Source organism: Apodemus sylvaticus, chromosome 4 (assembly GCF_947179515.1).
Source record: "Apodemus sylvaticus chromosome 4, mApoSyl1.1, whole genome shotgun sequence".
Lineage (NCBI taxonomy): Eukaryota > Metazoa > Chordata > Mammalia > Rodentia > Muridae > Apodemus > Apodemus sylvaticus.
This window is the reverse complement of record NC_067475.1, coordinates 155716953-155789041: the sequence shown is the minus strand read 5'-3', so window position 1 is coordinate 155789041 and position 72089 is coordinate 155716953. Positions and strand designations below refer to the sequence as shown.

Here is a 72089-nt window from a genome sequence, read left to right as displayed (position 1 = left end):
CAAAATAAAAGGGCACCTACATTCATAAAAGAAACTTTACGAAAGCTCAAAGCACATATTGCACCTCAGAAAATAATTGTGGGAAACTTCAATATAGATTAATACTGTGCCAAATTATACAGAGGGTACAGAGACAGTATCCAAATCAGCAAAATCAGAAATAAAAAGGGAGGCATAACAACAGATATTGAGGAAATCTAAAATAAATAAATAAATAAATAAATAAATAAATAAATAAATAAATAAAAATAAAAATAAAAATAAATAAAATAAAATAAAATAAAATAAAATCCTACTATAAAAGGCTATACTCAACAAAAGTGGAAAATCTAAATGAAATGGACAATTTTCTAGACAGATACCAGATACAAAAGTTAAATCAGGAGCAAATAAATGATCTAAACAATCCCATAACCCCTAAAGAAATGGAACCAGTCATTAATAGTCTCCCAACCAAAAAAAGACCAGGACCAGATGGGTTCAATGCAGAGTTCTATCAGACCTTCAAAGACCTAATACCAATACTTTTCAAATTATTCCACAAAATAGAAACAGATGAAACACTACCCAATTCATTTATGAATTCACAATTACTCTGATAACTAAACCACACAAAGACCCAACAAACAAACAAAACATTAGACCATTTTTTCCATATGAATATCAATGCAAAAATATTCAATAAAATTCTGGCCAACCAAATCCAAGAACACATCAAAATGATTCTCTACCATGATCAAATAGGTTTCATTCCAGGGATGCAGAGGTCGTTCAATATATGGAAATCCATAACTGTAATCCACAATATAAACAAACTCAAAGAAAGATCACATGATCATTTCATTAGATGCTGAGAATTCATTTGACAAAATCCAACACCTCTTTATGACAAAAGTTTTGGAAAGATCAGTAATTCACAGCACATACCTAAACATAGTAAAAGCAATGAATAGCAAACCAGTACCTAATGTCAAACTAAATGGAGAGAAACTTGAAGCAATCCCACTGAAATCAGGGACAAGACAAGACTGTCCACTCTCTCCCTCTCTGTTCACTATTGAACTTGAAATCCTAGCTATTGCAATTAGACAATAAAAGGAGATCAAAAGGATTCAAATTGGAAAGGAATATGTCAAAGTATCACTATTTTCAGATGATATGATAGTATACTTAAGTCATCCCAAAAATTTCACCAGAGAATTCTTAAACTTGATAAACAACTTAAGCAAAGTGGCTGGATATAAAATTAACTCAAACAAATCAGTAGCCTTCCTATACTCAAAGGATAAAAAATCTAATTACTGAGAAAGTAATTAGGGAAATGGCACCCTTTACCATAGTCAAAAATAATATAAAATACCTTGGTGTGGCTCTAACCAAGCAAGTGAATGATCTGTATGACATCAACTTCAAGTCTCTGAAGAAAGAAATTGAAGAAGATCTCAGAAGATGGAAAGATTTCCCATGCTCATAGATTGGCAGGGCTAATATAGTAAAAATGTCCATCTTGCCCAAAGAAATCTACAGATTGAATGCAATCCCCATCAAAAATCCAACTCAGTTCCTTATAGAGTTAGAAGGAACAGATTCCAAATTTACCCGGAATAACAAAAAACTCAAGATATTGAAATCTCTGGATAGGTGGTTGGTTCATCTGCCAGACCTCCAGGCGTTGTGTCTGTATCCTACCTGGAGACCAGCACAGGGAGAGAATCCCTGAGGCCATATTCGCTGCCGGCCAGGGCAGAAGAGCTTTACTAGGTACTGTATCACCCCGAACTTTAGATCTCTGGGGGTGCAAACTGCTAGGGGTCTGCCTGCACCCAGGACCTGAGCACACAGGTGGTTCATCTCCCAGTTGGTAGGTAGTAGGACCTGTATCCTTCGCAGAGAACAGCAGAGGGAGTCACTCCCGTGGCCGTGTCTGTGGCCTGCCAGGGCAGAAAAACATCACAAGGTACTGTATTATCCTGAGCTTAAGATCTCTGGGGGTGCAAATCTCCAGGGGTCTGCCTGCGCTCAGGACCAGAGAAGATAGGCAGTTTACCTGCAAGTCTGTTGGTCGTGGGGCCTGTATCCTACCTGAGAATCAACAGAGGGAGTGACCCCCTCCCACTCACCATCTTTGCTCTATAACAGAGCAGTCTGAGAACACCTGGTTCACCTTGACAACCCAAGTAAAACATTTCTTGAGGCAAGACTGAGCAGGGCTCCAAAGGCACAAAAGAAGAAGGCAGCATAGCAGTAATCTGTGCCAGAGGAAACCCAGTTATCCAGTGTCACGGAAATAGCCCTAAAGGTCCACAATAGGTTGTGTCACCAGCTAGTGACAATAAGACCATCTAACACCAGTGAGAACTAGATGGCTAAAGGCAAGCGTGGGAATGTTACTAACAGAAACCAAGGCATTATGGCAGCATCTGGACCCAATTCTCCAACAATAGCAAGTCCTGGATACCCCAACACACCAGAAGAGCAAGAGTTGGATTTAAAAGCACTGGTAAGGATGCTGTTAGAGGAAAACATGAAGGACATAAATAAATCTCTTAAAGAAATTCAGGAGAAAAATGATCAAAAGCTAGAAGCCCTTACAATGGAAACACAAAAATCACTTAAAGAAATTCAGGACAACATGGATCAGAAATTTGTAGCCAATAAGGAGGAAATGCAAAAATCACTTAAAAAAATACAGGAGAAATTTGATCAACAGGCAAGTCATGAAAGAGGAAACACAAAAATCTCTCAAAGAATTAGAGGAAAACACAAATAAGCAAATGACAGAACTGAGCAAAAACTTCCAGGATCTAAAAACAGAAGTAGAAACAACTAAGAAAGCACAAAGGTAGACAACTTTGGAGATAGAAAATCTTGGGAAGAAATCAGGGATCATAGACACAAATATCAACAACAGAATACAAGAGATAGAAGAATCTCAGATGCTGAAGATACCATAGAAACCATGGATTCAACAGTCAAACAAAATGCAAAAAGCAAAAAGCTTGTAACCCAAAATATTGATTAGAGTGAAGATTTAAAATTTAAAGGGCCAGCAAATATCTTCAACAAAATTATGGAAGAAAACGTCCCTAACCTAAAGAGAGAGATGCCCATGAATATACAAGAAGCCTACAGAACTCCAAACAGACTGGACCAGAACAGAACTACCTCCCGTCACATAATAATCAAAACCCCAAATATACTAAACAAAGCGAGAATACTTAGGGCAGTAAGAGAAAAAGGCCAAGTAACATATAAAGGAAGACCTATCAGAATCATACCAGCCAGACTTCTTACCAGAGATCATGAAAGCTAGAAGATCCTGGGCGGAGCTTATGCAGACTCTAATAGAACACAAATGCCAGCCAAGACTACTATATCCATTGAAACTCTCAATCACTATAGATGGAGAAACCAAGATATTCCATGACAAAACCAAATTTACACAATATCTTTCCACAAACCCAGCCCTACAAAGGATAATAGGGGGAAAACACCATTACAATGAGGGAAACTATACCCTGGAAAAAGCAGGATATTAAGCTTCTTTCATCAAACACAAAAGAAGATAACCACACAAGTATAAAATTAACATCAAAAATTATGTGACGCAATAACCACGACTCCTTAATATCTCTTAACATCAATGGACTCAATTCCCCAATAAAAAGACATAGACTAACAGACTGATTACGTAAACAGGACCCAACATTTTGCTGCATACAGAAAACACACTTCCGTGTCAAAGACAAAAACTACCTTAGAGTAAAAGGCTGGAAAACAATTTTACAAGCAAATCGTCCCAGGAAACAAGCCGGAGTTGCCATTCTAATATCAGATAAAATTGACTTTCAACCTAATATCATCAAAAGAGACATGGAAGGTCACTTCTTGCTGGTCAAAGGAAAAATCCAACAAGAAGAACTCTCAATCCTGAACATCTATGCTCCAAATACAAGGGCACCCTCATTCATAAAAGAAGCTTTACTAAAGCTCAAAGCACACATTGCACCTAACACAATAATTGTGGGTGACTTCAACACTCCACTCTTATCAATGGACTGATCAGGAAAACAGAAACTAAACAGGAAGACAGTGAAACTAATTGAAACTTTGGACCAATTGGATTTAACAGATATATATAGAACTTTTCATCCCAAAGCAAAAGAATATACCTTTTTCTCAGCACCTCACCGTACCTTCTCCAAAATTGATCATATAGTTGGTCACAAGACAGACCTCAACAAATATAAGAAGATTGAAACAATCCCATGCCGCCTATCAGATCACTATGGAGTAAATTGGTATTTAATAACAATAAATACAACAGAAAGCCCACATACACATGGAAACTGAACAATACTCTCTACTCAATGATACCTTGGTAAAGGAAGAAATAAAGAAAGAAATCAAATATTTTTTAGAATTTAATGAAATTGAAGGCACAACATACACAAATCTATGGGACACAATGATAGCAGTGCTAAGAGGAAAATTCATAGCTTTGAGTGTCTGCAAAAAGAAATTTGGGAGAGCATACACTAGAAGATTAACGAAACAACTGAAAGCCCTGGAACAAAAAGAAGCTAATTCACCAAGGAGGAGAAGACAGGAAATCATCAAACTCAGAGCTGAAATCAATCAAGTGGAAACCAAGAGAACCATACGAAGAAACAACAAAACCAAAAGCTGGTTCTTTGAAAAAATCAACAAGATAGATAAACCCTTAGCCAGACTAACCAAAGGGCACAGAGAAAGTATCCAAATTAACAAAATTAGAAATGAAGTTTAGTACATGGAGATAAGAATGGATCAATTCGCATTCTTCTGCATGCTGACTTCCAATTGATCCACCACCACTTGTTGAAAAGGCTATCTTTTTTCCGCTAGATGTTTTTGGCTCCTTTGTCAAAGATCAAGTGACCATAGGTGTGTGGATTCATTTCTGGATCTTCAATTCTATTCCATTGGTCCACTTGTCTGTCACTGTGCCAATACCATGCAGTTTTTAACACTATTGCTCTGTAGTATTGCTTGAAGTCAGGGATACTGATTCCCCCAGAATTTCTTTTGTTGTTGAGAATAGTTTTAGCTATCCTGGGTTTTTTGTTATTCCAGATGAATTTGAGAATTGCTTTTTCTAACTCTGTGAAGAACTGAGTTGGGATTTTGATGGGGATTGCATTGAATCTGTAGATCGCTTTTGGCAAGATGGCCATTTTAACTCTATTAATCCTGCCGATCTATGAGCATGGCAGATTTTTCCATTTTCTGAGGTCTTCCTCGATTTCCTTCTTCAGAGACCTGAAGTTCTTATCATATAGATCTTCCACTTGTTTGGTTAGAGTCACACCAAGATACTTCATATTGTTTGTGGCTATTTTGAAGGGTGTCATTTCCCTAACTTCTTTCTCAGCCTGCTTATCCTTTGAGTATAGGAATGCAACTGATTTGCTTGAGTTGATTTTATAACCAGCCACTTTGCTGAAGTTGTTTATCAGCTGTAGGAGTTCTCTGGCGGAGGTTTACGAGTCACTTAAGTAGACTATCATGTCATCTGCAAATAGTGATAATTTGACTTCTTCCTTTCCAATTTGTATCCCCTTGACCTCCTTACATTGTCTTATTGCTCTAGCTAGAACTTCAAGTACTATATTGAAAAGATATGGAGAGAGAGGACAGCCTCGTCTAGTCCATGATTTTAGTGGGATTGCTTCAAGTTTCTCTCCATTTAGTTTGATGTTGGCTACCTGTTTGCTGCATATTGCTTTAACGATGTTTATGTATGGGCCTTTAATTCCTGTTCTTTCCAAGACTTTTAGCATGAAAGGATGCTGGATTTTGTCAAATGCTTTTTCTGCATCTAATGAGATGATCATATGGTTTTTTTCTTTGAGTTTGTTTATGTAGTGGATAGCATTGATGGATTTCCTTATGTAAAGCCAGACACACTGAAACTAATAGAAAAGAAACTGGGGAAGACCCTTGAGGACTTGGGCACAGGGGAAAAGTTCCTGAACAGATCACCAATAGCTTATACTCTAAGATCAAGAATTGACAAATGGGACCTCATAAAATTACAAAGTTTCTGTAAGGCAAAGGACACTGTTAAAAGGACAAAACGGCAACTATCAAATTGGGAAAGGATATTCACCGACCCCACATCTGATAGAGGGCTAATATCCAATATATACAAAGAACTCAAGAAGTTAGACCCCAGGGAACCAAATAACCCTATTTAAAAATGGGGGTACAGATCTAAACAAAGAATTTTCACCTGACGAAATTCGGATGACCTTAAGAAGTGCTCAACATCATTAGTCATTAGGGAAATGCAGATCTAAACAACCCTGAGATTTCACCTTACACCAGTCAGAATGGCTAAGGTCAAAAACTCAGGAGACAGCAGGTGTTGGCGAGGATGTGGAGAAAGAGGAACACTCCTCCACTGCTGATGGGGCTGTAAGATGGTACAACCACTTTGGAAATCAGTCTGGAAGTTCCTTAGAAAACTGGACATGAGACTTCCAGAGGACCCTGCTATACCTCTCCTGGGCATATACCCAAAGGATTCCCCAGCATGCAATAAAGACACATGCTCCATTATGTTCATAGCAGCCTTATTTATAATAGCCAGAAGCTGGAAAGAACCCAGATGCCCCTCAAAGGAGGAATGGATACAGAAAATGTGGTATATTTACACAATGGAATACTACTCAGCAACTAGAAACAATGAAATCACAAAATTTTTAGGCAAATGGTTTGATCTGGAAAATATCATCCTAAGTGAGGTATCCCAATCACAAAAGAATACACATGGAATGCAATCTCTGATAAGTGGATATTAATTAGCCCAGAAGCCCTGAATACCCAAGGCACAAATTGCATAACAAATGACACCCATGAAGAAGTATGGAGAGGGTCCTGATCCTGGAAAGGTTTGATCTAGCATTGGAAGGGAATATAAGGACAGAGAAAAAGGAGGGAGGTGATTGGAGAAGGGATGGAGAAAAGAAGGTTTATGGGACATATGGGGAGGGGAATCCGGGAAAGGGGAAATCATTTGGAATGTAAACAAAGAATATAGAAAATAAAAATATTAAAAAAAAACAAAATTAGAAATGAAAAGGGAGATATTACAACAGAAACTGAGGAAATTAAAAAAATCATCAGATCCTACTACAAAAGCCTGTACTCAACACAACTGGAGAATCTGGAGGAAATGGACAATTTCTTAGACAGATACCAAATGCCAAAATTAAACCAGGATCAAATAGATCATCTAAACAGACCCATAACACCTAAAGAAATAGAAGGGGTCATAGATAGTCTCTGACCAAAAAAAGCACAGGACCAGATGGTTTCAGTGCAGAATTATATCAGACCTTCAAAGAAGACTTAACACCAATACTCTTCAAACTATTCCACAAAATAGAAACAGAAGGAACACTACCCAACTCCTTCTATGAAGCCACAATTATGCTGATACCAAAACCACACAAAGATACAACTAAGAAAGAGAATTTCAGGCCAATTTCCCTTATGTATATCAATGCAAAAATACTCAGTAAAATTCTTGCCCACCGAATCCAAGAACACATCAAAACAATCATCCACCATGATCAAGTAGGCTTCATCCCAGGGATGCAGGGATGGTTCAATATAAGGAAATCCAACAATGCAATCCACTACATAAACAAACTCAAAGAAAAAAAATGATCATTTCATTAGATGCTGAAAAGGCATTTGACAAAATTTAGCATCCTTTCATGCTAAAAGTCTTGGAAAGGATAGGAATCCAAGGCCCTTATCTAAACCTAGTAAAAGCAATATACAGCAAACTGGTAGCCAACATCAAACTAAATGGAGAGAAACTTGAAGCAATCCCACTAAAATCAGAGACTAGACATGGTTGCCCCCTCTCACCATATCTTTTCAATATAGTTCTTGAAGTCCTAGATAGAGCAATTAGACAACATAAGGAGGTCAAAGGGATACAAATTGGAAAGGAAGAAGTCAAACTATCACTATTTGCAGATGATATGATAGTATACTTAAGTGACCCAAAAAACTTTACTAGAGAACTCCTACAGCTGATAAACAACTTCAGCAAAGTGGCTGGCTACAAAATCAACTCAAGCAAATCAGTAGCCTTTATATACTCAAAGGATAAGCAGACTGAGAAAGAAATTAGGGAAATGACACCCTTCACAATAGCCACAAACAGCATAAAGTATCTTGGGGTGACTCTAACCAAACAAGTGAAAGACCTATATGACAAGAACTTCAGATCTCTGAAGAAGGGAATCAAAGATCTCAGAAAATAGAAAAAATCTGCCATGCTCATGGATTGGCAGGATTAATATAGTTAAAATGGCCATCTTGCCAAAGGCAATCTACAGATTCAATGAAATCCCTGTCAAAATCTCAACCCAGTTCTACATAGAGCTAGAAAGAGCAATTCTCAAATTCATCTGGAATAACAAAAAACCCAGGATAGCTAAAACTATTCTCAACAGTAAAAGAACTTCAGGGGGATTCAGTATCCCAGACCTCAAACTTTACTACAGAGCAATAGTGATAAAAACTGCATGGTATTGATACAATGTCAGGCAAGAGGATCAATGGAATAGGATTGAAGACCCAGAAATGTACCCATACACCTATGGTCACTTGATCTTCGACAAAGGAACTGAAAGCATCCAGTGGGAAAAAGATAGTCTTTTCAACAAATGGTGCTGGTTCAACTGGAGGTCAGCATGCAGAAGAATGCGAATTGATCCATTCTAATCTCCTTGTACTAAGCTCAACTCCAAAAGGATCAAGGACCTCCACATAAAACCTGCACACTGAAACCAATAGAAAAGAAACTGGGGAAGACCCTTGAGGACACGGGCACAGGGGAAAAGTTCCTGAATAGAACACCAATAGCTTACGCTCTAAGATCAAGAATTGACAAATGGGACCTCATAAAACTACAAAGTTTCTGTAAGGCAAAGGACACTGTCAAAAGGACAAAATGTCAACCAACAGATTGGGAAAGGATCTTCACCAACCCTAAATCTGACAGAGGGCTAATATCTAATATATACAAAGAACTCAAAAAGGTAGAACCTAGAGAACCAAATAACCCCATTAAAAAGTGGGGTACCGAGCTAAACAAAGATTTTTCACATGAAGAACTTCGGAGGGCTGAGAAACACCTTAATTCAACATCATTAATCTTTAGGGAAATGCAAATCAAAACAACCCTGAGATTTCACCTCACACCAGTCAGAATGGCTAAGGTCAAAAACTCAGGAGACAGCAGGTGCTGGCGAGGATGTGGAGAAAGAGGAACACTCCTCCACTCCTGGTGGGATTGTAAGATGGTGCAACCACTTTGGAAATCAGTCTGGCGGTTCCTCAGAAAACTGGGCATGGCACTTCCGGAGGACCCTGCTCTACCACTCCTGGGCATATACCCTGAGGATTCCCTAGCATGGAATATGGACACATGCTACACTATGTTCATAGCAGCCCTATTTGTAGTAGCCAGAAGCTGGAAACAACCCATGTGTCCCTCAACTGAGGAATGGATACAAAAAATGTGGTATATTTACACAATGGAGTACTATTCAGCCATTAGAAACAATGAATTCATGAAATTTGTAGACAAATGGATGGAGCTGGAGAACATCATACTAAGTGAGGTAACCCAGTCTCAAAAGATCATTCAGAGTCAAATTTTGTATATTTATCATCTCTAGAGTACTGATTCCCATTTTGAAGTCATCATTATGTGTATGAGAGAGGAGAAAGAAATCTAAATAATTCATAAGCTCTCAACTTTCATCACATTTTACCATGACAATAGGAATGAGAAGAATAAAGGTGATAAGTTCTCATCTCATAGTGAAGAATATTTAATTATTTTTGTGGTTTTTGTTGAGCATCTTTGAACATATGAATCAGAAAAATTATACTTAAAATTATGATATAGCTAAATAGAAGCATCAATACTGTTGGGAATTGTGGAGACTATAATCCAGAGACAGAGTAGCATTAGAGAAAATGGATTATAGTGTACAGTGATGGTCATCCCCATTGTAATATATGACAGACACCTACATGCATTCAGAAAACAACTCTTTATGCTGTGAGGTGGAGCTCATAACTTTTTTTTTGATCCAACTGATGCTGAGGACCTTGTGATAAGAATAAGAGATAGAAGTTGAACAGGATATTTAGTGCAAAAAAGCCCTCAAAGAAACATTTTCTTCTTTGACTAGACCTAAAATTGCCCCCCAGGTTCTTTGCAGCTTTTCCCTTCTAAAAGACTAGTGATAACAACAGATTTTGGAGGCTGTAAAGCTTGATGTAGTTCCAAAATGATGTGCAGAGGTGCTTTAGAGTAGCTAAAAAAAAAAATCACATTAAAGAAAGTTGATGTTTGGAGATCTGAATTTTGACCTTTGTGGAAACCTAATATTCCAGGTGGGCATGGAACCCTTTTTATACCGCACTAAAGAAATAGGTACAATATTTCTCATAGATGAGTGTAATGGTTCAGCGCATAATCAATTCCAGTACTTATGAGGAAGAGCCATATTGATCTTATACGTTCAAGGCCATCTGGGCTTACATAGTGTTTTCCAGAGCATTCAAGGCCATAAAAAGAGTCAGTCTCAAAACACAAAAATAATTATTTTTCACATCAGGTGATATACTACTTCTTACTTTCTGAGAACTTTTCCTACCAGCACATTCCTAAATTATATGTTGTGATTTAGTTGGGTCTGCATACTTTGGTTAGGCTGATCAGGAACAAATTTCCATTTTCTTAATTTTATTTGTTGTTTTTGTTGCTGTTTATTTGTTTCTTTGATTGTTTATTGTCTCCCCATCCTCCAGCAAAAACCCAAGCATACCATTACTGATACTTTTAGTTTCTTCAATAATTTTCTAATGTTTTCCACTTTGTACCAAGTGGATGTTCACCTACCATGTGTGGGACATCCATGCTTTTTGAAACAGCAAGGTTTTTCCCTTTGCAATTCCATTCTTTTCCATGAGGTTCTTGATGTTTATACTTTGCCCTCCCATGGAATTTTTCTTATGTTTGAATATATTAATTTTTAACTTTATGCATGTATTAGTCATGGTTCTCTAGAGTCACAGAACTTATGTAATATCTATATACTAAGGGAATTTATTGTCATGCCTTATAATCTGTAGTCCAACTAACCCAACAATGACCATCTATAAATGAGAAGTCCAAGAATCTAGTAATTGCTCAGTCCCAAGAGGCTATTTGTTTAAGCTGGTATTCTGTAGAAGTAGGTTCCAATAGATGTGCTGGCAAGCAAGTGCAAGCAGTTAAAGAGTGAGTCTTCCTTCTTCTAATGCCCTTATGTAGGTCTCCAGAAGAAGATTTGGCCCAGATTAAAGATGTGTACCACCATTACTGTATCTGAGACTTTGTCTCAGACTGGCGTTGAATTCAGAGATCTGCTTGCCTCAATTTCCTGGGATTAAAGGTATTCCTGGGCATAAATTTTTCATGGCTCATATTCCTCAAAATATTCACGACAAGATCCAGATAAGAAACTTGTGTCTTCTAGCCTAAAGATCTGGATCACAGATGTTGTGTCCAATTCTAGATTGTAGTTCATTCCAGATATAGGAAAGTTGACAACCAGGAATAACTATTACAATCCACCCCTTGTAAACTTGACACAAATCATATCTCATGTCCAAAGAAAACAATAACTAAGTCATAAATACACTAACATGATATAACTATTCCTCCTACAATCACAAATATATATGCTAATTTAGAATAATTTAGTGTCCCTTTGGAACAATCTTTTAGTATGTCAAATTAAAAACCAATTGATGTGAAGGAATTGGAAGAAAGCACAAATAACTATACAAATGTATTCTTAACAAAATAAAACATAAGCATTCATATTATTTTATAATCTGTTTTTCTGCAACTAGTCATGTGGCCTTAGATGATATTTCTATCTACCTTCCTGTACTACCTATTCTGTATTTCTCAAACCCTATGCAAGTACCTCAGCTGATCTTGGCTCTTTTCCTGGAAGGGTGGTCTATAATTTTTTTTTCTGATGAATCTGAGCCTTTTCTCATCCTGTTTGAATTAGGCTGTTGTAATTTTCCATGGACTTTAATCACAAAACATGGTAGTATTAAGAGACATCCTACAGAATCTCCTGAACTCCAGACATAATACTTCTGACCTCCATTGTAGAGAGTCAATACATTTCCCTCGTGGTAATCTGGATCTATCATCCTTCCTAGCACTGTTATCCCTTTGTTACCTGTTGGTTTAAGGGCATTAGAAGCTCAAAATGACCAAGGGGAAATCTTAGAATCCAGGTCAGTGGAATGTTTGGTGTGGATCCTGGCAGGAGCACTACCCCTTCTGGAACCAAAATTTCTAGGCCAGCAGAACATAGGATTGCAATGACAGGAAGCCACAACTTTCCTGTAGGGTCACTAGGATGATAGTGAGTGGAACTATTCCATTTTCCAACCTTTGATTCCTAGACCTGTGAATCCTGGGTATGGGAAAAGCTGTACCATATACTGGAAGTTGGTTCAAAGCATATACTTTCTTCTGAAGAACTCTACCTTACCCCTGCATGCTGTTGCTACCTTATTGGCACTGCAGCTCTGTCTATAAGAGACCATTCCATCTTTATATCAGACAAGTTGCTTCAGGATGGTGGGAAACCTGGCAGGTAAGACCAGTGGATTCCATGATTGTTGGCATACTGTCACACTTCTCTGTCTGTGAAATGACTATGCTGGTCATCAGAAATACTGTGTAGAATAACGTAGAATAACATGATGGTGGATAAGACATTATGTAAGTCCATGGGTGGTGGTTTGGGCAGAAGCATTCCATGCAGGAGAGGCAAATCTATGACCAAAATAAATATCAGCATCAGTAAGAACAAAACATTGCATTTTTCAGGGAGGATGTGGTTAAATGTAATCAATCTGCCACCGGGTTGTTGGGTGGTCACCTCAAGGAATGGTGTCATATCTGGGATACAGTGTTGGTCTCAACTGTTAGAAGGTCTGGCATTCAGCAGCAGCTGTAGGCAGTTCAGCCTTGGTGAGTCAAAGTCCATCTTGCTGACCCCAATCATAACCCCCATCTCAGCCACCATAGTCATTTTGTGCATGTGTCCATTGAGCAATAACAGGGGTGGCTGGGGAAAGATGCTGAGTATCCACAGACTAGGTCAACTTATTCACTTGGCTATTGACCACCTCCTCAGCTGAAGTTATCTTTGGTGAGCATTTATATGGAATACAAATATCTTCACATCTTTTGCCCATTTGGAGAGATCTATTCATGTACTTCTTCTCCAGATGTCTTTCTCAGCAATTTTCCCATCATGATCTTTCTATGTTCCTGATCATCCATTGGCTACAACCCATGAGTCATTGAACAATTACATATCTGAACACTTCTTCCAAAGAAAATGTAAATTCATTGTACTGCCTGGAGTTCTGGCCACTGTGAAGAATTTTCTTCACCTATATTTTTCAGAGTTGTTCAAGATAAAGGTTGTAATGCTAAAGCTATCCACTTCTAGGTGGTGCCTACATAACATGCAGAACAGTCAAAAAACCAGGTTCTAGGATTCTCCTCTTTAGTCAGCCAATCATAGAGAAGACCTCATGAGACTACAGATACATGCATGACTGCAGATGGCATTATAACAGGGGTAGAAACCATGGACATTAGAAGAACATCTTGATGAAACTTGCTTGTACCATCAAGCCCTGCTTGGCCTGATCACATATATACCAATTCCATAAGATAATAGACGACAAGTGTGCACGCCCTACTTTACCACTTAAAAGGCCTGAAAATACCCAGTTAATGAAAGGCAGTTCAGGTTGCATGGTAACTTGACATCCTATTGTCAAATGTTCAGTTTTCACTAAGGCCCAATAGCAGTCTAAGAGCTGTTTTTCAAAGTGAGAATAGTTGGCTGCAGATGATGGTAGAGCTTTGTTCCAAAATCCCAAAGGTAGATTTGGTGATTCACCCACAGGCTACAGATCTCTCTGCCACTGACACCTGAAGTACACCTTGGTTCTGCTGGATTGTGTGGTACAGTGCAATATTTTACATGCCCAACATCATTGGACTCCTAAAAATTTCACTGAGGTAAACAGTCCTTGAAATTTGGTTGAATTTATTTCTCATCCTCTGATATGCATATGTGTTACCAATGAGTCCAAAGTGGTTGGTACCTCTTGCTCACTTGGTCAAATCAGCATAATCTCATCAATTTAGTGCACCCATTTGAGATTTAATGGAAGAGACAAAAAATCAAGATCCCTTCTAACTCAGTTATGACACAGTGCAAAAGAGTAAATATATCCTTGAGGCAATACTATAAAGGTATACTGCTGGCCTCACCAATTCAAAGCAAATTGCTTCTGGGAGACCTTATGGGCAGGCACTAAGAAGAAACCATTTAGTAGATCAATAACTCCATGCCAGGTACCAGGAGATATGTTAATTTGCCCAAGTATCAAAACTGCATCTAGTATAGCAGCTGCAATTGGTGTTACTACCTGATTTAGTTTTTCAAGACTCAACTATCATTCTCCATGATCCATCTGTCTTCTGCACTGGCCAAAGAGTGGTAGGGAGATGTGGGAAACACCACCTCTGCTTCTTTCAAGTCCTTGATGGCTCTTGTTACCTCAGGGCCCAATTAAATTTATGGTATTTAATTCATTCAATTGAGCATCAGTTTCTTCAACACTAAAGTCTGTCACTTTATTGTGTCAGACCTCTCACCAATTTGTGTCTTAAAAGATTCATGAAGGGCATATCTTCTGGGCCTTCCTATTGTGGAGGAATAGGTTTTACATAACATATCCACTCTAGAATTGCAATTTCTCTGAGCCTTAAAATCCCCTCATCAACATTAAGCAAAAGATACCAGCTATCCCAAACTCTTTTTTATTAGGTGTGCTCTCGAATTTTGTTTTGTAGTTCATTCCATGCATAGTCAAGTTGATATCCAAGAATAGCCATTACAATATACATCCTTAAATTCTTTTAATAATTAAAATAAAGACACAAAGAATACAACTCAATATGCACAGTTTTGATGTTCTGGAATAACAATACATATGCAGAGGAACAACAAGAAATTCTGATTTGAAGTTGTCCTTAGGAATGGAGTCCTTAGGAACAGTGAGGAGAGTCCTTCAACAGTGGCTCATCAGCATCTATTTCCATGCTGAACCTCTACAAGAAATGTGATAGAATATATTTAGGTTCCAATGTGGTGGACGATGAAAGGCAAAACTATGTAGAATCAATTCTGATTGGATGCTTCTTTTACCATGGATAAATTATCTTAGTGCTATAATTGTCCCTGAAACAGCTCTTCTCCTAGCATTCCTGTCCTGTGTGAATAAGATGCCCATGTCAACAAAGTAACATGTATCATTTCAGCCTAGCTTATGAATCATACATTCTTCTGAGTCCATTCTTCATGATCACAGAAGGTAAAAGCAGAATGAGTCATTTTTATAGGTCATATGAAATGTCTAAATTTTTGGCATATTAGCTAGATTGATCTTTCCCTTGTATCTCTTGTGTTTCTTTTACTTTAATTACCACAAATAAGAGCTTTGAGCCAATACAACATATCTCACCCCTGGGCCTATAGCTACAACATCTTCTGGGACACAGTGGGCACCTGCATTTATTATATACTGACCAATTGTATAATATGAACAGATTTTCTGGGAGGTTAGGAGCTTTCAAAGAGTATCATGAGTTTCATGAGGAGGTTTTATATGTTAATATTGTTCAGTGAACAGCATGGTCCTCTTACTGATCCTGCCCCGTGTATGGTACTCCATTGACTAATATCCATCTGGTGTTTCAAATATGAATTGTTCTGTAAATACTAGCTAGAATATTTTAATCTTGGTTCCCAGTTGGTGGGACTCTTTGGAAGATTGGTACATAGTTGCTAGAAGATGCACATCACAGGTAGTAAACTTTGAAATTAAGTGGTTTTTGCACTTCCAGTTTGTTCAGTCTGGTCATGCTTTCTGCTTAAGAATGTTAGCACTCAGTTGTCTGCATTGGCTGCCACTATTCCCCGGCATGATGGACTCATGAGATACTGAAATAATAAGGGGCTAAATAAAACCTTTCATCTATAAATTATTTTAGTCCAGGAGTTTTGTCATAGTAACAGAAATTTAACTGATATATCTCAGTCCCTCCAAACTTACATTCAGGTATTTTGCTTCTTGTGCATGTAAATGACAGTAGCACCAATTAATAGGAGTAGTTTGGATCCAAGGAGAACAGGTACAAGGATTTTATTAATACCTGATATCTTCAGTTCTGAAAATCAAGGAGTAGGAAAAACCATTAGAAAAATCACATCAATGATCTATTCTTGGCCCATTGGTTGACTCCTAATCTCAACAAACCTCTGCAGAGTTTGAATGTGTTCTTTTTTCCCATTAAATTCAGTTGGGTGTCTACATGCAGTAGAATGAAATTACATGCATATTTATCTTCCTGCACAAAACTTAAGTCCAAGTAAATCAAAGATATCAACATAAAACTGGATACAGTAAATCACATAGAAAAGAAACTGGGAAATACTGTCTAATGTGTAGGTACTTGAGGCAGTTTCCTGAACAGAACACCAATGGTTCAGGCTCTAAGACCAATGATTGATAAATGGGATATCATGAAACTGCAAATCTTCTGTAAAGAAAAGGACACTGTAAAACAGTAGTCTAAATATCAGGAAGGATTTTCAACAACCCTACATCTGACAGAGGGGTGACATTCACAATTTATAAAGAACTCAAGGAGGTAGTCACTAACAAACCAAATAACACAATTAAAAAAATTATAGAGCTAAAGAGAGAATTCTCAACAGAGGACTCTGGAATGGTTGAGAAACATTTAAAATAATGTTGAAAATCCTTAGTAATAAAGGAAGTGCAAATCAAAACACTTAAGTCTGAGGCTCCATCTTATACCCACCAGAATAGCTTAGAAAAAAACTCTAGAAATAGCACATGGTGGCAAGGATGGGGACCAAGGGATGCACTTTTTTTTATTGAAAAGGGAAGTAAAACATTAAGATAAAAAAGAAGAGATACATAGAAAAACATGTTAAAATTGACAATTTTCATGGAAAATTTAAGAGTAAAGTGGTAGACATGTAAAACATTGCTAAATTAATTGAAATATAAAATAGAAACATTTTATGATAGAATTTAAGATTTACATGTGAAATATTTCTGAAAAAAATTCAGGAAATATATAGACAAACATATTGAAATTGTCTATTTCATGGAAAATTTTACATATAAAATGGCATATATAAAAACTCTTTCTAAATTAATTCAAGGTGGAATTAGAAACTTTTGTGATAAAATCAAAGGTTTACATTGATTTACACTGAAAACATTTCTGGTAAAATAGAAGTATTTTTCTAGGGTATAGTTTCCCTCCTGTATTGGCATTTTCTATCTATTATCCTTTCTAGGACTGGATTTGTAGAGAGATATTGTGTAAATTTGGTTTTTTTCATCTTAGTTTCTCCACCTATGATGATTGAGAGTTTTGCTGGGTATACTAGCACGGGCTGGTATATGTGTTCTCTTAGGGTCTGTATGAGGTCTGCCCAGGATCTTCTAGCTTTCCTGATTCTGGTGAGAAGTCTGGTGCAATTCTGATAGGTCTGCTTTTATAAGTTACTTGCCCTTTTCCCCTTACTGCTTTTAATGTTCTTTCTTTGTTTAGTGCATTTTGTGTTTTGCTTAATATGTGCAGGGAGGAGTTTCTGTTCTAATCCAGTCTGTTTGGAGTTCTGAAGGTTTCTTTTTTTTTATTTGATATATTTTTATTTACATTTCAAACGATTTCCCCTTTTCTGGCTCCCCACTCCCTGAAAGTCCCATAAGCCCTCTTCCCTCCCCCTGTTCCCCCATCCACCCCTTCCCGCTTCCCTGTTCTGGTATTGCCCTATACTGCTGCACTGAGCCTTTCCAGAACCAGGGGCTACTCCTCTTTTCTTCTTGGACATCATTTGATATGTGGATTATGTCTTGGGTATTCCAAGTTTCTAGGCTAATATCCATTTATCAGTGAGTGCATACCATGATTGATCTTTTGAGACTGGGTTACCTCACTTAGTATGATGTTCTCTAGCTCCATCTATTTGTCTAATAATTTCATGAGGGTGTCCGCCAACATCTTGGCTACCTGACAGAACCTGTTAGCAGACATGGCCTGAGGCAAACGTTTCTAGGGCCTAAGCCTATCAGGCTTTCACCTGGACTCAGGGCCTAGGCAGCTAGGCCAGGTTGGGGGATCTGTTGCCCTGCAGAGGGATCAGCACTCAGAAAAGGTCCCTGCAGCATCCACCATCATCATTCCCTGAAGGAGCAAACAGGCAACAGCAGGTTCACAGAGACAACTTGGAGCAGGACACACTAGGGTTCCAAGGGTACCCAAGAGGTGGGCAGCACATCAGCATTCTGTGTCAGGGGAAATCCAGTCATCCAGTGTTCTGAAGGTTTCTTGTATGTTCATGGGTGTCTCTTTCTCTAGGTCAGGGAACTTTTCTTCTATAATTTTGTTGAAGATATTTACTGGCCCGTTAAGTTGTAAATCTTCACTCTTATCTATACCTATAATCCTTAGGTTTGGTCTTCTCATTGTGTCCTAGGGTTCCTGGATGTTTTGGGTTACCAGCTTTATGCATTTTTGTATTTTCTTTGACGGTTGAGGCAATGTTTTCTATAATATTTTCAGCACCTGAGGTTCTTTCTTTTATCTCTTGTATTCTGTTGTTAATGCAAGAATCTATGACTCCCGAATTCTTTCCAAGATTTTCTATCTCTAGAGATGTCTCACTTTGTGATTTCTTTACTGTTTCTACTTCCATTTTTAGACCCTGGATAGATTTGTTCAGTTCCTTCACTTAATTGATTGTGTTTTCCTGTAATTCTTTAAGGGATTTGTGTGTTTCCTCTTTAAGGGCTTTTACCTGTTGACCCATGTTCTCCTGTATTTATTTAAGGGAATTATTTAAGTACTTCTTGAAGCCCTCTATCAACATCATGAGATGTGATTTTAAATCCAACTCTTGCTTTTCTGGTGTGTTGGGGGTATCTGGGGCTTGCTGTGGTGGGCAAACTGGGTTTGGTTGTTGCCATGTGGACTTGGTTTTGTTGGTAGGGTTCTTGTACTTGCCTTTTGCCATCTGGTTATCTCTGGTGCTAGTTGGTATTGTTGTCTCTGGCTGAAATTTGTTACTCCTATTGGCCTGTAAGCCTGTGTCCCTATTCCTCTGAGCTCAGAAATGGAAGTACTGTTGGGAGATCTCCTGGTGGGTTATACACAGAAGTCTGTGGAGTTTTCTGGCTCCCTGGTGCCTACAGTGGTGGGAAGACTTCTGTCCCAGTTGCTCCATTGATCTTATGCCCTGTGTGCTCCTAGCTGGTTCCCTCCAGAGAAGAAGTGGAGATCTCACCTCTGTGTTCAGAAGTGAAAGCACTGCTGGGAGACCACTCTCTCCTGGTGGGCTGAGGAATCCCCTGGCTCCCTGGTGCCCATGGCAGCAGGAAGACTTTCATCCCACCTGCTAAGGGATTTTTAAATGCATGGCATATGTACAGCCACTTTCAAAATGCAGATGGTGTTTTGTTGTTGTTGTTGTTGTTTTAAGAAAAGTTGGGATAGATCTTCACTTCCAGATGGACAGGACAGGCAGCACCAGGTAAACAGAGATGTCTCGAGTTTAACATCACTTGGAACACAGACCAACAGGCTTCTGATATGATAGTCTACCTAAGTGACCCAAAAAACTCCACTAGAGAATTCCTACAGCTGATAAACAACTTCAGCAAAGTGGCAGGTTATAAAATCAACTCAAACAAATCAGTAGCCTTCCTATATTCAAAGGAGAAGCAGGCTGAGAAAGAAATTAGGGAAATGACACCCTTCACAATAGCCACAAACAGTATAAAGTACCTTGGGGTGACTCTTACCAAACATGTGAAAGATCTGTATGACAAGAACTTCAAGACTCTGAAGAAGGAAATGGAAGAAGACCTCAAAAAAAAAAATGGAAATATCTCCCACGCTCATGGATCAGCAGGATTAATATAGTTAAAATGGCCATTTTGCCAAAAGCAATATACAGATTCAGTACAATACCCATCAAAATCCCAACTCAATTCTTCACAGAGATAGAAAGAGCAATTATCAAATTCATCTGGAATAACAAAAACCCAGGATAGCTAAACCTATTCTCAACAACAAAAGAAATTCTGGGGGAATCAGTATCCCTGACCTCAAGCAATACTACAGAGCAATAATGTTAAAAACTGCATGGTATTGGTACAGTGACAGGCAGGCAGATCAATGGAACAGGATTGAAGATCCAGAAATGAGCCCACACACTTATGGCCACTTGATCCTCGACAAAGGGGCTGAAAACATCCAATGGAAAAAAGATAGCCTTTTCAACAAATGGTGCTGGTTCAACTGGAGGTCAGCATGCAGAAGAATGCGAATTGATCCATCCTTGTCTCCTTGTACTAAGCTCAACTCCAAACGGATCACGGACCTCCACACAAAGCCAGAAACTCTAAAGCTAATAGAAAAGAAACTGGGGAAGACCCTTGAGGACATCGGTACAGGGAGAAAGTTTCTGAACAGATCACCAATAGTGAATGCTCTAAGATCAAGATTTGACAAATGGGACCTCGTAAAATTACAAAGTTTCTGTAAGGCAAAGGATACCACCAAAAGGACAAATTGGCAACCAACAAATTGGGAAAAGATCTTCACCAACCCTACATCAGATGGAGGGCTAATGTCCAATATATATAAAGAACTCAAGAAGTTAGACTCCAGAAAACCAAATAATCCTATTAAAAAATGGGGTACAGAGTTAAACAAAGAATTTTCACCTGAAGAACTTCGGATGGCAGAGAAGCATCTTAAAAAATGCTCAACTTAATTAGTCATTAGGGAAATGCAAATCAAAACAACCCTGAGATTTCACCTTACACCAGTCAGAATGGCTAAGATTAAAACCTCAGGAGACAGCAGGTGTTGGCGAGGATGTGGAGAAAGATTAACACTCCTCCACTGCTGGTGGGGTTGCAAATTGGTACAATCACTCTGGAAATCAGTCTGGTGGTTCCTCAGAAAACTGGGCATGACTCTTCTGGAGGACCCTCCTATACCACTCCTGGGCATATACCCAGAGGATTCTCCAGCATGTAATAAGAATATATGTTCCACTATGTTCATAGCAGCCCTATTTATAATAGCTAGAAGCTGGAAAGAACCCAGGTATCCCTCAACGGAAGAGTGGATGCAAAAAATGTGGTATACATATATACAATGCAGTACTCTTCAGCCATTAGAAACAATGAATTCATGAAATTCTTAGGCAAAGGGATGGAGCTGGAGAACATCATACTAAGTGAGGTAACCCAGTCTCAAAAAATCAATCATGGTATGCACTCACTAATAAGTGGATATTAACCTAGAAAACTGGGATACCCAAAACATAATCCACACATCAAATGAGGTACAAGAAGAATGGAGGAGTGCCCCCTTGTTCTGGAAAGACTCAGTGAAACAGTATAGAGCAAAACCAGAACAGGGAAGTGGGAAGGGGTGGGTGGGAGAACAAGGGGAATGAAGGGGGCTTATGGGACTTTCAGGGAGTGGGGGGCTAGAAAAGGGGAAATCATTTGAAATGTAAATAAAAATATATCGAATTAAAAAAGAAAGAATGAAAAGTTGGGATAGATCTTCGCTTCCTGATGGACAGGACAGGCAGCACCAGGTACACAGAGATATCTCAAGTTTAACATCACTTGGAACACAGACCACCAGGCTTCTGCCTGTGCCCAAGACCTGGGCAGCTCTGCAGGTCGTCTGTGTGCCAGACTTGTCATGGGTCATTTGCTCTGCAGAGTTATTGGCACCTGGAGGGACTACCCACTACCATCCTTGCTCCCAGACAGAAAGGACAGGCAACACCAGGTACATAGAGACAACCATGAGTATAATATTGCTTGGGGCAACGCACACCAGATCTCCAATGGCACCCAAGTGTATTACAGTGCATCGGCAATCTGTGAAAGAGGAAACCCAGTCATCCAAAGGAGCAGAAATAGCCTTACAGGCTTATAGGAGGTTCAAGCACCAGACAGTGACAACAATACCAACTAATGACATAAATAACCAGATGGCAAAAGGCAAATGTAGGAACCTTACTAATAGAACTTCAGGCAATATGGCACCATCCAAACCCAATTTTCTGACAACAGCAAGTCCTCAATACCCTACCACACCAGAAAAATCAAGATTTGGAATTCAAATCACTGGTCATGATGCTGTTAGAGGAACACAAGAAGGACATAAATAAATCTCTTAAAGAAATATGGGAGAAAATGAGTCAAAAGGTAGAAGCCCCTACAAGGAAAACACAAAAGTAATTTAAAGAAATTCAGGAAAATATGGGTCAAGAAATAGAAGCCAATAAAGAGGAAATACAAAAAATCACTTAAAGAAATACAGGAGAACTTGGGTCAACAGGCAGAAGTCATGAAAGAGGAAAAACAAAAATATCTTAAAGAATTACAGGAAAATACAAACAAACAAGTGAAGAAACTGAGCAAAGCCATCCAGGATCTATAAACCGAAGGAGAAACAACTAAGAAATCACAAAGGGAGACAACTTTGGAGATAGAAAACCTAGGAAGAAATCAAGGGTCATTGATACAAATATCAACAACATAATACAAGAGAGAGAGGAAAGAATCTCAGATGCCAAAGATACCATAGAAAGCATTGACTCAATAGTCAAAGAAAATGCAAAATGCAAAAAGCTTGTAACCCAAAACATCCAGGAAATCCAGGACATAATGAGAAGACCAAACCTAAGGATTATAGGTATAGATTAGAGTGAAGATTTAAAACTGAAAGGGCCAGAAAATACTTTCAACAAAATTATTGAAGAAAATTTCCCTACCCTAAAGAGAGAGATGCCCATGAACATACAAGAAGCCTACAGAACTACAAACAGACTGAGCCAGAACAGAAATACCTCCTGTCACATAATAATCAAAATCCCAAATGTACTAAACGAAGAAAGAATATTAAAAGCAGTAAGAGAAAAAGGCCAAGTATCATATAAAGGAAGACCTATCAGAATTATACGAGACTTCTGACTAGAGACCATGAAAGCTAGACGATCCTGGGCAGATCTCATGTAGACCCTAAGAGAACCTAAATGCCAGCCATGACTACTACACCCAGCAAAACTCTCAATCACCATAGATAGATAAACCAAGATATTCCATGATAAAACCAAATTTACACTATATCTTTCCACAAACCCAGCCCTACAATGGATAATAGGTGGAAAACACCAATACAAGGAGGGAAACTACACCCTGGAAAAAGCAAGATAGTAACCTTCTTTCATTAATTCCAAAAGAAGATGACCACTCAACCATAAAAATAACAACAAAAATAGCAGGAAGTAATAACCACTCTTTTTTAAAAATCTCTTAACATCAATGGACTCAATTAGCCAATAAAAAGACATAGACTAACAGACTGGATACTTAAACAGGACCCTACATTTTGTTGCATATACAAAACACACCTCAGTGTCAAAAACAAATACTAGCTCAGAGTAAAAGGCTTGAAAACAATTCTACAAGCAAATGGTCTCAGGAAACAAGCCAGAGTAGCCATTCTAATGTCAGATAAAATTGACTTTCAATCTAACGTCATCAAAAGGGAATCAGAGAGAAACTTCTTACAGGTCAAAGGAAAACTCCCCCACGAAGAACTCTCAATTCTGAACATCTATGCTCCAAATGAAAGGGCACACTTTTTCATAACAGAAACTTTACTAAAGTTCAAAGCACACATTGCAACTCACACAATACTTGTGGGTGACTTCAACACTCCACTCTCCTCAATGGACCAATCAGAAAAACAGAAACTAAGCAGGGACACAGTGAAACTAAAGGAAGCTATGGACCAATTGGATTTAACATATATATATATATATATATATATATATATATATATATATATATATATATATATATATATATAACATTTTATCCTAAAGCAAAAGAATATACCTTTTCTCAGCACCTCATAGTACATTCTCCAAAATTGACCATATAATTGGTCACAAGACAGACATCAACAGATATAACATTGAACTAATCCCATGCCTCCTATCAGAACACTATGGCATAAGAGTGGTCTTCAATAGCAACAAAAACAACAGAAAACCCACATACACATGGAAGCTGAACAATACTCAATGACACCTTGGTCAAGGAAGAAATAAAGAAAGAAATCAAAGACGTTCTAGAATTTAATGAAAATGAAGACACAACATACCCAAATTTATGGGACATAATGAAAGCAATGCTAAGAGGAAAACTCATAGCCCTGAGCGCCTACAAAAAGAAGCTGGAGAGAGCACAAACTAGTAGCTTAACAGCACACCTGAAAGCCCTGGAACAAAAAGAAGCTATTCATCCAAGAGGAGTAGAAGACAAGAAATCATCAAACTCAGGGCTGAAATCAATCAAGTAGAAACAAAGAGATATACAAGGAATCAACAACACCAGGAGCTGGTTCTTTGAGAAAATAAAGAAGATAGATAATCCCTCAGGCACACTAAACAGAGGGCACAGAGACAGTATCCAATTTAACAAAATTAGAAATGAAAAGGGAGATATAACAACAAAAATGGTGGAAATTTAAAAAAGCATCAGATCCTACTATAAAAGCCTATACTCAACACAACTGGGAATCTGGAGGAAAGGGACAATTTCCTAGACAAATACCAAATACCAAAATTAAATCAGGATCAAATAGATCATATAACGAGTCCCATAACCCCTAAAGAAATAGAAGGGGTCATAGAAAGTCTTCCAACCAAAAAGAGCACAGGACCAGTTGGTGTTAGTACAGAATTCTTTCAGACTTTCAAAGAAAACTTAATACCAATACTCTTTAAACTATTCCACAAAATAGAAACAGAACGAACACTACCAAACTTGTTCTATGAAGCCATAATTAAGCTGATTCCAAAACCACACAAAGATCCAACAAAGAAAGACAACTTCAAAACAATTTTCCTAATGAATATTGATACAAAAATACTGAATAAAATTCTTGCCATTCGAATCCAAGAACACATCAAAACATTCATCAACCATGATCAAGTAGGCTTCATCCCAGGGATGCAGGGTTGGTTCAATATACAGAAATATATCAATGCAATCCACTACATAAACAAATTCAAAGAAAAAATCACAGGGTATTTTCATTAGATGCTGAAAAAGCTTTTGAGAAAATTCAGCATCCTCTCATACTAAAAGTCTTGGAAAGAACAGGAATTAAGGCCCATACCTAAACATAATAAAAGCAGTATACAGCAAACCAGTAGCCAACATCAAACTAAATGGAGAGAAACTTGAAGCAATCCCACTAAAATCAGAGACTAGACAAGGTTGCTCCCCCTCCATATCTTTTCAATATAGTTCTTGAAGTTCTAGCTAGAGCAATTAGACAACATAAGGAGGTCAAAGGGATACAAATTGGAAAGGAAGAAGTCAAACTATTATTTGCAGATGACATGATAGTCTACCTAAGTGACCCAAAAACTCCACCACAGAACTCCTACAGGTGATAAAAAACTTCAGCAAAGAGGCTGGTTATAAAATCAACTCAAGCAAATCAGTAGCCTTCCTACAGGAAGGATAAGCAGGCTGAGAAAGAAATTAGAGAAATGACACCCTTCATAATAGCCATAAACCGTATAAAGTATCTTGGTGTGACTCAAACCAAACAAGTGAAATATCTCTATGACAAGAATTTCATGTCTCTGAAGAAGGAAATTGAGGACGACCTCAGAAAATGGAAAAATCTTCTATGGTCGTGATTGGCAGGGTTAATATAATAAAAATGGCCATCTTGCCAAAAGTATTATACGGATTCAATGCAATCCCCATGAAAATTCCAACTCAGCTCTTTATAGAATTAGAAAGATCAATTCTCAAATTCATCTCAAATAGAAAAAACCCAGAATAACTAAAACTATTTTCAACAGCAAAAGAATCAGTATCCCGGACCTCAAGCAGTACAACAGAGCAATAGTGTTAAAAACTGCATGGTATTGGTACAGTAACAGGCAGGTAGTTCAGTGGAATAGAATTAAAGACCCAGAAATGAAACCACACACCTTGATCTTTGCCACTTGGTCACTCGATCTGTGACAAAGAAGCTAAAATTATGTAAGGGAAAAAAGATAGCCTTTTCAAAAAAATGGCTGCTGGTTCAACTGGAGTTCAGCATGCAGAAGAATGCAAATTGATCCTTGTACTAAGCTCAACTCCAAGTGCATCAAGGACCTCCACACAAAACCAGGCACAGTGAAACTAATAGAAAAGAAAATGGGGAAGACCCTTGAGTACCTGGACACAGGGGAAAAGTTCCCAAACAGAATACCAATAGCTTATGCTCTGAGATCAAGAATTGACAAATGAGACCTCATAAAATTGCAAAGTTTCTGTAAGGCAAAGAACCCTTTCAAAAGGACAAAAGGGCAACCAACAAATTGGGAAAAAATCTTCACCAACTCTACAACTGACAGAGGGCTAATATCCAGTATATCCAAAGAACTCAATAAGGTAGACTCCAAAGAGCCAAATAACCCTATTGCAAAGTGGGGTACAGAGCTAAACAAAGAATTTTCACCTGAAGAATTTCGAATGGCTGAGAATCATCTTAAGAAATGTTCAACATCATTAATCATTAGGAAAATGTAAATCAAAACAACCGTGAGATTTCACTTCACACCAGTCAGAATGGCTAAGATTAAAAACTCAGGAGACAGCAGGTGTTGGCGAGGATTTGGAGAAAGAGATACTCCTCCACTGCTGGTGGGATTGCATGTTGGTACTACCACTCTGGAAAACAAGTCTCAAGATTCCTCAGAAAACTGGGCATGACACTTCTGGAGGACCCAGCTATACCACTCCTGGACATATACCCAGAGGATTCCTGGCATGCAATAAGGACACATGATCTACTATGTTCATAGCAGCCTTATTTATAATAGCCAGAAGCTGAAAAGAAGCCAGATGTCCCTAAATGGATACAGAAAATGTGGTATATTTACACAATGGAATACTACTCAGCAATTAAAAACAATGAATTCATGAAATTTTTAGAAAAATAACTGGACTGGAAAATATCATCCTAAGTGAGGTAACCCAATCATAAAATAATACACATGGAATGCAATAACTGATAAGAGGATATTAATTAGCCTAGAAGCTCTGAATATTCAAGACACAATTAACATATGAAATCATTCCCAAGAAGAAGGAAAGAGAGGGCCCTTGTCCTGGAAAGTCTTGTTGCAGAATTGTAGGGGATTATCAGGATAGAGAAATGGGAGGGAGACGATTGGGGAATAGGTGGAGGGAAAAGGGCTTATGGGACTTATGGGGAGGGGGTAATGGGAAAGGGGAAATCATTTTGAATGTAAACAAAGAATATTAAAAATAAATCTTGGAATCGCAAGACCCAGCTATGCCACTTCTTGGAATATACCCAAAAGATGTTCTAATATCCCACAAATATGTCCATAGTAATCAAATATGTTCATAGTAGCTTTATTCATAAAACTGGAAACAATGCAATTGTCCATCAACTGAAGGATAGATGAAAAAAGACATTATAAATTTTGCAGGCAATTGGATAGAACTTGAAAATAAAAGTTCTATTTTTAGTAAAGTCTGAGTGAGGTAACTCAGTCCCAGAAGGGCAGGCATGATATGTATTCACTTATAAGTGGGTATTAGTTATAAAATTTATTTACCATGCTATACTCCACAAACTAAAAGCAGCTAAACAAGAAGAAAGGTACTAATGAGGAAGCTTGAATTTCACTTGTAAGGGGGAATAAAATATTCATAAGAGGCAGATGGATGGAGGGATTTGGAAAGGTGGGGCTTGAAGAACTGTGTTAGGGCATTAGAATCAGATGTGGAACATCAAATGAGGTACAAGAAGAAAGGAGGAGTGGCCCCTGGTTCTGGAAAGACTCAGTGAAACAGTATTCGGCAAAACCAGAACGGGGAAGTGGGAAGGGGTGGGTGGGAGGACAGGAGAAGAGAAGGGGGCTTACGGGACTTTCGGGGAGTGGGGGGGCTAGAAAAGGGAAATCATTTGAAATGTAAATAAATTATATCGAATAAAAAAATTAAAAAAAAAAAGAATCAGATGTGGAAAGGATAGAGATGGCTAGATACCCATGAAAATTATTGGAAATCTACAACTGACAGGGGTGTGCAAGTGGTAAGAACTCTATGATGAGACAAAGACCTGAAATAATGAAGCATCCAAGAGTCAATGGGGTTTACCTTACTTCTGACTCACTACAATGGGGATGTGGTACCTTAAGAGGCCACTATCTGTAGCCATAGAGTAAAGCCAGTGGAGTGATAGAGACACCAACCCACCCACAAAACTTCCCATCAAAATTTTTTCTTGTCTCCAGGAAATGCAGGAACTGGAGAATAGAACAGGGACTGACAGAATGTCTATTCAATAAGCTGTCAAGCTTGAGGCCCATTCCATGAGCAAGCACCAATTCCTAACCCTAATAATGATATTGTTATGTTTGATGACAGGAGCCTGTTGTCTCTGAGAGGATATACCCAGCAGCTGACTCAGACAGATACAGACACACATTGGTGAATAGTAGATGGAGTTTGGGTATTCTTATGGACTAATAATAGGAAACAATGTGGCCCATGATTATGATGGGAATTCCACAGAAGAACAACAGAGTCAAGTAACCATTGGGGCTCTTAGGGTCTCAACTACTAAGCAAAGAACATAAAGGGCTGTACATAAGCCTTCCTGCATATAAGTAGCAGATGTACAGCTTGGCCTTCAAGTGGGTTCCTAACTACTAAAACAGGGACTATACTAAAAACAATTACCTGAGCACGAGACATGTTCTTTTAGTTAGGCTGCATTGTCTGGCCACAGTGAGAGAGGAACTAAATAGCATCATGAATACTGAATGTGCCTTTGTGAAAGAGGATTACCAGAGGGCTCCCCACCCACTTAGAGGAGAAAATGGGAAATGGAAAAAGGATTGTAAGAGGACATGAGTGCAAGAGGGCAGCATGAAGGTTGTAAAGTGAATAAGTAAAAAAATAAAATAAAAAATGCTTGTTTATTTCTCTTTTGGCCCCAGATTAGGTTGCCAACTTATAGCACTATATTTTATCCACAAAATATTACACAATGTAGAGGAACCGTTTCCAAGGAAGGTTGGATCTTTAGAACTTTAATGAATTCTGGCTTGTTGGCAAATTAACTTTATTATACTTAGACCTCTTAATAGACATATATAGTCTTCCTTTGTCCCTGACCAAACAGCTTTGTGACAATTTAAGTAAATCATCTGGAATGCACATGCAGAAATTTTTCTATGGAATGTATTAACTGAGCAGATTTGTAGTTTCAATCAACCCACATACTTAGAGCTTAAGTCTCTAACAGATTTCTCTGCTATGTGATAACCTACCTCTTCCATGTTTTTACCAATTAATTTTGTAAAAGTTTGGAATAATAGCTTTCATTCTTATATTACTACACAAAAGTTATAAACTGATTCCACAGTGGGCTTTCTTGTTAACCAAATCTGTGTTCCTAGGACATGGTCACTGAAAGTTGGATTCAGAATGAAATATTTCTTTTCTTCTTTAAGAAGAGAGTTGTAGTTCTCTATCAAATGTTAAATGCTTAAATTTCAAAATGCTGTGGGTAAAGGAATGTAGTTTCCACTATTTTGGGAGAACTGATCCCTAGGGAGGGTTACAAGGCTAGTAGGATCCAGAAATTCTCTTACTTAGTAGTAGTTTGGATGATCTACAAGAAAGTGTCCTTGAGCCAAGAGGGTTTAAGTCTGTCTAGTATTCAGGAATAGCTGTTAACAGGACAAACACATGAAAGAGGATGGTAAATGGAAAGGAAGAGAGTTGGCAGGCTGCCTTGTTTAGATACAGGTATCCTGGAAAATTTCAGATTTGGGGGAATAAAACAACCCTAGTGAAGTGTACAACAGCCTGGTGAAAATGCTTGCTAGAAAACATGCAAGCAAAGGATGAAAATTATAAGATAAGAGTGTAAGAGTAAAGATTTCATGGTTTGGAGCCTCAACCATCATGTAGCCCATGTCCACCCAAGTATAGATTCCATATACAATCTTTCTGCTTCTTGTAAAAAGCTAATTTTAATTTTGAAGTTAATCAAAGATTAAATTTTTTTAAGAATAAAAAAGGATGGTTGCATAGTTAACCTGGTACAGTGTTTGCAAAAAAATAGTAGGGGCCCTCAGCTCAATTTCCAATGAGCCACACCCAAGAACACCAGTAATTCCATAGCATAAACCTCTAATCCTAATATGTGCGCCATGCAATCTAGAAGATTAGAGTTGTGATTTCTTACTGGCCCAAGTTCATAAAACACCATCTGGTAGTTAATTTGACACAACCTACAACTAGGAAGAATATTACAGTTATGATCTTGGGTAAAAGGCCAAGAGTACAGGGAACATGGAAGTGGCAGATCAGCTCCAAAGGGGTCCTTCTGGGTTCTATCTGCACCCAGGAGCAGGGTTACTCCACAGCACCTGTGCACAGGTCCTGCCAGGAGAGAACTGGTCTCCAGGGAATGCTTGGACTCCAGGGTTTGGAGGAGTGATGCCGTTTTCTTTTCATTGACTGTCTCAGGAATATCCTACACAAAACACAGGGAGCACAGGATGGCAGAGCAGTGGGAACAGGGTCCTTCTGGGTTCCATCTATACCCAGGAGCTGGGCTGCTCCCAGGGATGCTGAGACAGGCTTGCAAGCCCACTAAAGGTACAAGCTCCAGCCAGAGAGAGCAGGACCAATTAACCACAGAGATAACCAGATGGCAAAAGTCAAACAGAAGAATGTTACCAACAAAAACCAAGGTGACATGGCATCATCCGAACCCACATATACCACAACAGCAAGCACCAGATACCCTAACACACCAGAAAAGAATGATTTAGATTTAAAATCACCACTTATGATGCTGATAGAGGGTTTAAGAAGGACGTAAATAAACCCCCTAAAAGAAATACAGGAGAACACAGATGAACAGGTAGAAGCCCTTAAAGAGGAAACATAAAAGCCCCTTAAAGGATTACAGAAAAAAAAAGAACCAAAGAGATGAAGGCATTAAACAAAACCATCAAGGATCTAAAACTGGAAGTAGAAACAGTAAAGAAATCACAAAGGGAAACAACTCTGAAGAGTTGTCAGGAAAGAAGTCAGCAATCATAGATGCAAGCATCAACAACAGAAGACAAGAAGTAGAAGAGAGAATCTCAGGTGCAAAAGATACCACAGAAAACATTGACACAACATTCAAAGAAAATGCAAAAAGCTTCTAATCCAAAACATCCAGGAAATCCAGAAAACAATGAGAAGATGAAACCTAAGGATTATAGGTAGAAGACAGCAAAGATTTCTAGTTTAAAGGGCCAGTAAATATCTTCAACAAAATTCTAGAAGAAAACTTCCCTAGCCTAAATAAAGAAATGCTCATAAACATACAAGAAGCCTACAGAACTCCAAAGAGATTGGACTAGAAGAGAAATTCCTCCCATCATATAATAATAAAAACACCAAATGCAATAAACAAAGAAAGATATTAAAAAGGAGTAAGGGAAAATGGTTAAGAAATATATAAAGGCAGACCAATCAGAATTACACTAAACTTCTCACCAGAGACTGGGAAAGTCAGAAGATCCTGAGCAGATGTCATACAGACCCTAAGGGAACACAAAAGCCAACCCAGGCTATTATAACCAGCAAAACTCTCAATCACCATAGATGGATAAATCAAGGTATTCAATGAAAAAAACAAATTTGCACAATATCTTTCCACAAATCCATCCCTTCGAAGAATAATATATGGAAAACACCAAGAAAAGGAGGGAAACTACACACTAGAAAAAGCAAGAAATGAATCTTCTTTTGACAAACTAAATGGAAGAGAGACACACAAATATAACTTGAATTCTAATAAAAAAAATAATAGGAAGCAACAATCACATCTCCTTAATATCTCTTAATGTCAATGGACCCAATTCTCCAATAAAAGACATAGACTAACTGCCTGGATATGCACACAGGACCCGAAATTTTCTGCATACAGGAAACACACCTCAAGCCAAAAGACAGATACTACCTCAGTGTAAAAGGCTGGAAAACAATTTTCCAAGCAAATGGGCCCAAGAAACAAGCTGGTGTAGTCATTCTAATCTCAATTAAAATTGACTTTGAGTGTAAAGTAATCATAAATGATAAAGAAGGACACTTTTATTCATTTATACTCATCAAAGGAAAAATCTACCAAGATGAACTCTTAATTCTAAACATCTATGCTCAAAATAAAAGGGCACCCACATTCATAAAAGAAACTTTACTAAAGCACAAAGTACATATTGCACCTCACAAAATAATTGTGGGAAACTTCAACACCCCACTCTCATCAATGGACAGATCAGGGAAACACAAACCAAATAGAGAAACAGTGAAACTAACAGAAGTTATGAACCAAATGGTTTTAACAGATATCTATAGACATTTAATCCTAAAACAAAAGAATATAACTTCTCAGCACATCAGGGTACCTTCTCCAAAATTGACCATATAAGCAGTCACAAAACAGACCTCAACAGATATAAGAAGATAGAAATAATCCCATGCACCCTATCAGATCACCATGGACTAAATCTGGTCTTCAGTAACAATAAAAACAACAGAGATACACATGGAAAATGAACAACATTCTACCCAGTGATGACTTCGTCAAGGAAGAAATGAAGAAAGAAACTAAAGACTTTTAGAAAATGAAGGCACAACATATTCAAATTTATGGGACACACTGAAAGCACTGCTAAGAGGAAAACTCTTAGCTCTGAGAGCCTCCAAAAAGGAATTGGAAAGAGCATACACTAGCAACTTGACCATACGTCTGAAGGTTCTAGAACTAAAACATTCAAATACACCCAAGAGGAGTAAGCAGCAGGAAATAATCAAACTCAGGGCTGAAATAAACCAAGTAGAAACAACAAGAACTATACAAAGAATCAAACCAACCAGCAGCTGGTTATTTGAAAAAACAAAGAGGATAGATTAAGCCCTTAGCCAAACTAAGCAAAGGGCACAGAGACAGTATCAAAATCCGCAAATCAGAAATGAAAAGGGAAACATAACAACAGATACTGAGGAAATCTAAAAAAGAAATTATCACATTGTATTACAAAAGCCTATACTCAACAAAACTGGAAAATATAGATGATTGGACAATTTTCTAGACAGATATCAAATACCAAAGTCAAATTAAGATAAGATAAACCATCTAAACAGCTCAATAATCCCTGAAGAAATAGAAACAAAGGGTTTAATGCAGAGTTCTATCAGACCTTCAAGAAAGACCTAATACAATACTCTTTAAATTATTCTCCAAAATAGAAAGAGATGGAACACTATGTAATTCATTCTATGAAGCCACAATTACTCTGGTACTGAAACCACACAAAGACCCAAGAAAGAAAGAGAACTTTAGACCAATTTCCCTTATGAATATTGATGCAAAAAAACTTAATAAAATTCTTGCCAACCAAATCCAAGTACACATCAAAATAATCATCCACCACAGTCAAGTAGGCTTCATCTCAGGGATGGTTTAATATATGAAATCCATTAATGTAATCCACTATATAAACAAACTCAAAGAAAAAAATGATCATTTTATCAGATGTTTAAAAATCATTTGAAATAATCCAACACCGAGAGGCACCTTAAGAAGTGCTCAACATCATTAGTCATTAGGGAAATGCAGATCAAAACAACCCTGAGATTTCACCTTACACCAGTCAGAATGGCTATAGTCAAAAACTCAGGAGACAGCAGGTGTTGGCGAGGATGTGGAGAAAGAGGAACACTCCTCCACTGCTGGTGGGGCTATAAGATGGTATAACCACTGTGGAAATTAGTCTGGAGGTTCCTCAGAAAACTGGACATGAGACTTCCAGAGGACCCTGCTATACCTCTCCTGGGCATATACCCAAAGATTCCCCGGCATGCAATAAAGACACATGCTCCATTATGTTCATAGCAGCCTTATTTATAATAGCCAGAAGCTGGAAAGAACCCAGATGCCCCTCAATGGAGGAATGGATACAGAAAATGTGGTATATTTACACAATGGAATACTACTCAGCAATTAGAAACAATGAATTCACAAAATTTTTAGGCAAATGGTTTGATTTGGAAAATATCATCCTAAGTGAGGTAACCCAATCACAAAAGAATACACATGGAATGCAATCTCTGATAAGTGGATATTAATTAGCCCAGAAGCCCTGAATACCCAAGGCACAAATTGCATAACAAATGACTTCCATGAAGAAGTATGGAGAGGGTCCTGATCCTGGAAAGGTTTGATCTAGCATGGGAAGGGAATATAAGGACAGAGAAAAAGGAGGGAGTTATTGGAGAAGGGATGGAGAGAAGAAGATTTATGGGACATATGGGGAGGGGGGATCCGGCAAAGGGGAAATCATTTGGAATGTAAACAAAGAATATAGAAAATAAAAATATTTAAAAAAAGAAATAATACAACACCGCTTAATGATAAAAGTCTTAGAAAGATCAAGAATTCAAGGCCCATATCTTAACATAGTAAAAGCAATATACATCAAACCAGGAGTCAACATCAAACTAAACTGAGAAAAACTTGAAGCAATCCCATTGAAACCAGGGTCTAGACAAGGCTGTTCATTCTCTCCCTACCTGCTCAATAAAGTACTCAAAGTCCTAGCCAAAACAATTGAACAACAAAAGAGGTCAAAGGAATACAAATTGGATAGGAAGAAGTCAACTAATCACTATTTGCATGGGGTATGATAGCATACTTAAATAAATTGAAAAATTCCACCAGAGAACTATTTAAACTGATAAACAACTTCAGCAAAGTGACTAGATACAAAATTAACTCAAACAAATCAGTAGCCTTCCTGTACTCAAAGGATAAACAGGCTAAGAAAGAAATTATGGAAATGGCAGTCTTCCCAATAGTTACAAATAATATAAAATTATCAAGCAAGTGAAAGCTGTGTGACAAGAACTTCAAGCTTCTGAAGACAGAAATTTAATGATGGATGGAAAGATCTCCCATGTTCATGGCCATCTTGCCAAACGCAATCTATGGATTCAGTGCAATCCTCATCAAAATTCTGTCTCCTTTCTTTGTAGAGCTAGAAAGAGTAGCTTCCAAATTTAACTAGAATTACAAAAAAACCCCCAAAAAACAAAACAAAACAGGATAATGAAAACTATTCTCAACAATAAAAGAAGTTCTGGCAGAATCAACACCCCTGAACTCATGCTATACTACAGAGCAATAGTGATAAAAACTGCTTGGTACTGCTACAATGACAGGCAGGAAGATCAGTGGAAAAAAACTGAAGACCCAGAAATGAACGCTCACACCTCTGGCCACTTGATCTTTGATAAAGGAACTGAAACCATCCAGTGGAAAAAAGACAGTATTTTCAACAAATGGTGCTGGTTCAACTGACAGTTAACATGTAGAAGAATGCAAACTGATCCATTCTTATCTCTCTGTACAAAGCTCAAGTCCATGCTCACCAAAGACTTCTGCATAAAACCAGGTACACTGAATATAATAGAAGATAAAGTTGGGATGAGCCTGGAGCACATGGGCACAGAAGAAAATATCCTGAACAGAACACCAACAGCATATGCTCCACTATCAAGAATTTGCAAATGGTACCTCATAAAATTTCAAAGCTTCTGTAAGACACTGTCAACAGGACAAAACAACAAATAAAAGATTGGGAAAAGATCTTTACCATTTCTACATCTGATAGAGGCCTAATAGCCAATATATACAAATAACTAAAAAAATTAGGCTCCAGAGAAGCAAATACCTAAAAAAATGGGATACAGAGCTAAACAAAGAATTTTCAACAGAGGAATACCAGATACCCGAGAAACACCTGAAGAAATGTTCAATATCCTGAATTATCAGGGAAATGTAAATCAAAAACTATCATGACATTCCATCTCATACCAGTAATAATGGCTAAGATCAAAAACTCAGTGAACATCAGATGCTGGACAGAATGTTGAGAAAGAACACTCCTCCACTGCTGGTGGAATTGTTAAGATGGTACAACCACTATGGAAATCAGTCTGGCAGTTCCTCAGAAAACTGGACATGACACTTCTGGAGGACCCTGCTATACCTCTTCTGGGCATATAACCAAAGGATTCCCCGGCATGCAATAAGGACACATGCTCCATTATGTTCATAGCAGCCTTATTTATAATAGCCAGAGGCTGGAAAGAACCCAGATGTCCATCAACAGAGGAATAGATGCAGAAAATATGGTACATTTACACAACTCAGCTATTAAAAACAAGAAATTTATGAAATTCATAGGCAAATGCATGGAGCTAGAAACTATCATCCTGAGCGAGGTATCCCAGTCACAAAAGAACACACATGGTTTGCATTCATTGATAAGTGGATATTAGCCTAAAAGCTCAGAATATCCAAGATACAATTCACAGACAGGTTTTTCAGACATCAATGCAAGGAAAGGCCATTGGTCCTGTGAAGGCTCAATGCCCCAGTGTAGGGGAATGCCAGGTTAATAAAGATGGAGGGGGGGTTGGTATGAGAGGGGATTGGGGATAAGATAGGGTGGTTTTGAATGGGGTAATGAGGAAAGGGGATAATATTTGAAATGTAAATATAGCAACTACCTAATTAAAAAAAGAACTTGGGTAAATTGTTTTGGCCTGTTTCTCTCTTTGCAGAGGATTGTCTTAACTGATATTGCAACATCACTCATTGTACGTAGCCTCATTTCATTAGACACTGGGCTCAAAACCGTGTAAGATCAGTAAAGAAATGTAGGTGAACATCAGGCTGCAAACAAAATTTTGCATGTATTTTTTCAATGCTCTTGACTATAGATGTGATGTATGAATTCCTGCCTTATTTTCCATATGGAGCTTGTAATTGTAAGCTAAACAAAACCTTTCATCTCTTATATTTCTTTTGGTCAGGATATTTTGTCACAGCAACAGAAATAAAACTATATCTTTGTCAGACATCACAGACAAGGAATATTCAATATATCTTGATGGGGTCATTGAAAGAAGCAGACAACCAACTTTATGCATCAGGGTTATAATATAAATTCAATTGTCTACACCATCCTTTTCACTCTGAAACAATTCGCAGTGACCATACCATCTCTCTGAGTAGTTGTGATATCTCTTAAGGTTCCTGCACTGTGATCACCTGTCTCAGTTGGTTAGGCTATCTATTTAGTACATCTCTTGTTATCCACAGTCATCCAGAATGATCTTGATTCCTATATCCACCACAGAGTACATTCTTGGGATTCTCTCCTGTGGTCTGGAGAACAGACTAAAATAGAATAGTTTATATTCTAACTCATAGTTAAGCTCATATAAATGACCTGGTGGTGTTAATATTCATGTAGCCAATGAGTACACTGGGTGTCACTGTTTGTATTAAACAAGCAGGCAACAGTTATACACAAATCGGTAATTCTTTTGCATCAAGTTCTGAAATGGACGCTTCCCACCTCAAGGACACAAAGAAGACCAAGCTACACCAGGAGTAAACAGAATGTAGGAGAGAGTAGCAACAAAACCCAAGGGATAAAAGCTAAACATCAACAGAATAGAATCTATAGCTTGAGCTCAAGGAAAGAAAGTTAACTTTAAGTCATCCTAAATAAGTAAAAGGAGAAATTTTTTCTTTAATAACATACTGTTAGTTTCTTTCTCATAATCACTTCCCCGAGCACAGTTCCTGGTAGCTGACCTGCAATGACTTTCAGCAAGTTTTTCTTACTTTTCCAAGGTCTGATCATGAAGAACTAGTTTTTCTTTTACTTTTTATTTTTCTCATTTTTCTTTTTCTCTTTCTTTTTATTTTTCTTTTTCCCTGTTATTTTTTTTCAGCATCTCTCCAATACTCAAGCTTGTTTTCACTGGTACTATGGCCTGCACTACTTTTTCTCTAACCCTGCTCTCTACCAGTTGTACACCATGTGTCTTAAGACTAATGAAATGCAAGAGAAATAACAAGTTTTCCAAATCAACCCTGTAGCGAAACATTACCATAGAACCTAGACTTTAAAAGTCTATAAAATCTTAGGACAAATTCTAGAAAAGAAGTTTGAAAACTCAGAAAAATGCAAGAAGTTCTCTAAGAGGACCCTGGTCCTGGAAAGGCTCAATGCAGAAATGTAGGGGGATACCAGGACAGGAAAATGGGAAGGGGTTGATTGGGGAACAGGAAGAGGGAAGAGGGCTTATGGGACTTACAGGGAGGGGGGATCCAGGAAAGGGGAAATCATTTGAAATGTAAATAAAGAATATATCAAATAAAAAATTGTTCTCCAAAAGTACCACAGTCAAATAAAAAAAAGTTCTCCAAAAGTACCACAATCAACAATATACCTCATATTGTATGAGTAAAATGACTTCTTATAAACCTTAAGCGAATGTGATTTCAGGAAGAAAATGGATAACATTCTCCATGAAGTACTACATTCAGCAACATACCCATTATCTGATATAACTTTTAGAAACCTTAATGAAAATGTGATTTCATGATTTTAACACATTCAAGTGGATTTCTTGAACTCTAAAGAGGCTAACAGGAAAAGCTGATGAAAATTTAAGTGTGAAAGAAAACTTAATTTTGGTGCACTCAATAGAGTATAAAATTAGTGACAAATTTCAAAATAGTGTCTATTTGAGATCATTGTTGAGAACTACAGTTAATTTCATTGAATGCAGTAAGGACACATGCTCCATTATGTTCATAGCAGCCTTATTTATAATAGTCAGAAGCTGGAAAGAACCCAGATGTCCCTCAATGGAGGAATGGATACAGAAAATGTGGTATATTTACACAATGGAATACTACTCAGCAATTAAAAACAATGAATTCATGAAATTTTTAGGCAAATGATTGGAACTGGAAAATATCATCCTAAGTGAGGTAACCCAATCACAAAAGAATAAACATGGAATGCAATCTCTGATAAATGGATATTAATTAGCCCAGAAGCTCTGAATACCCAAGACACAATTAGCAAAAAAAAAAAAAAAAATGACTTCCATGAAGAAGTAAGGAGAGGGTCCTGATCCTGGAAAGGCTTGATCTAGCATTGTAGGGGAGTACCAGGACAGAGAAAAAGGAGGGAGGTAATTGGAGAATGGGTGGAGAGAAGGCTTATGGGACATATGGGGAGGGGGGAACTGGGAAAAGGGAAGTCATTTGGAATGTAAACAAAGAATATAGAAAACAAAAAAATACATCAAATAAAAATATTCTTTAAAAAAAAGTAGGAAGGAAACATGTTCACATAAATGGATCTTAATCTAATGCAAACTAAAAGCTAGGATAGTAAGAAGCTGAGGAGAAATACTTTACTAGCACGTTTTCCTTTTACCTTGGTGATAGCAGTGCTCCTATAGGCTTTTGATTTGCCTTCATTTCATTAGACCCAATCATGTGATGTGTGTGTATGTGTGTGTGTGTGTGTGTGTGTGTGTGTATGTGTGTATGTGTACATACAGATATCCTGTATCCTGGGAAACTACAGGTTCTTAGGTGACCTGTTGGAATTTTATTCTCATAGGGCACAAATATTCATGGAAAAATCTAAAATGTAATGGAGTCAGCAAAGATATGGCAAAGGAAAGACATGAATTTAAGGATGTTCACAAATATTAGTTAAAACAGGGAAGTGGCAAGATATTAGGATTTGATGATACTTTACTTTCTAACTTATTTAATGTATTAGTGGAAAGATGTATGAGTCTTGTGAGACATTTGTAATGAAATGTGATGGTAACATTTTACTTTGTAGTTGTCAATATAATGCTACAATAACCATGAATGCTGCCTTTTACATAAAAAAATGAAGCCTGAATTATGCTTAGCCATAAAGGTAGCCATGGTGGACACCTCACCAGACATTGTAGCAATACCTTGCTCCTTCTGATATTCAGTGACCACCACAGTATGGATTTCAATGGCTTCTGGCTGTCCATCATGTTCAACATGGCATGTGAGTACCATGTCTGCCTCAAGGGCAGATATGTTCACCAAGAGCCAGCTGGTTGAGTTGTAAGTTCCATCCATGTTTTCTATACATCTTAAAGATTCTTCTCTGTGGAATATATTACCATTCTGTAACCAGGTCATGTGAAAGCTCCGAGGATAGAACTTCTGTACCTGGCAGGTGACATTTATCAAATCCCATACCATTGTTGGCTGCTGGCTGATATCCAGGGTGGGTGAAACTGAAAAGTACAAACAGAAGATGAGATAGATGGGACTGAGGCACAGACAGACTCCAGCAAAGATCTAAATGCTAAGGATCCACCCTTGTTGTAAATGCATTATGTGTACAAAATGAGTGTTTGGTTCAGTTATGAACCAATGCTAAGTACAGATCCTCACACACAAGCACTTGGGTCGTGGTGGGGCAAGGATACTAATGAGTGAAATTTACAAGAATAATTCTTGGGTATACTAGGGAAAAATAAATGCCTAAATATGCTGCATATGATATATGTAGTTCAAAATTAGAATAGGCTTAATTTCTTCTGTAAAAATAATTGCAATTCCTTTTAATGTAGTAATCACACTCTATGACTACCACCAACCCCTATTCCCCTGGATAGTATATCCAAGTGCTTGCTAGGAATTATGAACAAACCATTCTGACCAGGAATGAGATTGAGATAGGATTCAGAAACATCTACCTCGAATGATGTCAGAGAAGTTAGCACTCCCTCTGAGAGATCCTCCATCTAAGGTGATATGGGCCACCTCACAGATGATCTGAGAGTAGACATCCCTAGATTCCAGTACCACCTGTGCTGTGCTGAAGACTCTATAGGAGACATTGTTTCTTTCAGGTTCCACAGTAGTTTCCAAGTGAGAGAGCTCTTTTCCATTTTTGAACCACTTCAGTGTGAGGGTCTTAGGAAAGAATCCGTAGGATCTGCATGTAAAGCTCACTGTTTGTGGAGGGACAGCTCTGGCTGCAGGACCCAAGACCGTAGGGGGAGATGGTTTAGCTATAAAGTAGCATATAGACAAAAATGTGATTTTGATAGCCACTACTGATGACATAACATTGTTATCAACTTTCCTAGATGTTCCCAGCATCATCATTTACTGTCAGATTGGGATTCATACCAGAGCTTGAGGCAACTAAGGATCTGCTGGACTTCCATGTCATACCTGTGTCCAAGCAGCAGATACTAAGTATTCATCCTCCACAATGTTTTTTCCTCCATCTTTTGTCTAGATCCTTCTGTGCTATCCAATGTTCTGTGACTCCACAGAATAGCAAAGATACCAAGACAAGTTAGGTCAAGGCCAGGTACAATTCTAGGCTTTAGGCCAAGGAAGGCAATTACCAATGTATTTCAAATTTAATATAATTTATTTCTTCTGATTTCTTCATGAAACCTCTATACTCTAAGGTAAATATTTCTATATTTATAATTATTGTAAACCAGAAAATTACACATATAACAGAACTGTCATAAAACTGGAACCTTTCCTCATTCCCCTTGTTTCTCCTTTCTTTTCTTTTCTTTTCTTTTCTTTTCTTTTCTTTTCTTTTCTTTTCTTTTCTTTTCTTTTCTTTTCTTTTCTTTTCTTTTCTTTTCTTTTCTTTTCTTTTCTTTTCTTCCTTCCTTCCTTCCTTCCTTCCTTCCTTCCTTCCTTCCTTCCTTCCTTCCTTCCTTTCCTTCCTTCCTTCCTTCCTTCCTTCTTTCTTTCTTTCTTTCTTTCTTTCTTTCTTTCTTTCTTTCTTTCTTTCTTTCTTTCTTTCTTTCTTTCTTTCTTTCTTTCTGAATCTAAAAACTGAATTTAAAATCGAGAGCCTAATCATCTGTAATTTCATTGATAGGTTTCAATTGTACTTAACCTGTAGTAAAAATCAGAGACCAACCTCTATCACTGAAGCCAGATTTGGTTCTTTTTCAAACCGGTAATTTCAAGGGAAACAGAGTCAAGCCTGTTGATCAGACAGAAATAATCTCTAGTGTTAAAATCACACATAGTACTATATTGTTGGGAGGAAGTAAGTATGCCTTGTAGATGTCATGTGCTATGTTTATTTTGTATAACAGGCTGCATTTCACGATTATCATACACAATTGTATTGATACATATATGATTCCTTCTTAAATGATCAGCCAGTCAGGAAGGTAAACAAGTGCTTTTTGAAGTCAGTCTATGTAAACACCACCACAAGTAATGTTCATACAGGTATAAGGGATTATAGCCAATCACAATATATTAGGAGTTGCTGGCTGATTGTACACTAATGAGATTCTAGTAAGATTATAATCAGAATGTATGTAGTTGGAGAAGTTACACAGGTTAAAGTCAAAATTCATCAGAAATTAAACAGGTGGTTAACAAACTCCTTTTCTTTAACTAATATGCTTCAGTGTCTCCATTGATGCAACTCTGGACTATTTTAGCATGATCTGATAGGCCTTGCTCTTTTCCATTATCCTCTGTACCTTTCTGAAAGCCATTATATTACATTCCTAAAGCTAGCCACCAAGCTGCAGTACCTTATTTGGTCACTTTCTCCTCCTGAGGCTGACTATCAAGGTCCAGCTATCATGATGTCCAGAAGTTAGAAGCCCCCTTTTGGCTCGGCAATTAATATTCCTGATTAAAATTAAGCACTTCATCTTAACACAGGATTTTCAGTTTTACCTAGATTAATTATCATTTTCCTACATGTCACACCTGTCTACTCTCCAGAGGTAGTTCTTTCTTAGCTGGGATAAAGACTCCTTCCTCCCCTCTTCCCTTTCCCCTTCTCTGTCACGCTCCCCTCTATCTATTGTCTTTGTCTCTTATTTACTTACCTCTTTACCTCTGGGAAAAATAAATTTCCTTTGGACCTATAGGTAGGTTTTGAAGGGGTCCTGAGCTGATACTTTCTCTATTACCCTTCCATAAAAACTTGATTAAAAAATCTCAGCCAAAGAGAAGCACTTAAAAAGGATCACAGTCCTTAGTCATTTGGGAAATGCACTTACACTAATCAGAATGCCTAAGATAAAAAATTCTGGCAACAGTACTTGGTGATAATGTAGACAAAGAGGACACTCCTCCATTCCTGGCAGGATTGCAAATAGGTACAACCACTCTGGAAATCCATCTGGAGGTTCCTCAGAAAATTGGAAATTGATCTACCTGAAAACCCAGCTCTAACATTCTTGGGCATATATGCAAAGATGCACCAATATGCCATAGAGCACATGTACCACTATGTTCTTAGCATCCTTATGTGTGATAGCCAGAAGCTGGAAACAACCCAGATGTCCCACAATGACAGAATGGATGGAGAAAATGTGGTTCAATTACACAATGGAATACTATTCAGTTATTAAGAAAGAGGACATCATGAGTTTCACAAACAAATGAATGGAACTAGAAAATATACCCAGTGAGGTAACTGAGACCCTAAAAGACATGTAAGGTATCTACTCACTAAGAAGTTAGTATTAGTCAAAAAAGTTCAGAATACCCAGGAGGTGGTTACCACTGTGCTTGAATTAGGGAAAGGCTGGAAGAATCTGAGGAGGACAACCCCATAGGAAGACCAGCAGTCTTAACTAATGTGGATCCAGGATTTCACTCAGACACTGAGCCATAAACCAGAAGATAAGAAGCCAAAGTGCATAAGTGAGGATGCCTCAATTCCAATTGGGAGAGCGAAGAAAGCAATCAGGGGAGGCAGAAGGAGGAAGGGACATGGGTGGGAGAAGAGATATGAAGGGAAATAGGGAGAAATGGTCAGGTATGTAAGGGGAGGGGAGTGAAGCCCTGAGGGCCAGCAGAAAGAATAGAAACAGAAAACCTCAAGAGTTAGGGGGATCACTCTAGGATATACCAGAGACCAGGGAGGTGAGAAATGCTCAGGACTCAAAGGGAGGTATCTTAGATTAAATGTCCAACAGTGGGTAGAGGGAACTTGTAGAGTTTACTTACAATAGAAAGACAGTGCATCAAGTAAAGAGATAGGGTTACCATCTCACAGTCAAAAACTCTGACCCAGAATTTTCCTGGCTGAAAGTACTTCAGGGACAAAAATGAGGAAGGGACTGAGGAAAAGAAGGATCTGTGACAGACCCAAATTGGGATCCAGCTCGACGGGAGGTTCCAAGGTCTGACATATTACTGGTGCTATAGTGTCCTTTCAGATAGGAGCCCAGAATGTTTGTCCTTAAAGAGATCCAACAAGCTGCTGAAAGAGTCAGCTATAGATATTTACCAGTGGATGAAAGGTCGTGACCACTGTGGTTGAATTAGGGAAAGGCTGGAAGAATCTGAGGAGGACAACCCCATAGGAAGACCAGCAGTCTTAACTAATGTGGATCCAGGATTTCACTCAGACACTGAGCCATAAACCAGACAGAATATACTGGATGCTATGAGGTACCTGACACATGTACTACTGAGGACTCCTTGGTCTGGCCTAAGTTAGAGAAGATGTATCTAACACTAGAGAGACTTGAAGCCACGGGAGTGGAGAGGTCTGATGTGATAGGGAGAAGTGAGTTCATCCTCTAGGAGACTAAAGAGGAAGAATGGGATAAGGAACTGTTGAATAGCAGAGCAGGAGGAGGATAACACCTAAAGTGTAAAAACAGATATAATAATAATAATTAATAATAATAATAATAATAATAATAATAATATCCTCAGCCTAGAAAGAGGAAAATGAAGATAGAACCTCATGGCTAAGTGTGTGCACAGAAGTCCTCCTCATTACTGTCGTTGTTACTAGTTTGGAATTACATGCTCATTTTTTAACCCTTTGTGTGCACAAAATGCCCTACAGAAACAATAATATGTGTCTCTGCTTTTTTCCTAGAATTACCATGAAAATCCTACATGAGCAGAAGGTTTTACACCTTGACATCCTCCTTTAACTTAGTGATCTTTTCACTAAGTTCCCCAGTGGCTTTTATAGTATAATCACTTCCTCCAGATGGGCTAATTATATAGATGACTATGAGATGGGAGAAACACAGAGGTATTGTTGACTTTCTGTATTATTAACATAGATTTCTAAGTAAAGAGGAGTAATTTCTGGCCCTAGAAATTGTTCTAATGCAAACACATGCAATATAGGAAAGATTTGCCATGACATTAGAGTTGTGGAGGACTCTCACTTGTTTGGACCTTAGGGACCAGGGATCTACTCAACAAAAGCTGTCTCTAGCACACTACCTGGGTTTTAGGGGATTGTGTGGAGCAGAATAGGTCTTGTTGTTCTGAAGCATAAGTGGTTGACATGCCTCAGCTTGGTGTCCTCACAGGTCTATCAAAGAAGTAATCCCAAATATCTCCTTTGCCTCCAATCATGTATATGAAATTTCAGATGCTAAGAGTCATATCAGAACAACTAAAGGAACATGGACCTGGGATTTCTCTCAGTTTCCCAGGAAATTCCAAATGTAGCCAGATGAAGAGCTGCCAATCATATCCTAACTTCATGTCAATGAACCGAAAGACTACAAAGAGAAAGTGGAACGATCAAGTTCACGTGACCCAATAGTAGCACACTAACAATGATGAAACACTTCCTAGCAGTTAGTGGTTTCTCTAAGCATGTTATATGACATCAATCTTTCATTAGGATAAGTCTTTGTTCTGTGCTAGCAGGGAGATAGCATCATGGGAGTACTTTGTGTTGAAGATTGTGTCCTGTATACATGTAAGGAGTAGCAGTGCCAGGATGCATATCCCGGCATTTAGATTTTATCCTCCTCTCTGAAGACCACTTCATTCTGATGCTCCTAATGACCTTGACACTACCAGCCAAGAATATGTGCATATTTTGTCTTTCTTTAAGGAACACCTCCTGTTGACCATGGCTGTCATCATCACAAAACAGGAAACTGAGCATTGTACAGAGAGGTAGATTTCTCAACCCATGCCTTCCTAATGCCAAACACTCACTGTTTCTCTGGGTAGTCATAGCACCCTCAAAATGGATACATGCATACTGATTCTACAGAAGGAAAACTAAGGGTCAGGTTCAATGATGTGTCCAAGGTTTTACAATTACGATATACCACCTGTGTTTTGATATGCTGTTGTGTTTGGTGATATACACAGGCCCAGTCTTTCCCTCTGAAGGATCTGTGATCATTACCATGGTATACATGATATTGAGGCCAAAATTAAAACTTGTATTTACTATTGTATCTCAGAAGCATTTCCTGTGACTTCACATTCATTTCCCAAAAGAAAGCTGCTGTCCTCCACTGAAGCCATCCCACTGACATTGTTCTATTTCTACTCTAAGGATCTAACTTGAGGAATTCTCTACTAGATCTTTGTTCCAGGTAGCTCTGGGCACAAAGAGGCCCAGATACCTGCATATCCTGATGCATTATTCACATTTTCAATAATGGAAACAGTTGTCAGCTCTGTTCCATGGTTGATGTTCAGAGAATATGTAGGAAGAATAGCATGTGTGCAGTGTTACTGTATGAGGCAGAGAGTATAGTCAACACTTGCCTCTTCTTTATCTGTTCACATGTTCCATGAACCTCAGGTTCTTCTCTAAAAGGAAGAAGTGGCATCACTTTTATAGAACATGCTTATGGAGAAAATGATGTAACAGAAATATAGCATATAGCAATCGCTATTTGATGCCCCTCATTCCACCAACATTATCATTAATAGCATCCTTGTAACAAATAGCATGCTGATGAACCTAGTATCATTGGAAGCTATGGACTATATCTTACCTCAATCACTTGCTGGTTGGGATTTCCTATACTTTGCATTGCATAGAACTTCTGTTTCCTTGTTCATGATATGTATGAATTCAAGTTAAACCCTTTATTCTTGTTTCTTATTAATGAATGTTTATGAGAAAATTTGTTACACAACACCCAAGTAGGAAAATGGCAACATCCTTATAATCTAATTCACTCTCAAATGCTCAAGCCCTCCTATAGAGATGGCACATTTCTTCATGGCCAGGGTGGTGAATATAAGAGTAGGTCCACTCTAGACCTATGTAGCTGCCAACTACTAATGACTAACTACTCGTTTAGTAGTCAAAAATTAAAATAAATCAAACATTCATGCCCTGCACTATTAAATATGGTATCTGTAGTTGGGGCACTATAATGCTTTGTTTCTAATAGCAAACAGCCTTGACAACCATAAGGGGTGAGAGTATTTTTGACATTTGGGTTGTTTTCTGATAATTATTGCATATTAGAATCTGAGTTTGAGGAAAGCCTTGAAACTTTGAAGGCAGCGATGAATGAAAATGCTGGCTGGGTTCATGAAATTCTGATTCAATATCTCTTGTGCATCAGGTACTTAAGTGGAGATGATGTCTCCTGCTTGGATGGCAAGAAGTTGGCCAGGAATGAGAGGTGGATTCCACGACAGATCTCAAGAATAACTGACTACATAGTCATAGATAGGCACTGGCACACAGGGCTCACATCTCTAATAGGATTGGGCTGAATAGTATGACTGTCCTTTATGCTGTAAAATTCTAAAATTAAGACCTAGATAGCAGACTTCATGCTTTAGAGTTTAAGTCAAAACTTAAAATGAGTATCTGGCTGCCTCGGCTGGTGATTTACTATGATCCACATGGAGCTTTCCTCCAGGTAGTAAGTCAACATTGGCACAAACCTCCTGTGCCTGTGAGAATAGGTCTCTCATATAAAATGTTCTCTGACAGTCCCAAGCCAAAGGCCTAACTTCCAGCTAACATCTAAACCAGTTATGAGAAATTCCACAGGTAATATGGGCATACCTGAAATTTTCAATGTGCTGTGAATGAAGAAGAAATAAGAAAACATACCCTGCCCTGGATCTGTCATTTTCTGCTCTGACATAATTTCCATTTTGGGAAGGAGGAGACATAAATCTTTAGTAAAATGTTCCTGCTTGGCAGCTTCCTTCTCTGTTGATATCAAGAGTTAAATATGGCATGTCTATGCTGCAGGTTGTTTGAGCAGAAATAGAAGACTTAATCTGGTATCAATTACACTATGGTGTCAGTAGGCCTGGTCTTACCCTGTCCCTAGATAAGGCAATCATCTTTCTCATGGTCTTTCTACAGCCACTAATATGAGAGACATTGAGAAATATAAATTCAGCAGAGTAGATAGACAAATGTATGAATTTACACCCATTTCCAATAAGGGGAAACCTCTAACACATAGCATGTCCTCTCTTCTTCTCAACTTCCTTGGTCCAGAGATAGGGTAAAGTGAACCTATGAGGTTCCTCTACTTGTTGTTCCCAGAGTATTGGACAAATCGAGGATGAAAAGGAAAATGTAGTACTTACCAAGTATGGACAACTCAGTGCCACTTCCAGACTGAATCTCAATATCAGGCTCTATTGATCCTCTCTGGAACTTCACACAGTAATAGATACCGGCATCAGCAAGGGTGACATTAGTGATATGGATGGTAAAATCCAGGTTGTTTCTCTTTGTAGTATCTGCAACGCTTGTTATTCTGGGGAAGTGTTCTCCTGTGAAACTATATATCAAATGTCGACTCTGTCCCACACCCTTGAACCACCTGGTGGGCCCCACAGGAAACAGGGATGTCACTGTGCAGTTCAGAGTGGTTGAGTCTCCAACACCAACAAAACCTGATTTCTTAGGCTGAATCACCTTCAGCTCTCGGTTAGCTGCTCCTGCAAAAATCATTGGTTAGAGCTCATCCTATTGGAATGCCATAGGCTCCTCACATTTGTGATAAAAAAAACTGTTACTCACTACAGCTCAGCATGTAAATGAGCATTCTTCTTCTTCTTCTTCTTCTTCTTCTTCTTCTTCTTCTTCTTCTTCTTCTTCTTCTTCTTCTTCTTCTTCTTCTTTTTTATTTTTGGGGGTGTGGTTTCAAGACAGGGTTTCTCTGTGTAGTCCTGGCTGTCCTGAAACTCACTCTGTAGACCATGCTGGCCTCAAACTTAGAAATCCACCTGCCTCTGCCTCCCAAATGTTGGGACTACAGGCATGCACCACCATGCCCAGTAAACATTGTTCTTCTAACTCAGGCATTTTTAATACAAGAATATAGTACAGAAAGGGAAATGGAAGTCAATAAAGAAAATGTGATACAGCTACATGATTGAACACTGCACAGCTATGAAAACCAGAGACATCATGAATTTTGCAGGTCTTCCATTCAGAAAATTGTCTTCAATGAGTTCAAGAATATTTCCTAAATTTGTGATGACTTAAGATTCATCCCATGGGCAAGCACTATTCTATTAAACTATTAAGGATACTGTTATGCATACAGACAGTTAATATTACCCTCTGAGAGGCTCCATCAAGCAGCTTACTCAGACAAATACAGACACCCACAGCCAAACAGTGGATGGAGCTTGGGAACTCTTAGGGAAGAATAGGAAGAAGGATTTTATACCCCAAAGGGGATAGAAACTCCACAGGAAGAACAGCAAAATCAACTAACCTGGACCCTTGGTGCTCTCAAAGTCTGAACCACCAAGTGAACACATGGGCTGAACCTAGGCCTCCTCATACATATGTAGCAGGTATGAGCTTAGTCTTCATGTGGGCATCAAATAATTGGAGTGGGGACTGTCCTAAAAGTTGTGGCCTGTAAATGGGATAAGTTCTACTAGCTGGACTACCTCAGAGGAAGAGAAATCATCTAGCCTCACAGAGACTGAAGTGCTAGGGTGGGGTCGTATCTAGGGGGAACCTATCTGCTCACAGTCAAGGGAGGGGGGACCTGAAAAAGATACTGGGAGGGAGTGACCAGGAGGGAAGCAGTGAGCAGGATGTAAAATGAATAAGTAATGAAGAAAGTAAATTTTTAAAAAAGAACACTGTATTTGATCTGAGGTGATTTGATTATGAGGGGACTCCCTTTTATATGTAGTGCCCATAGAAAATATGGCTTATTGAGCAATTTCAACTTAAAAAATTAGAAAATGATCATACAATCAATTTTATGGAAAGGGTAAAGGCCCTTAAAAAGGAAATGAATAGATGAAATGGAATGGAATGAACTAAAAATAATTGTTCTAATTGAGGGAACACAGACCTAAAAAGACATACATAATATGTACTCACTTATAAGTGGATGTTGCCCATCGAACAAATTGTAATCACAGTACAATCAAAAGACCTGGATAGGGTGAGTCAAAAGGAGGGCTCAAAGAGTGACACATGAATCTCTCTGGGATGGGTAAATAAAATAGATCTGAGAAAACTTTAGGGGTGGGGTAAATATGATAACAGGAGGGATCAATGGTGGTAGATAAAGGGGGTATATTAGATGATAAACTGGAAGTTGGAGGCATTTAGGGTATGAGGTAGAAACCTATCAATGGAAATGTCCAGGGATTAGGGATGGTGAGCCTAGCCAAGATTAGTAATAAGGTGGACTATGGAGTCTAATATGCCATCACGTATATGCTATGTGTGTTCTTAAACAATAAGAACTTTGTTTAAATTTATTAATTAAAATATATTGCAATATATTTTACAACATATTATATGTAGTATAAAATGCTCTCTGGAAGAGCAGGAACTCTTACTAATTTTAATATAATAGTTTTCTATAATATTTGTAGCTTCACATAAGAGGTATTTATTATTTTATCATGTGTGGTTCAGATGTTCAATTCAGTGAGTCAGGTCAATGACTATAAGGTCACATATCCTGTGTCCAGGTCGCCCAGTTTCTGTCCTTGCACACGGCATGGTCTACTGAGTGTACTCTCCTATGTCATCTGTCTTCCCATTACTGGATCCTGTGTTCTCATTAACTGTGACTTTCATAACTCTGTAAATTCAGACTACTTCTTGCCTGGTTGTAGATGATCAGGAAAGACAATACTCTTATATAGTATAGTAGCAGCCAATATACTATACTACTTGACTAAGACTATACAATCTTCACTTAAAATATGGAAAGAGCCAAGTGAAAGTATGGAAAAGTGGTAAAGAAAGTGAAGTGTCTGTGTAGCAAAATAAGAACACAAAACCAAGAGAACCTATAAGTAGGAACCAAATAGTGTTGGGGAGTCAAGATATATGGCAACTTAGACATTCAATTTACAAGGGATAGAAAGTATTTGAGCATTTTGTAAAAAACTACAAATAATGGATGCAATACCATTACTTAGTCAGAAGTTGAGGGATAATTGTCAAAAACAATGAAGAAAATAATTTGAAGTATGAGCATATTATTGAAAAATATTATCTCACATCTACCTAGTTTGATAAAATAGAGGTATAAATATTACATTGTGAACTAATTCATTTGATATAAGCTCAAAGATAGTCACATTAGCACATATTATAATCCAACTGACAAAGCAGACTACTAACTAAAGGCTGAAAGCAGCTAAGGACAAGATTCATCTCTTTCAAGATATGTAAAGTGATATGAACACAGATCATTCAGAAATGATGACATCCAGAAAGCAGTGAGATTGTGTGTTTATCAAGTAAAGAAAATGCATCCAAAATTTAAATAAATCTATGGATTCTATATATGACAACACTATTGAATCAACACAAGAAGAAAACATGCTGTTCAAAGTTAAATATTTCAGTTCATTAGGAAGATACCTGCTTTGTAAGGAATGCTGAAATAAAGGATGCCATAGAGTAAGCGTAGAAATGAAAGACAATATAGCTTCTGGCTTAGAAGGATTTTTAAATTTTCATAAATCATGCTGACTCCATTTGTTTTTGGGTAATGTTGGCTCTAATCTTCCACCTTTGTGGCATCCATTAAAAATTTTAGATCAGGCTCCACAAAATTAGCTGATGACAAGTATGAGGGAGAGCCTCAGACTATACAGTCCCTATTGGGTCTGAAACCTATTAGGGACTTATCGGGTCTGAAAGACCTATTAGGTCTTATGGGGAAACTCAGCTTCCCTAGGTAACTGAAGGCAAAAGCAAAATGAAATTCAAAATGTAAAAACTTTGTGCAATCAGCTAATGCCAGATCTAATGTTTATGAGCATACTATTAGGAAACTAACTGATGAAAAGCTAACATATGATTAAAAGTGACAGAATGAATTGCATTGTATGAGCATATGTGGTAATTTATATTTGGGCATAAGTATTTACACAACACTAATATTGTCAAAGTTCTATGATTTGTTTCAACTGGAAATCCCAGATATTTGTGTCAAAATACCATAGAAATTAAAACATCTTACTAGCTTTTGGACTAAGATAACATAAAAAAACTGAAAAAGAAAGCAACTCTTAAAAGTTCATGCACTTATAGTATCAAAGAACAGCATTGTAACTTGAAATATTATTTAGCACTAGAATTTATAGTATGAAACAGGAATGAAGCACAGAGTAGAAAAATAGTACGAGAGCTGTCTGTACTAGTAGAATTATCTAGAAATAATACATGTGTAGTAACAGTACCTCTGTAATATTTTTATTAGCATAGATTCTCTATCCAAATTAATAACAAACAAAATTACAAAAATGTTTTTAACACTTATAAAATACTTTGATAAATTTAATTCTATAAAGGTACAATGGTAAATATGGGGAACTGTGAATATCAATGACACATGTCCAGGACCCATGCCAACTGTTAGGAAGAACTAAAGCATTATCCAGAAGCACTTTCAGGAAACCCATTACTGAAGTTAAGGAACTCATCCAGGGAGGGTCTACAATATTGCCTGTCTGGGTTGAGAGTACTGGAAATTAACCTAAGTATCCAGATATCTGTGCAGTTTCATTTGCAGTGAAGATTTGAGAATCTTAGCTAATTCTTTTTGCATGGATGTGAGCAATTATATGTAGTGGGAGCATCCAATTATTACAGGCTTCAGCTGATATAAGAGGACCAGCTGGAGATTTACAGCAGCTGAACTTGGGAGAATCCTCTCCATCATTTCTATTTCATCCCCAGTGCCCAGAATGCAATAGCTCTGTACTATGTAAGCCATTGAAGTGTTTCTAACTTTAGGCTAGTTGGATGGGTGAATGTCAAACTGCACAGTGTGACTATTCAGCTTACCCAGAAGAACATTCACAGCAACATGTCAGGCTCTGGAGTGCTCCAAAGGTGCATGAGAAAAGTGTTTCACCTCAGAAAGAGTAGAGTGCATTTCATAAGAATAAGAGTCACATATTTTTTTTCTTACTGCAAAGGTTATGTGGCCCTCAATGTGGGCATGTGTTAATACTAGGACCAAGAACCTTCCTGCATTTAGCCTTTCATTCTATCAGGCCTGCAAGAGTCTGTGTTCAATTATAGGATAGAAAAAATTCAGTTAAAGTGCCACCTTAGGCTACAGTGCTTCTTTGTTCCAAGCCTGCAGTGGTTCCCATACTCATGGACTGAAAGCTCTGTCCAAGATCATGGCAGGAAGCTATGTGGCAAAGGTTATTTCCTTCAAATATGTTGAGGCCGTCAGTGAAGTTCTTCCAGAAGGCTAGGCCTCATGATTCACTCTCACATTTTCTTTTCATCTTTTTTCTCTGTATCTTTTTTTTTTTTTATCAATTTTCCTCTTCTCAGTGATGCTCACCCACCCCAACCTGCTTTCAATATCTATGTCACTAAATAGCTTGTATTTCATCTTTTTTCTTAGTTATTGTTTTCACTAATAAAATTTAAGATATGCATGTGTGAGTTTGTCTCCACTGTTATTCTCTAGTGCCACACATGTTCCTAGAACAGCCTCTAGCCCCTAGTGAGTATCCAAAAATTATCTTTTCTATGTCTAATTTGTTTAGTGTGATATCTTCCTGTGTCATTGGAATCCATTTTAACTTGTTAATCTATGGAATAGAAACCAAGTTCCCCATGAGAATGGCATTTTCAAGAAAAACTTTTGGCATATAGCGATGAAGATCCCTGGAAAAGAAAGTCATTGATCCTGTCCTCATTTCACATTAGAGATCTTGAGATATGTGAATCAAAGTTTCTGGGAAGAGTTATTGCTAATCCCATGACTTCTGCTAGACAGCCCGAGTACAAACTGTATCTCTAGACATTGAAATTAATGTTGTTTGTGCTTCTAATTCTTTTTCTATGTTGTGTCAGTATGAAAAGATCATTAGCATTTAGTTGAATTGAAAAATATCTAGGATGAGCAATTTAAGTGAATTAATATTTCCTCTGGCTCATTGTTTCAGAGTTAAGTGTTCTGAAGATTGTCTTTCCATTGGTCTCAGTTTAGACAGAGCCTCATCATAATGATAGTGTATGATATAACATCTCATAGTGACAGAAAACACTGAGTTGCAAATGTGGATGCATTCAAAAGCATGTCCCTCCTACTCCCTTAGTCCTAACATTTTAAATACTCAATCATCTTTTAAAGTGGTAGCATTATCTGTTGAAAAGATTTTAACACATAAAGATTTTGATATATTTGAGATTCAGTGAATAATATTTGTGCTAAACATCTTTCTAGGATTGAAGCAAATTTCTACAATAATTTGACCAATAAAAACAGAAGTTGCTGGGAATTGAACTCAGGACCTCAGTCTCCCACCTGCCCCATCCACACCACACAAATTTTTGAAATTATGAATAAAATTTTCTTCGCTTTGAAATTGGTGCAAATGGTATTGTTTTAAGTAAACCATATGTACTTAAAAAAAAGCAGAAGTTGTGGTACATATCACAATTCAGAATGTCTAATTCGCTGTCAGTCCTGTTGCACTGAACCCTAGAGGGAGACAGATAGTTGTGCTAGAAGTGCAGCATCAAGGAAAGCAAGTTTGGAACATGGTGCATAAAAAGAACACAGCAAGGATACACAATCTTCTTCATTGTGATATTTCTCTTCATACTTTGTCTGTTTATTGTTATGATCTTTGTTCAGGTAAGATATAGACTGAGAGATTTGTATTTAAAATTTTTGGAACATACAGATATAAATGAGCTTGTGTGTGTGTGTGTGTGTGTGTGTGTGAGAGAGAGAGAGAGAGAGAGAGAGGGGGGGGGGGGAGACATAGACAGAGACAGAGACAGAGACAGAGAGACAGAGAGTTGAAACAACAAGAAACTATGGAGAAACTATGGGTTTTGAAAAGAAGAGCAAGGAATTGATGTAATTATTAGTTTCAGAAACTATAAAAATTGGTAAGCTCCATAAAGTGCTAAAATCATCCGCAAGACTTATCTCTTTCTGGAATCTCAGATGCAGTGAGAGTGTAATCAGGACATTTTAAAACTAAGACTTACAAATTTAGATGGCATAACAGCTCAGTCAAAATGGAACTTCTGGCTGCTAAGCCCAGATCTAAAGTTTTGGAGTCAGTACATCCTTACCTTTAGGTCTCAGCAGTAGAATCAATAGCAGGAAGCTGTGACAAATGTGTGTCCAGGAGTTTCGGAGAAGCATGGTTGGGATTAAGAACCCTGTTGTGCTTAGAATCTGTTCTCATGAGATCCCAGGTTCTTATGTAAAGAAAAAGGAAGTGCTGTGGCTTATTCTATATACGGGTTATACCAATTCTATGTGAAAACAGGAACCATTCTGCTTATTTTGAAATAGATAAACAGTGTTGCATGAATCGCCCAGGAAGGAGTTATTTATTATTGGTTTTCAGACAAACTCAGATGCATAACATAATCCTTTCTCCTCTTGAACCAGAGCTGGATCTTTGTTGTCTCAAATATCTTGTCTTGGTAATACATCAGTTAAAAGTCAGTACAAAACACTTTCCCAGACACCTAATTGTTGATTTGTGCCATATTCTTTCTTAGTATCACATAAAAGTCCTAAATTGGGCCCATATAATATTTGTAAGAGAAGCTCAATTCTGGGATAAACCAGCTGTTCTCTTGAAATGATCTTTTGAAAATCATTTACTAATACAGATATCAGTAATATATCTGATATCTGTAATTGGTAAATATAATCCAAGTGACACTTAGGCATCTTTTTGCCTACACAAACACATTAAATTATGTTATAATTAGTATTATTTGCTAGCCTTTCACAGGGAAAGCAAATCTCTAGGAACATCTTTGAGAAATTGTTGAAGTTAAAATATCTCTTAGCCTATGAGGGATTGTCTTTAGTTAAATGATTTGAGAAAAGTCAACTTAATTTTGTACAAAATATTGTCTTATATGAGAGACCTTGAAGCATAAAATAGAGAGAGTCTATTGTACAATAGCATACATGTATTAATTCATTGCTCTCTGTTATTGTCTACAGATAAAATGTAACACCCTGCTTCAAGATCTTGCCACCTTGAAGTCTCTCCAATGAAAAGCTGTAAATTAGAGGTAAAAGTCCAATAAACCCATGATATCTTAACTTGGCTTTGCTAAGGTATTCAATAATATCATTTTGATTTCTTCTAGAGAATGAATGGGAAGAAGTTAGTAAGTACATGCTTAATGAAATATAAAGCATACCTCATTATACTATAAAGAAAATTTAAGAGACTGCTTCTTGAGACAGGAAGGACATTGATAGAATGAAATCAGAGTATGTTCTAGATAGAATGACGATATTTCTATTCTTCCTATATGCAGATGGGAACTAGGGAAAGAGAAGTATAAGTTCCCTCACCAATTTCAGATATATTTGTACGAAAAAGAACATGAAACCTAAAAACTCAAGACCCAATTTTTTTCCCTCTAAACCAAGTTTAAGAATTGTTTGTTTTGGTGTTTCAAAGTGTGCAAATACAGTATTCCTATGCAAGTATGCCTAGGCTAGATAAGAGTGCTAGAGAGAGTAGTGAGCGAGAGACACTGAACAAGCAAGAATGACCAATACACAATGTTTCTCATGAGAAACATTTCATACTTCTAGGAGGAGTATGGCTTGCAGTCAGCTAAGATAAGGGTCTAAAAAGCACACCCACAGTTATACACCTTATAGTGCCACTTCCTGGATCAAGTATATGTAAACCATGTGTTTCTCTCCTGGGTTTTGCCTTCAGTTTCCTGCATGAATTTAAATTCTAAACCCCAACAATGATGGATTGTGATCTGACAGTGTCAGACAAACAAATCTTTTCATTACTTGAGTAGTTTTTAGATAGAAGATTTAATTACAGCAACAGAAGCAAGTGAGGACAAATATTTGTACCACAGAAGTTATTTTATTGATGCAAAGATCTCTGTCTCTCCCCCCTCTTTCTCTTTGCTCTCCCTATATGCAGCTCTCAAAGATAGCTAATTTATAGCTTAGGTATCTAAACATCCTGTAACTTCAAGATGCATACAAAAGTTCATATTCAGGAGTTCAGATTCTAGATTTGGATCAACTTTTCCACACTTGGACAACAGTTGTAGGAATATGATCAACAGTTGTAGGATATGGAGGAGTGTTGAAGATATCAATACTTTAGATAGAAAAAGCCATAATAGGCTGTATAGAGAGCCTAACCAGTTATTCTGTAATTCATAGACATAGAAATTGGAAGTGCCTAGAGTTTTGCACTTGGGGATGTTTAGCTTATAGGATTTCAGTGGCAAATTGACTCCATGAAAAATTAAGCTAGAGGATTTTTTGTGTGTGATATTTTTCTTTAAACTCTTTCTTATTTTGCCCATACCATGTAAGATGAAATTAAAGAAGCAGGGGCTGATATCTTCAATATTGTTTCTGTTAAGATAGTTATTATTGATAACTCTTGCAGGTCTTCAACAAAAAGGAATACAAGTGTGGCATAAATAACTAGTTGGTGTTTGTTGAGAGAAACAGAACTAGGTAGTTTCAGAGTATTCAAGTGTTTATACAAATGCAGGAATTTTCAGGAAAACACCAGCATTAAAGAACAGACTCTTACTCTGCATTCCACTGGATGCTCAGGAAGGTGGTCTATTGGTAGGACAACATTAGGCTAAACATCGAATTTATGGAAGGAACAGTCAAAGTGATATCTAGTTCCCAGAAGCAACTTCATACAGAACCTGCTACAACTGTTGTCCAATTGTAGAAAGTTCGATCCAAATGTAGAATCTGAACTTCTGAATATGAACTTTGGTATGCATCTTGAAGCTTCAGGATGTTTAGATACCTAAGCTATAAATTAACTATCTTTGAGAGCTGCATATAGTGAAAGCAAAGAGAAAGAGAGAGAGAGACAGAGACAGAGAGACAGACAGACAGACAGAGACAGGGAGGGAGTCAGAGACAGAGAGAGACAGAAACAGAGAGACAGAGAGACAAAGAGAGAGATAAAGGGAGGGAGGGAGGGAGGGAGGGAGAGAGACAACACACAAGAGGAGGGAAGAATGACGAGATAAGACATTAAGCTCCTTAAAACTGAAGTTCCATTAAGTTAGGGGGTGGCTATGGAAAGAGGGTCGGTGGAGAGCCTATTTTAGGCTATGTGGTTTTGCCTCCACGTCCAGCACCCCAGTAACTAGGCCTTTTTACATCCTAGTAGGGCACGGCCTCTGCCTTAGGCTATGCGAGTGGCACCCATTCCTGGCATCACATCCCACTTCAGTGGCTTCATCAGGCTCTTGGTGGTTGTGATGGGCATCCAGGTAGCAGACTCACAATAATCCCATCGTGGAGTCACCCTGCAGCCAATATGCAGTGTGCATCTGGCTCGTGGCACCACAATATTTCCCATCATTGGCTACTCCTCAGCTTATGGCCCTTAGCCACTCTTAGGAGCCAGAGGTCACCCTCCCTGTCATTGATGTTTCCACAGCCTACAGAACCAAGAAAACTCTGTGCCTGCAGCAAGGGTGGAAAACTGAAGGCCAATGGTTGCTACCTCTGCGTCGGTGGAAGAGAGGTCTTTGGCTAAGCCTCAGATGTCCAGCTGATGGTAGCAGACTGCAACTGGTCTGTTTAAGGCAGAATCGATCTGTGATTTAACAAAACTGGTTAATCTGTTAAAAGGCCAGGGGCCAAATGACAAAAGCAACAAAAGACCCACGAGGGGCCCCAAAGGCTAGGGAGCAAGGTGGAGTGCCAGGGCAAAGTCTCAGCATCAGCACACTCTGGCAGCTAGCATGTTCCTTCAGCATCCTGTAGAAAGAACACAAACATGCCCTCTTCTCTACACTCAGAGTTCCTTGGCATTAAAATTTTTAAATTTTGGGGGCATATATAAAGAGATATGATTCTCCCTTCTTTTATTATAAAAATATTGTTGTAAATTTCTATGGGCCTGTTCCGTAATATCTTGGCTCTGCGAATTATGAGGAATCTCAGTAATATGAGTAATATCAAATTGTTAATAAAACATCTCAAATGACTGAATATAATAATCAGCTATAATATTTGTCTTAATCTGATTTGGAACATTCAGTATAAAAATAATATATGTAAAAACAGTTATAACTAGAAAGCTTGAAAGGCTGTCAATAGTCACACATATATTTTGATTATTTTTTTTGAATTGCATTTGTATAAATAATTGTAAAAGTTAAGAATTAGTAGCATTAAAAAGAAACAATTTTAAGCAATTGGAAGCCATGAGCTATATATATATATAATATATATTTATATTAATATATAAATCAAAAGTTTAATTTTTAACATTTTAAAAAGAACAGCTACAGCACCCAATTCAATTATCTGTGCTGAAGCAAGTGGACACTCAAAAGAATAAACATGTGATCTAATTATATGAGCTTTGCTCCCACAGTAGATGTATTTTTATAGGATGCATGTATAAATCTATAACAATATAAAATATATAGAGAGGCATATTTTTAACAATTTATCTTTTAGATAACAGTTATTAATTTTGCCTAAAAAGGCTTGCCATGTAATAAATCAACCATCAATGATTTGTAATAATCAATTTAATTGCTGTTTGAAACAAGGAACAAACGTTTTCTACCTTGAAAACAGAGGTTTAGGTCTTCCACGGGCAAGCTTAAGATGAAGTTAATATAAGATGAAGCCAATTAATATATCCTAACAACCTTTAAAAATCATTTATGTAAAAATTCTAAAAGTCCATAGTTAGGAGAAAGGCCTGTAACAAACACTCCATGAACATTATACACTGAAAAATTTAAGATCCTAGCTTCTTGTATTGAAACAGAGACAAAACATCTTTTCTCACTTAAGGTAAGGCTACTTGCCATTCCTTGATGAAAAAACCTTCTAATGAAATTGCTTTATTGCTTCTTTAAAGTTAGAAGCAAATGCTTTTATAATTATCAGAATATAAAGCAAAAAACAACCCTTTAACTTAAATCTATAATAATTTTGTATGGAGTAGACAGGCCAAATGTTAATGCCCTTATAGCCTTACTGACCTTTCATAGATTTGAACTGCATTTTAAACCAAACTTGGATAAGTATTTCAAGAATGTTCTTTTAGCCAAACACTCCCTAGTTGAGGCCTGCAAGGCAAAAACACAAGCTTCCTTACTAGCTTCCACTGAGGCAGCCCCAAGCCCTGCATTAATTCAAATGTAAATTCCTTTTTTGTTGTTGTTGTTGCCCCAGGACCCACCTTGAGTCCTTGGCAAGGATATTCATTATATGCTATAGATGTTCACTATCCTCAAACATAACCATCTTCTAATCTGAGCCTTTTATCTAAGATCAGACCCAAACCCAACTGTCCAGTCCAGCATGGACATTTTGAGGATTGACTAACAAAAGGAACCTGTAATTCCAGGGTTCCCAGAATAATCCTAGTTTTGTAGTAGTCAATTAGCCTGTTTGATATCAAATAAATTTCCACTGAGATCTCCCTTTTAATCTTGGAGGGTTAAATTTTGCTCCTACCATTGTAGCCTTTAAACTTGTGGAAAGTGGCAATAGGCCTATAATGACCACAGCCGTATCACTCTTAAAATTATCTTACTTACAAAATATGTTAAGAATCATGAGCCTTTAACCAGACTGTAAACTTAAAACTGCAACCAATGACACACTGGCAATTTTTATTGTAACTCAATTTTTCCTTGCAATATTAGAGCACAACTGCAACTTTGGAAGCAAATCGCAATTTTAAACAATCTATTTTCTTTAAAATCAATGGCAATTGCATCATTTTTACATCACAAGGTTTGTCTGCCTGTTCTTATGTTCAAGTGTATGACAGTATAACTTATTAAAAGGATGTTATTTTAAATTGTATTTCTTATAAGTCCAATCTCCAGGCCAAGATTCACACAAAACACCATGCCAATTTAGAAACATCTTAGAGGCCGGTTGCATCATGCCACATGTAGCTAGTTAAAATGGCTCTGACACTGAATCACCAGTTTTAAACTAACCTTTTCTTAATAACACTATACCTTTTAAATCATAGCCAATTAGTTTATAACTCTATAGTCAAGATATGTAAAACCTTATGCCATTAAGTGACCCGTCCAGCAGGTCCAGTTATTCAGGGTTCTGAAGGGGTGCTACCTGAGGGACAAGAGCAGTAGAGAGAAAGAAGGCCAGGCAAGTGGGGTTCAATTGTCGAGGCCTTGTTTAATTTTCCAGGGTACACAGGTTTTAAGCTCTCAGAGGAAGAGCTCGTCTCAAGGCAAGAACAAAGGAGGGAGGGCCATTCTTGGCAGCTTCAGCAGGAAGAGATAAGGGTCCTCCGCAGAGACATCTGATGGTTGCATAGCCTGGAGCATACTGCAGTTATCTCAGGACTTCCCGTCCACAGGCAGATCATAGGGAGAGGCTCTTCTTTGTTTTACTCAGGACCTTTGCTCTGTCAGCCCTCCGGGCTGTTAGTGATGGTCTCTAATGGCTTCCCACATTTCATTCCTTTCCTTATATTAGAAGTGGAAAGGTCTGGGCAGAAATACTGGGCGAGGGGGCCAGACCGATAATGTGTAGCCATCTCTGTCTTAGAATCAACCTCCCTATCCCTCAGCCTTGCCTGTCGTAGGGTTACCTTGTCATCCTCAAGGCCCCGTGTCTTAGGTTGGTCAGGGGATGGAGGAAATTGTCCATCCTTAAGACCTTGGGTCAGCTCCCCCTTCAGAAAGCCCAGGGATGAATAAGTGGAAGCCAAACAGAGCCTCATCAAAGGAGTTTATTGAAATTGAGCCTCTCTGCAGCAAGTACTGCGGTTGTTTCTGCCAAGCCGTCTCATGTCCCGGGGTCCATCATTTCTCCTGTGTCCAGCCAATGATACTGTACCGAGACATAATTCTTGGGTAGGGTGGAATCTATTTGTGATTTAATTAAGCAGGTTAATCATTGAAAAGTCCAGGGACCAAAGGAGATTAACAGTAATAGCCCTAAGAAGGGTCCTAGAATAGAAGATAGTAGGGTGGAAAGCCACAGGGACGTGGAGAACCAATTTTTATACCAAGACTCCTGTTGTTCTTGTTCCCTTTTGTGGTTCTCTAAACTTTTTTTTACTCTCCTCAGACTGTCATCTACCAGTCCTGTCTTGTCCACATAAACACAGCATTCTTCCTTTAAGGCTGCACAAAGTCCTCCCTGTTGTAAGAAGAGCAGATCAAGACCTCTCCTATTTTGTAATACTACTTCTGATAAGGAGGCAACAGAATCTTTTAAACTGGCTAACCATCTCTTGAGTTCAGCCAGGTTCTTATCGATGGCAGCCCTAAGTAAATGATATTGTTGTCAATTCTGTTGAGAGGTAACAAAGGAGGCAATGCCTGTGGATGTCTTAAAAAAAATAAATGGCAGGCCACATTCTATCCGGTCTACACTTGAAATCTGTAAAATTTAAATATATGGCCTTTTGACACCCTGAAGGGGGGCAAACAGCAGTAGCCAATATCTCCCCTTGATCTGTTTATAATTTGTTTAATTTTTAGCTAAATAAAATTGCCATGCAAAGAGGGATGTTGAGTCCATAGATATCTGTGGTGTCCGCATTATTAAGAGGCATCCAAAGGTGTTGAGGGCTGTGGCCATTTTTAATTATTATAATCAGCATCATTCTTTGTCTCAGCATACTCTGGCAGCTAGCAGGTTCCTTTGGCATCCTGTAGAAAAAACACAAACATGTCCTCCTCTCTACACTCAGAGAGATCCTTAGCATTAAAATTTTAAAATATTTGTGGTATATAGAGATGTGATTCTCCCCTCTTTTATTATAAAAATATTGTTGTAAAGTTCTATGGGCTTGTTCTATAATATTTTGTCTTTGTGAATTATGAGGAATCTCAGTAATATGACCAATATCAAATTGCTAATAAGACATCTCAAATGACTGACTGTAATAATCAGTTATAATATTTGTCTTAATCTGATTTGGAGCATTTAGTATTAAAAATAACATATGTAATGACTAATTTTATTTTATATTTTGTTTTTTATGTTAAAACAGTTATAACTAGAAAGCTTGAAAAGCTGTCAATAGTCATATGTATATTTTTTATTAATTTTTTGAATTGTAGTTGTAAAAATAATTGTAAAACTTAAGAATTAGCAGCATTAAAAAGAAACAACTTCAAGCAATTGTAAGCCATGAGCTATATATGTATATTATTAATATATAAATCAAATGTTTGATTTTTAACATTTTAAAACAAATAGCTACAGCACCCAATTCAATTATCTGTGCTGAAGCAAGGAGACACTCAAAAGAATAAACATGTGATCTAATTATATGAGCTTTACTCTCATAGTAGATGCATTTTTATAGGATACATATATAAATCTATAACAATATAAAAACATGTATAGAGGCAAATTTTTAACAATTTATCTTTTGATAACAATTATTAATTTTGTCAAAAAGGCTTGTCATGTAATAGATAAACAATTAATAATAATCAATTTGATTGCTGCTTAAAATAAGGAACAAACATTTTATCATGCTCTTAAAACATTTCTTTTAAAAATATTTTATGATTTTATTTTGTAACATTTTATTATTATACCAAATCTTTATTGGAAGATGTCAAAATCTTATTTGGAGAGATTTTATATTAGTGTTCTCTTTGTTAAGGAATGGAAGTGAACATATATCACAAACTGTTTACAAATACTTATGGTAGCTTTCTCCAAGTTATGTCTCTCAATATTTGTTTTGCATCCATCTTGAGAACATCAGAGGCTTAAATGACAAACTTAAAGCAGTATCTTAGCCAAAAAATTTACCTTAACACCTTTTGAAAATCACTTTCTTAAAAAATTTAAAATCCCATTGTTAAGAGCAAGCCATTTCTTGAGGAATAACTTTCTAATGAAAATCTTTTACAGATTTAAGTTTGAACTTTATTTTGAACCATATCTGTATGAATCTTTTAAAAACTGTTCTTTTGGCCAGAAACTCTCTAAGTGAGACCTGCAAGACAAAACTGCATCTCTCAAGCCTCTGCAGATCTGAGCAGTTTTGAGGCAGCTCTGAGCTTTGTATTAACTCAAATGTAAATCTCCTGATCTGAGTTTGTTATCTCTAAGGCCAGACCTACACCCACCAGTCCTGCCAGGAGTAGCCTGTAATCAGACCCCATTGTATGGAGGTCAAATAACAAAAGGAACCTGTAATATCAAAGCATAACTACAATTTTTTTGAAAGCAAAACCCAATTTTAAACAATTTTTTCTCCTTAAAATTAATGATGAAAACACATTATTTTCATATTACAAAGTTTGTCCCTCATCTTGTGTTCGAATGTATGACAGTGTAACTTATTGAAGAGACATTATTTTAAATCGTATTTCTTATAAGTCCAATCTTCAGGCCAAGATTCACACAAAACACAATGCCAATTTCGAAGCATCTTAGAGGCCTGTATTTCCTAGGTTGCATCATGCCACGTGTAGCTAGTTAAGATGGGTCCTACACTGAATCACCAGTTTTAAACTAACCTTTTCTTACCATCATTAAATATATGTTTTTTAAAATCATGTCTAATAACTTATGAGTCAATATTCTATAGTTAAGACATGTAAAACATTTATACATTTAAGACTAATTATCAATAAAAATGAAGCAATCACACAAATCTCATAAATTTAAACCAAATATATATATTTTTTCTAGCTGTAATTTCAGGGGAATAAAGCACTTTGAACCCAATCATCATCATGATAGAAATTTTTCTAGGAGAATTAACGATTTCCATTTGTCTGGTTGCTGGCTCTTTAAGAAGCAGCTTTTTTTTTCCCCAGCTGTCTTTGACTCCTACCTTAGAATATGAGGCACCTCAAATTAGCCTCCTCTGTGTAAACCACAATTGGCAGTACTGCCAGCAAGATAATGCCTTTTTATCATTTTTTTTTACATAAAACATAAAAACAACCAATCATTCAGCCAAACAAAACAATGGACAACACAAATTGAGACACATATGAACAAGTTTTGGTGCACCAAACACAAACAACAGACAGCGAGGGAACTTGATGTCCCAAAGAGATCTAAATATCTTCTTAACCTGAACTAAGGAGATGTCCAGTATGTTTCAGAGAGAAAACAGGACCGTCTCCCTTTTTCTTGTCCTCACCAGGAGAGTTTTGAAATAGCTTCTAACCATTATTATTATTATTATTATTATTATTATTGATACCGTGTCCTACACATGGAAAAACTGCTTTTCTGAAACCTGCTTCTTCTCTGGTTTGAGATTTAACAAGGGGGAAAGGGGATGCCTAGGTGAACACACACACCTGTGAAGAGAGGTGGGAGGGGAGGAGAGCCCAGGAATTTCTCTTCAGTCCAGGTCTTACATGCTGCCCGTGAGCGGTTTTTGCTTTTGATCTCTCTCAGCAGCCTCTGACTTCCAAAGAAAATTTTCTCCCTCAGAGAAAGCTCAGCTTGGGCCAGCTGGATAAATTCCTCAGGTGTCAGCTAGCCCTCAGTGGAAGTGCCAAAGTGAAGGGAGCAGTCCGCCCATAGGCTGTGACTCTGGACTTTAATTCTTCTAAAAATTTAAAGGCAAGGGGCTTGTTTTGACTCTGGCTTTTTCTAGGCATTTGTCTTTGAAATAAATCTTGAAGTTAGAGTGACCATTTGTCCCTCATAACTCCTTTAAGAGGGCTACTTGCTCTCTGCAGCTTCTCTCCTCCAAGTTGGCTTTCTCCGGGGGGGTGGGGGGTGTCTCTTAACTTAATGGCATATCAGCAAGGGATGGTCCCTTTGGGAGAGAAGAATAAAGAGAAGCCAAGGGAGCAGGGAGCAGCTGAGGAAGGTTTTGGAGAATTCTTTTTAGGGGAAAGCGAGGTCACAGAAGCTGCCTGAGACAAAGGGTGAGGCAATATTCAGCGACCGACAAAAGCTGTTGTCTGTCAGGGTCCTTGTTCGCACTCTGAATGAGCCCCCAGTAACTAAAGAATGTATCAGACACTGGTTAACTTGTTTTCAGGATCTTATTAATTTCCTTACCAACCTTATCTCAAGTTAGCGGGTTAATATCAGGTCCACTTAAAATTAACCAAGGACATTTATCATCGACAAAACAAAAGAACTTAATTAAATTTTTTCCTTAACTCTTATTCCTCTCTCCCTGAAATAACCTAAGACAGCATCCTTCAGTTAGTCTCTCCTTTTCCAGGTCCCTCGTTCAGGCTCCAGTCTGTAGCTGCCTGCAGCTACATCGAATGGGGTTACTGGTTTACCTGGAAGGAAAGCTGGGGATAGAAATCAGGTGGCAAGAGGAAATGAAGCCAAGACAAGTTTCGTGCTCAAGGCTCAAAATTTAATGGGTGTCTGCAAATATATAGGCAGGGGTGGTGGGACCCTTCCCGCAAAGGCTGGAAACAGGTCCTCAGAACCAGTCCTTGCTCAACAGGTGGCTGGTACCTCCAGGAAACTGCAGGTTTGGAAGAGCAATGGACTTTACCTTGATATGAGTGTTCCGCCTAGGTAAGGGGAGACATGTGGCTAGCAATGAGGTCTGGAAATTCCCAATCAAAAGGCTGATGGGAGGGGGAGTGGAGGGCACTATAAGCCAATGTTTAAATACACCGTCTGCTTCCTTAAAGGAGCTATGTCTAGATCCAAGCACCCATATATCAGCTTACAACTATCTATAACTACAGTTACATGGGAACTATAAGGGTAAATAATTGAGGGTAAAGTAGTAACTCACACTGACTTGAGTGATTGCTCTAATGAGAGGCTTGTGCATGAGTAGCAACCCTTAAATTAAATAAATAACAGGTCAAAAATATACTTCTGTCCTCAAGTGGAACACAGGGGAGTTGTTTTAGGTTCTACCTATTTGAAGCAAAAAACAAAAAAAAAAAAAACAAAAAAAAAAAACAAACAAAAAAAAAAAACAAAAACAAAAAAACACCCTACAATAAGTGATGTGAGGAATAAAATATATTTTATAACTTACATTTATTTTTCATGCACTCAATGAATAAGACCTATTCAGTTTTTTAGATGTATTTTTATTGGATATTTTATTTATTTACATTTCAATTGTTATTCTCTTCCCCAGTTTCCCCTCTACAAATCGCCTATCCCATATCCCTTCCCCCTGCTTCTATGTGCTTGCTTCCTCACACTCCCCTGCCCCAGCCACCAACCTGGCATTCTCCTATACTGGAGCATCAAGTGTTTACAGGACCAAGGGCTTCTCTTTTTTGGGTATGTCCTAAAGGTGCTGGCAAGCAAGTAAACATTTTATGTTTGCATGGTATTGGTACAGTGACAGGCAGGCAGATCAATGGAAGAGGATTGAAGATCCAGAAATGAACCCATACACTTATGGCCACTTGATCCTCGACAATAGGGCTGAAACCATCCAATGGAAAAAAGATAGCATTTTCAACAAATGGTGCTGGTTCAACTGGAGGTCAGCATGCAGAAGAATGGGAATTGATCCATCCTTGTCTCCTTGTACTAAGCTCAAATCCAAATGGATCAAGGACCTCCACATAAAACCAGACACTCTAAAGCTAATAGAAAAGAAACTGGGGAAGACCCTTGAGGACATTGGTACAGGGGAAAGTTTCTGAACATAACACCAATAGCGTATGCTCTAAGATCAAGAATTGACAAATGGGACCTCATAAAATTACAAAGTTTCTGTAAGGCAAAGGACACCATCAAGAGGACAAATCGGCAACCAACAAATTGAGAAAAGATCTTCACCAATCCTACATCAGATAGAGTGCTAATATCCAATATATATAACGAACTCAGGAAGTTAGACCCAGAAAACCAAACAACCCTATTAAAAATGGGATATAGAGCTAAATAAAGAATTCTCACCTGAAGAACTTCGGATGGCGGAGAAGCATCTTAAAAACTGCTCAACTTCATTAGTCATTAGGGAAATGCAAATCAAAACAACCCTGAGATTTCACCTTACACCAGTCAAAATGGCTAAGATTAAAAACTCAGGAGACAGCAGGTGTTGGCAAGGATGTGGGGAAAGAGGAACACACCTCCACTGCTGGTGGGGTTGCAAATTGGTACAACCACTCTGGAAATCAGTCTGGCGGTTCCTCAGAAAACTGGGCACGTCACTTCCAAAAGATCCTGCTATACCACTCCTGGGCATATACCCAGAGGATTCCCCAGCATGTAATAAGGATATATGCTCCACTATGTTCATAGCAGCACTATTTATAATAGCCAGAAGCTGGAAAGAACCCAGGTGTCCCTCAACAGAAGAATGGATGCAAAAAATGTGGTATATATACACAATGGAGTACTATTCAGCCATCAGAAACAATGAATTCATGAAATTCTTAGGCAAATGGATGGAGCTGGAGAACATTACCCTAAATGAGGCAACCCAATCTCAAAAGATCAATCATGGTATTCACTCACTAACAAGTGTATATTAGCCTGGAAACCTGGAATACCCAAAACATAATCCACACATCAAATGAGGTACAAGAAGAACGGAGGAGTGGCTCCTGGTTCTGGAAAGACTCAGTGTAGCAGTATAAGGCAAAACCAGAATAGGGAAGTGGGAATAGGTGGGTGGGAGAACAGAGGGAGGGAAGGGGGCTTATGTGACTTTCGGGGAGTGGGGGGCCAGAAAAGGGGAATCATTTGAAATGTAAATAAAAATATATCGAATAAAAAACAAACAAAAAAATCAGAAGGCAATTACCCACAGATCATAGTATGCTAATATATTTCATTTGAGTGCTTTGTATGCTGAAACTTTCAATTTAATAAGTCTTGATACCTATTACCAGAAAGGTTGGGTAGAACTTTAATCTTTATTGCTGCTAACTATTGTAAACAAAAAGGTTTTATTTGAAGATACCATTATGTCATTGCACATTTTCATTCATATTGTCTGAATGTAATTTTGATTTAAATTTCAGCAGCACAGGCCAATTTCCAAAATGCCAAAATGAACAAATGGTAAACAAATCTGTCTTCTCTCCTGATTTAATTTGCAAGTATTTTATTATGAATTGTTTGGAAAGAAATGGGAATAGTGTTGGGAATCTAGCTTGAGAATTTGTTCTGAGGTAAGGAATAAAACCTAATAGAAATTTCTAACAGCAATAAATCCTAAAATGCTTCACAGGAATCCAATGCATCCAAGGAGATTCAAAGTATTACAAACACCAAAATAGCATTACCAGCTTGGGATACAATATTAAAAACAAAACATCCAGAAATGCATTATTTCACATTAAAAATATTAACAGTTAGTTACAGAACTTAATATGCATGACCGTGACCTGAGAATGCAGCTATACCCTTCCTGGGCATATGCCCAAAGACAAGAACACCTGCTTCACTATGTTCAGAGCAGCCTTGTTTATAATAGCCATAAGCAGGAAACAACCAAGATGTCCCTCAAAATAAGATTGGATATAGAAAATGTGGTACATTTACAAAATGGAGTGCTACACAGCTATTAAAAACAATGACTTCATGAAATTCATAGGTAAGTGGATGGATCAAGAAAATATCACCCTGAGTTTGGTAACCCAAACACAAAAAAACCACACATACTCAATAAGCTTTAAAGACCCATGATGCAACTCACAGACTATATGAAGCCAAGAAGAAGGAAGACCAAAGTGTGGAGGCTTCATTCATACTTAGAAAGGGGAAAAAAATAATCTCAGGAGGTTTAAAGGAGGGAAGGAAGAAAGGGGGCAGGATTGGTATGGGAGGAGAGAGGGGAAATATACAGAGAGTCAGGGTCAGGAAATTTAAAAGAGGTATGTAGCAGTAGGGATGAGAGGACTTCAGGGTGGCCACCAGAAAGTTCCAGATGCAAGGAAGGCAAGAATCTCTCAGGAACTAATGGGGATGACATTAGCTGAAATACCCAACAAAAGGGAGGCAGAACTTATAGAGACCATATTGACAGGTTAGGTACAGCACCCACTTGAGAGATGGGACATCCTTCCTTCTCAAAAATTTTAAGCTAGAATTGCTCCTGTCTAAGAAATACAGGGAAAAGAGTGGAGCAGAGAGTGAAGGAAAGGACATATAGATACTTCCCCAACTAGGGTATGGGCTAGATGGAGAATGGGATAAGGAGTTTGTGTAGGGGAAGCTGGGAATGGGAAAATATTTGAAATATCAATCAATAAATAACCAATAAAAAGAGTAGCATTGCAGCATATATAAATGTTGAATGTGCTAGTGTAAAATAAACATTTATGCAAATGAGAAAAATACAGATTAGAACATGCCTAAAATTATGTTCTCATATAAAAATCTCAGGAGATACATTTTGTCTACAATAACTGATAAAGAATATTACAAACTAGGGTTTTTAAAAATATAATTTGAAATAAAATGTATGTTAGTCACATCAAAATGAGGAAATCTCTCTTGTTGACATTAGATATGAATTCATGACAATGTTAGCTTATCCAAACCTTTCAGCTTTGAACATCAAGGTAGCATAGTATTGGGATAATTAACTCCCCTATATGTTGCTATCAGGAACAAATGCTCCATAGTGTCAGCACTGAGTTCAACATTCCCTGTCTACTTTTCTTGGATCATTGTAAATGCAAAGTTCTTGATAGTAGGACTTTAAGCTCTATTCTAGTCACACTTGCAACATTTCTCTTGTCTGTTAGAAAATTGGTGTAAGTCAAATGTGATTTTATAAGTAGGAGACTATACAGTGGATGTAATTGATTCTAGCATTTCTTATATGGTTGCCAGAATGTTTTGTACAACAGAAAGTACTTTATCTTTAGGTTATTATGGTCAGATTATTTCCAATTGCTAAGATTACAGGCAATGGGGATATTGACATTGTTGGAAATCTAAAAGAATCATTTGAAAGGAGGAAGAAGGTTGAGGTTCTTACAGGTTCAAGATTCAGTAAGAGTATCCATCAGATTTCAATGAAGTCTACAATATTCTTTAACACAGTTCATTGAGAACTTGTTTTGGTTTTCCCAGTATTTCTCTATCAGTCTCAGTGACATCATGATCATTCCTTTCTTTGCTTTTTCTTTTCTTTTTTTTTAATATTTTTATTTTCTATATTCTTTGTTTACATTCCAAATGATTTCCCCTTTCCCAGATCCCCCCTGCCCATATATCCCATAAACCTTCTTTTCTACATCCATTCTCCAATCACCTCCCTCCTTTTTCTCTGTCCTTATATTCCCCTCCAATGCTAGATCAATCCTTTCCAGGATCAGGACCCTCTCCATATTTCTTCATGGGAGTCATTTGTTATGCAATTTGTGCCTTGGGTATTTAGGGCTTCTGGGCTAATTAATATCCACTTATCAGAGCTTGCATTCCATGTGTATTCTTTTTTGATTGGGTTACCTCACTTAGGATGATATTTTCCAGATCAAACCATTTGCCTAAAAATTTTGTGAATTCATTGTTTCTAATTGCTAAGTAGTATTCCATTGTGTAAATATACCACATTTTCTGTATCCATACCTCCTTTGAGGGACATC

The 72089-nt window shown here is 37.8% G+C and overlaps 1 protein-coding gene across 4 annotated transcripts; it reads right to left on the bottom strand.

The window, feature by feature from the left end:
* Positions 1-15083: 15083 nt before the first annotated feature.
* LOC127683501 (signal-regulatory protein beta-1-like) lies at positions 15084-55811 on the bottom strand. Of its 4 annotated transcripts, none has more exons than XM_052180796.1 (6): positions 55668-55811; positions 48695-49051; positions 41080-41397; positions 40282-40614; positions 16297-16411; positions 15084-15292 (listed from the first exon to the last, which is right to left on the bottom strand). In XM_052180796.1, exons 1-5 carry the CDS (start codon positions 55738-55740, stop codon positions 16299-16301), a joined length of 1194 nt encoding a protein of 397 aa, XP_052036756.1. In that variant the 5' UTR covers positions 55741-55811; the 3' UTR covers positions 15084-15292; positions 16297-16298. The 4 variants fall into 4 exon arrangements, with proteins under 4 accessions (XP_052036756.1, XP_052036757.1, XP_052036759.1 ...); XM_052180797.1 differs by having other exon boundaries at positions 40300-40614; XM_052180799.1 differs by having other exon boundaries at positions 40498-40614.
* Positions 55812-72089: the final 16278 nt, after the last annotated feature.

Bases quoted from the DNA above. Each gene is read 5' to 3' on its own strand.
- LOC127683501 (XM_052180796.1), bottom strand. From the start codon at position 55,740: ATGCTTCTCCGAAACTCCTGGACACACATTTGTCACAGCTTCCTGCTA. The intron at 49,052-55,667 runs GTAAGGATGTAC...TGATTTTTGCAG, and splicing joins TCTACTGCTGAGACCTAAAG to GAGCAGCTAACCGAGAGCTG. The intron at 40,615-41,079 runs GTAGATGTTTCT...TGTACTTTTCAG, and splicing joins CTTCTCTGACATCATTCGAG to TTTCACCCACCCTGGATATC.